General features: G+C 40.1%; 2 non-coding genes across 2 annotated transcripts; one reads left to right on the top strand and one right to left on the bottom strand.

Annotated features, from left to right (window-relative positions):
- Positions 1-44,993: 44,993 nt before the first annotated feature.
- Positions 44,994-45,100, bottom strand: LOC118483086. The gene has a single exon (XR_004869561.1). It is a non-coding gene; the product is annotated as a small nucleolar RNA R71 (small nucleolar RNA).
- Positions 45,101-52,551: 7,451 nt separating this feature from the next.
- On the top strand, positions 52,552-52,657 carry LOC118483040. The gene has a single exon (XR_004869498.1). It is a non-coding gene; the product is annotated as a small nucleolar RNA R71 (small nucleolar RNA).
- The last annotated feature ends 19,432 nt before the right edge of the window (positions 52,658-72,089 follow it).

The following is a 72,089-nucleotide window of genomic DNA, read 5'->3' as shown; positions in this document are numbered from 1 at the left end:
AATACTATAACCCGGCTATTTAGGACTGTATCCCTGCTGACTCAGACTACTTAGTCGAGGGTAACGTCACCTTCAAAAGAGGGGCCTACCATAATTTGCATTAATAACTTAATTAATTATCTTTAAATAATCCGACCCTTTAGGATTGTATCCTTGCTGACTCAAACTACTGGGTTGAGGATAACGTCACCTTCAAAAGAGGGACCTACTACAATAACTAAGATAATCTCTTAAACAAGTGCAAAAGTGCGAAAATAATCAAAGGTTACACTATACACGAGTCGGATCCAAGTGATTCATCTTGTCTATCTGTTTTATTTTTATTTTTACTTTTCAGCATTTAGTTTTATTTTCTTAGTTTTAAAAATCTTTTCTAACATTTTGATTTGGTTAGACGTTGAGGATAAACCGGTACTAAAAGCTCTTGTGTCCTTGGACGACCTCGGTATCTTACCAACACTATACTACGTCCACGATGGGTGCACTTGCCCATATGTGTGTGTAGTGTTAGTAAATATCGTGTTTTATAAATTTAAAACTTGACTAAAATGTGTAAAAAGGGCTTAAAATATATACCTAAAACATATACACACTTGCACGCATCAATATACAAAGTATACCCAAAATATTGGAGAAACCAAACAAAGGAATATAACTCACAAAAAATATTCCAAAAATTTTATTCATAAGTATATTTTGGTAAATAATATTTTGGACACCAAAAGAACAAAAATATGATTCTAACAATTATTACAAAATATATCATTTTTTTATAAGAAGAAAATATATTATTTTTGGCAAGTAAAAATATATTTTTCCTGAAATTATTAGAAGATATATTATTTTTGGGAAGAAAATATATTTTCTTGAATAAACATGAAATACATTATTTTTGGGAGAAAATGTATTTTCTCAAATAAACTTGAAATATATTATTTTTGAATGAAATATGGGTTTATATATATTTTCTAAGTTAGACTTGAAGATATCATATTTTTGGAAATTACATGAAAATACAATTATTTTTGCCAAAGGAAAAAAATTATAAATAATTTTTCTAAGTAATATTTCTTAAAATATATATTTTGGAAATATATATTGATGTATTTTTACTAGAAATATTATTCTGGGAAAGTTAATACAAAGATTAAGTATAAGGATACTTAATAAACACAATAAAAATACGTATTTTCGTACGTATAAATACACTCCGGAATATGACACCAATACATGGCAAAAATATACAAGTATAAGAATTCGAATACAAATACACCCATCCTTGGGAAGGATATTCACGTATGAATGCATAAAGGTGTGAAGTTAAAATATATTATTTTTAACTATTATTCCAAAATTTAACAAATATAATTTAAGTTAAAATATTTATTATTTTAACAAATAATTATATAACTTGGAATAATATTGTAGACACAATGAAACGTTTAATACTAAGTCAAGGCACGACCCGCTCGTCTAATAGACCGTAGTACGTTGTAGGTAGTCGGGTACACTAGAAGGAGCTTTGAGTTACAGTTGGTTACGAAGAACGCAAAACAGTGAGTTCATGTCCCCCTTTTCTTTTAACTGTTTTTGTTTCATAACTTCGGGGGTGAAATACATGATACAAATGTTACAATGATTACAAATGGTATGGTTAGTCCAGAAATGAACTGTTAGATCATGTGAATGGGTAGGCGTTAACTTGAGACCATTAATCCTATTATAAGGACCGAGGGGCATGAGTGATAGATCTATTTGGGTGTTGCGAGCCCCACCCATGGGTCCGCGAGTTGGCCGCATGTGGTGACTATGTCGTTCCAGCCGGGAGGCCCGATACGAAATACGCAAAGGATTGAGCCTTCCTACACCGTTACACACATATTAATGACCTTGCAAATCATTAATCGATCTGTTCATATTCTCCTTCATACCGGGTTTACAAAACATACATACTTATAATGATTACAAAGGTTTATTCGTGCACACATACAAACACATGAACTCGCTCAACTTTTGTTGATGTTGTCAAACTACATGTATTTCAGGAAATTAAATGTAGATCTAGCGGGCGTTGGACGTTTCAAGTAATGTTGGAAATAAAAGATGTCATCCGGTGTCTAAGGGTTTGGATAGTGTGTCTTATCCTAGATAAGACACATCATTCAAAGCCTGGTTTTTATTAATGTCTTTTGTCGAGTCCTTATGAAACTCTAAAACAATTTGCATGGTTTCTAATTCGAATTTGAAGTCTATGTTTTAAGACAATGTTGTTTGTGATGTTTCAAAACTTAATTAATGGATGATCATCTTTAGTTTTATCATGTAGTTGTTTGTTATGGTTGAATGCAATGATATTAAGCAAGTCACACATAATCACACTTTCGCAAAAGTCAGGGTGTGACAATATTGCAATTGCAATTTGAACAGATTCCATCATTTATTGGAATGTAATAACCTATAGTGGAGAGTTCAAATGAGAAGAATTAAAAATTAAGAATAACAAGAATAAAGGATACAAAAGTAATTTAAACAAATCATTTAATGAATCTATTATTTATTTTTGTTATTCAAATTAATGAACTCTAATAATTTAATAACCCTATCTTATAAAATAGTTGTGCACATTACACAATAAAAACAATCATGCACATGATCTTACATTTTCAATGCTTCCTTTTTTTTTGAAACGTGAACTTCATTAACAACCCGAACCCGAAAACCGGGCCAGAAACCAAAAACAAATTACATATTCACAAATTTACACCAATCCCTCCAATCCAAAGTTCCTTTCCTGGCTCTATGTTTATACCAAAAAAAAAAAAACTAACAACCATAATTTCGCTAAAAATCTCATCGATACTACTCTTTATACTGATGTGTGTAAAATGCAACATATAAATTACATCAAATAAGGCATAAAACTAACCCTTTTTAAGTACTAATGTTGGAAAAAGAGTGTTTTTGTCTTCCTTTTGTATTTTCAGGATTAAATGAGCTCAAATTAACAAAAGAAGCAAAAAGGCAGCTAAATCTAACATAAATACAAGAAAAGGAACATAAGTGGATTGCCCGACCCCTCGACAGCATCCTCCCAAGCAAAACAGAGAAGGCAGAAGACTGAACACGCCCCGTGCTCAGCCAGCACGGGGCCGTGCCCAAGAAGCAGCAAATAAGACAAACCTATAGAAGCTTCTATTGCCCACCACGGGGCCGTGCCCAGTAAACACGGGGGCGTGGCAAAAGTACTGCAGGCGCATTAATTGTAATTGCGAATTACAATTAATGAGGAGAGAGATTGTCAGACGGGCACGGGGACGTGTGCAACGGACACGGGGCCGTGCCCAGGCTTCTGTTCAGCCTATAAATAGGAGTGCTTGGTTTCATTGCAACTCATCCCTTGGCACACCACCTCTCTCACACTTCATCCACCATCCACCACCATCACAACACCATCATCCACCACCATCATCCATTGTCCATCATAGAGTGTGTGAGTCGTCTCGGGATCCAAGATTGATCGTAAGAGTTCTTGACAATCAAGGCCATGTTTGCCTAAGTCTCTTACATCACTTGGTGAAGACAAGTGTTTAGTATAATACTTTTTATTTTTAATCTTTTGCACTTTTTATTTGGTTTTGTATTAATGACTTTAATAACTAGTTGCTTATGTTGAAGGTGATTCTTCCTTATCGTTTGTCCGTGGTGTCTTGGCATTATTTTACTGTCTATATAAAATAAAAGATTTTCACCATTCATATCTCCACGGTCTATATGGAGGTATGTTGGCTACCTGGTCGGGGGTTAAGGGAACGGTTTGGTAAGGGTCTTGCCCTTGTTCAGCGTTTAGAGGTCCTGCAAGGGACCTGGGTCAAATTTAGTAGGATCTCCTTCAATGCCATAGGTATTGGATGGCGGGTATCCAAACTCTTTGACCCCCTCATAAGTTAACTACTATTAATACTATAACCCGGCTATTTAGGACTGTATCCCTGCTGACTCAGACTACTTAGTCGAGGGTAACGTCACCTCCAAAAGAGGGGCCTACCATAATTTGCATTAATAACTTAATTCATTATCTTTCAGTAATCCGACCCTTTAGGATTGTATCCTTGCTGACTCAAACTACTGGGTTGAGGGTAAGGTCGCCTTCAAAAGAGGGGCCTACTACAATAACTAAGATAATCTCTTAAACAAGTGCAAAAGTGCGAAAATAATCAAAGGTTATACTAATACACGAGTCGGATCCAAGTGATTCATCTTGTCTATCTGTTTTTATTTTTATTTTTATTTTTCAGCATTTAGTTAGTTTTATTTTCCTAGTTTAAAAACCTTTTCTAACATTTTGATTTGGTTAGACGTTGAGGATAAACCGGTACTAAAAGCTCTTGTGTCCTTGGACGACCTCGGTATCTTACCAACACTATACTACGTCCACGATGGGTGCACTTGCCCATATGTGTGTTTAGTGTTAGTAAATATCGTGATTTATAAATTTAAAACTTGGCTAAAAATGTAAAAAGGGCTTAAAATATACATCTAAAATATAACACACTTCACGCACATCAATACCATTAAACCTCAAGTTATTTCTCGCCTTCCACAGAACCCAACACGAAGTGAGAATGATGACGTGAGCCGCTTCTCTCTCCGCCTTCCCTTTGTCTCCCAGATTGTGGATCTCCAATAAGTCTCTGAACGAAAAATGAAAAAGTTCTGAATCTTGCACCAAAAACTAATTCTCTCCCATACTCCCATAGCCAACGGACAGGCAGTGAATATATGAGACACCGAGTCTAAACCCACATTGCAGAAATTGCACGTATCATCGATCACAGTCACTCCCCTTCTTTCAAGCGCTTCAACCGTAGGAACACGGTTCAACTCCGCCCGCCAAGCAAACAAGTTACACTTTTTCGGAACCCATTTGCACTGAACCATTACATATCGGCTGCTGAAATCACGTCTGGAAACCAAATGATGCTTCACAGCCGCTACCGAGAAGTCTTTTGACCCGCACCCCCTCCACATCCACCTGTCCGGATCATGAGACAAAGGAACCGAGGCCACTGCAGCCTCTAACTCCTGCCATTCAGCTAAGTCATCAATCGATTCCGGGTCGTGCTTCCACAGCCACAGGCCATCCCCTTCAAGACGGTCACGCACGCTACAGTTCTTCACCACCTCTAGCCGGAAAAGAGCAGGAAAATTCTCCTTTAACGAGATATCAAACAGCCACGGATCAAGCCAAAATAAAATCAAATCCCCCCTACCGATCACACCTTTGAACAGACTCCGAATAGGAACCCTATCACTTAAAGGGCGATTAACAACCGAAACAATGCTGCTCCATACCCCGCCTAAAGCTTTTTTCACAGGAAGAAAATTCCAATCATTAATGCCAACATGAAACGCATTAATGACCTTAACCCACAAGCTGTCTTGATCATTTTTATACCTCCATCCCCATTTACATAACAAGGCTATGTTCACATCTTTTAGTTTTTTCAAACCCAAACCACCTGACTTAACTGGAGATGCTACCCTATCCCACGCAACCCAATGAACTTTGTTGACCTCCGAGGAACCCCCCCCCCCATAGAAATTTCCTAATGAGAATTTCCAAATCCTGCAACACCTTGACCGGGGCACGGTAAAGAGAAAGAAAATAGGTTGGAAGGCTTTCCAGAACTGAGCGAATCAAGGTGACTCTACCTCCAAACGAGAGAGTAGAAGCTTTCCAAAGCGAGAGGCTTTTCTCAAACACGTCGAACACAGGTCTCCAACTTGAGATCCGGTTCATGTTAGCCCCGACAGAAAGACCCAAAAACTTGAACGAGAAGGCATCCGCTTTACAACCAACCAACTTAGCCATCTCATCCACCTCAGCCGACTGCACTCCCACCCCAAATAAGTTTGATTTACTCAGATTGATTTTGAGCCCAGAGCACACATGAAAGCATCTCAAAATTCTCACCACATTTTTTAAGTTCTCCCTACTCCACTCCCCCATAATGATAGCATCATCCGCATAAAATAAATGAGAAACGATCGGGCCTCCGTTAGGAAGCAAGACCCCTCTGAGAATCTTGTTGGTGCAGTTGTCTGTCGACTACATCTTAGTTCGAGTCTTAGGTTAGGGCTGATTGTACAGTGAACGGAAATCAAGAAACACATAAGATTAGATAGGTTCGCTTATATGTCAATATTGTAGGTTCGCTTATGTGTCCTTGATAGGTTCGCTCATTTGTCACTTGATAGGTCCGCTTTTATGGTCATGTCCATATAAGCGAACCCATCAGCCTATAAATAGGTGTCTGATGTGCGGATCTGGAGAGCAGTTGTGTGGTGTAACGACGAAGCCCTGCCAGTTTGTCTCCAGCTCTTGTAACTTGTTAGAAGATCTATAAAAGAGACATTAAATAGTGAAATCAAGCTGAACAAAGACAGAATCAATGAATTCCGCCTCTGATTCTGTCTGAGTGCTCAGGAGGAAGAGTTCTTACCGTTTAGCTTGTTTTTCGCTCAAAATTCTGATTCCTACACCTTCTTTCATCAGTTCAGGGAGTTTTACCGGATAAAATTGGATCAAAATTTCATAGACTGTGTGATATTGGACATTGATAAACCTTGAAAATTTTGGACTGAAATACGGACTAAAAATGAGTGAAATCATCTTCGAACTTAGATCCGCTCTTGTGACATCACAGGTTCGCTCCAAAGTGCTTTAGGTTCGCTCCAAATTGTCATAGGTCCGCTTCAAAAATCTGGTCCGCTCCAAATTTCATCAAAGGTCCGCTCCAAAGGCCCTTATTAGCTGGTCCGCTCATGTAACAACTCTCCTGAAAATTAGTAATTAGGATAATAATTATCTATTAAGGAAACCCTAATTGAGACACCCAAGTAATTCTGCATTAGCCCTAAAATTTTCAGAACAATCGGAATCAGGATCAGGGCCCCTAAAACTCAAGGGGGCAAACCCTAGTTGGATGTTTATCTAAATAAAACGTTGTGTAGGTTTGATTGGCCAGATGTAGCAACTCAGCAAGGCTAGTCCCGAACCTAGGCTGCCTATATTTAGACTGCTTCCCTTACGGACCGTAAAGGAAGAGTCATACTGTCCGTAAGCATGGCCAATTTTGTGTATAAATAGCAGGCCTTGGGACTTGATCTGGGAAGTTAAAACGACGCTAAAATTCTGATTTTACGTCGAGTTATATCAGTATTCGTTCAAATTAAACACACACGATCACGAAGTGCTGCCGCAATCAGGGTAATAACTCGATCGCTATTACGATTCAACGTCCGATCGATTATAACTATCCAACGATTGTCCGAGTGCTGCTCAAATTGAGCTTCTACTTTGATTATTCGTCGTGATTTCGACTTGAATATTTGAGTGCTGTTTGAATTCGGACTATGCTCTGTTATTCGTTGTGAATCCGATTGAATTGTTAAGTATTGCACTTGTTAATCGTTGTGAGGGTTTAATCTCGTGAATTGACGTAACTGCTGTACTAAGTTACTAACCCGTTGTGTGTGCATTATTATCAAATTAGGTTTAATCAAGGCTAATCAGTAGGCTTATACCTTGCTCGATAAATCTGCAATGTGAGTCATTCTCTTTTTATCAAATGTTTTACAATACCTCAAATTATTTTCAAAATGTTATAATTACAGGGATTAAGTCATGGTTATCTTAACCGCTGGCTAGTGGGGTATTGTGCACATTACTAATTTCTCACAGTTAGGCAATAAGCCCTAACAGGGGTTAGGCTAATAAGACCTAACAGTGACAAAACGTCACTAATTGGGTGACTGGACCCAATAGTGGTATGACCATCGTCACACGGGTGGCAAGGCCAGATATTAATTAAGATACTGCCATAGTAATCACTCTTATGCTGTAATTTATAACTAATGTGTCGTTTTAGTAAAATGAATGATTCACTCAGTATTTCCCGCTGACAAAACCTTTTTACAACATGTTTCAGGTGACCTACTGAATTAAGTACACGTGCTACGGAGCACTATCAAGCTTGAAGTGGTGGCTCAAATAAATAAATAAACATGTTTGTAAAATAATGAAATTATGATATTTACAGGGTTTATCCCGAAGTGTAAATAAATAATACTCGGGCATTTTTCAAATTAAAAACGATCCTGTTAAGACTTCCGCTGTAAAAATAAATACCACGGGATTTTCTGTCCCGCGGCTCCTGGACCGGGTCAAACCGGGTACGGGGGCCGTGACAGAAAAAGGTGGTATCAGAGCCACTGATCAAGCCACTGATTTAAGCCTATTAAGTATTTATTTAAATTTTCTAACTGTCATTCTATGAATATATGTTTTATTATCTGATTAATTGAGTATAGGATGGGCAGATCTTTATAGGCTAGCCAATGTAGCAAATAATGTAATTCCTGACCTAAGTTTTAGCACCTTTATCTTATTTAGTAAAATAAATTTATAAATAAAACCTAGGATATTTTAAATTTCAGTTGTTTTGGTAGTTAAATAGTATGAAATAGTATTTCAAAGTTTTCTACCCAAATTTGTTCTGACTTAGTCATGGTATGTATGTTGCTAAACAGCATGAGTGACTTGTCTGATGCCCTTCAGAATTTAAATCTCTATCCAGTAAGAATAGAAGTTTCCAGAGATTTCAATAAATATATACCAGACATAGAGGAACCTATAGAATTCGATGCTTTACCTCTCGAGAAACCCAAGCCTAAGAAAATAGAAATTGGGGAAAGTTCTAGGCAAATTGAAAAGTTACCATCTCAGGAAGAGTTAGATTTTATATTGATAGATTATAATACTATCAAGTCTGTTAGTGAAACACAACTACCAATTAACATAGAACCATCTATTCCAAACCCTTCAATCCACTCGCGACCTTTCGAAATAGACGAATGGTTGACTAATGAAATACAGTTACAAAACAATCCCTATAAGTTTTTTCCTCAGTTCAATCTAGAACCTTTACCAAATTCACCAATGAGTAGAGAGAATATAGCTAGACTCCGCCACTTTGACCAAGAACTAATGAATGTTGGGAATAGGATCCAAGAGATTGGGAAACAGATCTCCTGGAAATACGATTAGAGGGAACACCGTTACTAGAATATCATCTGACAAAAGGATAGGGGATTTATGAAATTTTGATTGTGTAATAGTAATAGTAAAGTCAGTATGTGTAAAATAAATAATAAAACGGTTGTATATAGAAGCATCATATAATAAAATTTTAAGAATTTTTAGTTTACGTAATTATGTGCAATTAAGGGTAACATTGGATTACTTCCAGTATACTAATTATTTATTTATAAATTAGTTATCCGATGGAAAATGCTAATAATGAACCAGTTAACGAGGTTAATCAATCTAAGCAACAATCAAGGGATCAATATATGACTAGACCGGATATAGAAAATATCGTTGCTCAAGGGATAGCCAACACTATTCCAACAATAATTGCTCAAGGGATAGCCAACGCTATTCCAGCAATCATTGCTGCTGTTAAAAATCCGGTAGAACCACAGCAAATCGTTCCTAGCAAACGTATTTCTGAAGATAACTTCAGTAATAGCGTAAACGGAGGCAATGATCATGTTAATCATAAAAAGGAACCGCGACAAGCTCCGTTCCCTAAGAAAAGGAAAGCTGCAACGCTTGGTTGCACTTACAAGGAGTTCCTTGCCTGTAAACCTGTAGAGTTCGCAGGCAATGAAGGGGCAACTGCGGCACTGCGTTGGTTAGAGAAAACCGAGGCAGTGATCAGAATAAGTAAATGTGTTGAGGAAGATGAGGTTATGTACGCTTCGCACCTTTTCAAAGAAGAAGCGTTAGAATGGTGGAATACAGTGTTACAAGCTAAAGGAAGTGACGTGGCTTATGCCATGAGTTGGGAAGAATTTAAGCAATTAATAGAAAGAAAATTCTGTCCCGAATATGAGAAAGAACAAATGGCAAATAAGTTCTTAAGTCACCGAATGGTGGATGTAGATTGTCGAGGGTATACTTCAAAATTCTTTGAGTATGCCAGAATTGTACCTACTCTGGCTTCGCCAGAACCGGTACTTATCTCTCGCTATATCTGGGGTTTGATTAGTGAGATTCGTGACATTGTCAAAGCTGCGAGACCCCGCACAATTGACGATGCGGTAGAGTTAGCCAACACTCTAACTGACGGACTGGTACGCACTCGAGAAGAAAATAGAAGGAAGGATTTAGCCCAGAAAATTTCCCAAGAATTTCATGTGGGTAATAGTAGAAAAAGAGGAACCGGACGATTTTCCACTATCCCATTTTGCAATACCTGCAAGGGAAAGCATTTTGGAAAATGCAAAGGATGCTGCAATTACTGCAAAATTCCAGGACATCGAGAAGAGGATTGCAGGAAAAAGAAGGCAATAACCTGCTACAATTGTGGAGAAACCGGACATTTCAGAACAAATTGTCCGAACTTAGGCAACCCAGCAAACGAAAAGACGAAACCTGCAGAAGGGACTACCAAGAAAAACGCAAGAGCTTTTCAATTAACTACTCAGGAAGCTGAACTAATTCCTGACATCATAGTTGGTACGTTTTAGTTCACAAACGTTTATGCAAGTATTATTTAACTCTGGTGCAAACCAAAGTTTTATAAATACTTCATTCTACCAAGCCCTTAAATTACCAACCTTAGGCAGACTTTTACGATTGAAACAGCAGATGGGAATTCCGTTAGAATAAATAAGATTTTGCGAAAAGCAAAGATAGAATTAGGATATAAATTTTCTGCAAAACTTGTTACTAATAAATTTAGCCGGATTCGATGTTATATTAGGAATAGATTAGTTAATAGCCAACCATGCTTGAATTCTCTATAATAAAAGTCCATAGAAATCCATACAACCGCAAGAGAATTAGTAATAATAACCAAAGTCACTGAAATTTAATTTCAGTAATGAAATTGTCCAATTACTCAAGGAAACAAGGAATAGCATATATGGTATCGATAATTGTTGATACCAAAGATAAGAAAATAGAAGACATTCCGATTGTATCGGAACATCCTGATATTTTCCCCCCAAGACCTACCAGGATTATCACCCAATAGAGAAATAGAATTTAGAATTCATCTAATTCCAGGAACTGTACCGATAGCTAAGACACCATATCGGTTAGCACTTACTGAAATGTTAGAATTAAAGAAACAATTAGATAAATTATTAAGTAAAGGATTTATACGATCAAGTTTCTCCCCGTGGGAAGCTTCAGTATTATTTGTAAAGAAGAAGGACGGATCAATAAGAATGTGTATTGATTATAGGGAATTAAGTAAAGTTACAATTAGGAATCGATACCCATTACCTAGGGTTGATGACCTTTTTGATCAACTGCAAGGAGCTAGGTATTTTTCTAAAGATAAACTTAAGATCTGGATATCACCAACTGAAGTACCGGAAAAAGACATACCTAAAACTGCTTTTAGGACTAGATATGGATATTATGAGTTTAAAGACCCCCACTCATTTAGGGACCTGATGAATAGAATGTGTAAACCATATTTGGATAAATTCGTAATTATTCCATCGACGATATACTTATTTATTCAAAAGCAGGAGGACTATTGTAAGCATTTGCATGCACTCTTAACCTTGTTAAGAAAAGAAAAACTGTATGCCAGATTCTCAAAATGTGAATTTTGGCTTCAAGAAGTGAAATCCTTAGGACACATAGTGAATCATAAAGGTATTCACGCAGATTCCTCCAAAATTTAAGCAACCACCAAGTGGAAAGCCCCGCAATCAGCAACCGAAATTAGGAGTTATCTAGGGTTAGCTGGATATTATAGGTGTTTTGTTAAAGATTTTTCTAAGATAGTCGTACCCTTAACTAAGCTAACATGTAAAACAGTAAAGTTTGAGTAGGGACCTAGACAAGAAGAAGCCTTTAGGATTTTAAAGCAGAAATTTACCAATTAGCACTTCCAGAAGGAACGGAAAATTTTAAAGTATACTGTGATGCTTCTAAGTAGGATTAGGATAAGTGCTAATGCAACGCAAAAAGGTAATTGCATATGCCTTAAGGTAATTGAAAAAGCAAAAGGAAAACTATACAACTCATGACTTAGAGGGCAAATGTAGTCGCGGATGTCTTAAGTCGTAAGTATCATAAAAAGCAAAAACGAGTCCGTGCTCTTAGCTTAAATTTATAGTTAGATTTAATAAGAACAGTTAAAGAATGTTCAAACAAAAGCAATCAAGAATGATGCTGAAGGAATGAAAGGACAAACAAAAGAATTGGAACAAGGAAGTGATGGAATTTGGAAATTCCACAAGAAAAGAAGTTGGGTACCAGGAATAAAATTTTAAAAGAAGCCCATAAATCTAAGTATACCATGCACCCTGAAAACAATAAGATATACCAAGATTTAAGAAACAATTCCTGATAGACAGAAACGAAAAAGGATGTAGTTGAATACGTATCTAAGTGTTTCACCTATTCACAATTTAAGGCCAAACACCAGAAACCTTTAGGATTACTACAAAAATTAAATGATCCCTGTATGGAAATAGGGACACATAACAATGGATTTTGTTACCAAGTTACCCATAACCAGAAAAGCTAGGCAAACAATCTCCGCAAGCCATTAGAATTCCAAATCAGAGATAAAGCACTTTCTGAAAATTTCTCCTTGGAAAGGAGTAGTACGATTCGGTAAGAAGGGAAAACTGAGTCCAAGGTACGTTGGGCCATTCCGATAATTCAACGTATAGGACCAGTAGCCTATCGTCTACAACTACCAGAAGAGCTAGCTGGAGTACATGATATATTTCATGTATCCAATCTCAAGAAATGTTTATCCAACGAATCCCTGGTAGTACCTCTTCAAGATGTAGAGGTAAACGAAAAGTTGAAGTTTATAGAAAAACCACTACAGATCAAAGATAGAAAAATCAAGTTTCTCAAACACAAGCGACTAGTATTGATCAAGGTCAAATGGAATTCGAAGAGAGGACCAGAAGCGAAAATACCTCATTTACTCAAGTAAATCTCGAGGACGAGATTTTTCTTAAGGTGGGGAGGATGTAACAACTCTCCTGAAAATTAGTAATTAGGATAATAATTATCTATTAAGGAAACCCTAATTGAGACACCCAAGTAATTCTGCATTAGCCCTAAAATTTTCAGAACAATCGGAATCAGGATCAGGGCCCCTAAAACTCAAGGGGGGCAAACCCTAGTTGGACGTTTATCTAAATAAAACGTTGTGTAGGTTTGATTAGCCAGATGTAGCAACTCAGCAAGGCTAGTCCCGAACCTAGGCTGCCTATATTTAGACTGCTTCCCTTACGGACCGTAAGGGAAGAGTCATACGGTCCGTAAGCATGGCCAATTTTGTGTATAAATAGCAGGCCTTGGGACTTGATCTGGGAAGTTAAAACGACGCTAAAATTCTGATTTTACGTCGAGTTATATCAGTATTCGTTCAAATTAAACACACACGATCACGAAGTGCTGCCGCAATCAGGGTAATAACTCGATCGCTATTACGATTCAACGTCCGATCGATTATAACTATCCAACGATTATCCGGGTGCTGCTCAAATTGAGCTTCTACTTTGATTATTCGTCGTGATTTCGACTTGAATATTTGAGTGCTGTTCGAATTCGGACTATGCTCTGTTATTCGTTGTGAATCTGATTGAATTGTTAAGTATTGCACTTGTTAATCGTTGTGAGGGTTTAATCTCGTGAATTGACGTAACTGCTGTATTAAGTTACTAACCCGTTGTGTGTGCACTATTATCGAATTAGGTTTAATCAAGGCTAATCAGTAGGCTTATACCTTGCTCGATAAATCTGCAATGTGAGTCATTCTCTTTTTATCAAATGTTTTACAATACCTCAAATTATTTTCAAAATGTTATAATTACAGGGATTAAGTCGTGGTTACCTTAACCGCTGGCTAGTGGGGTATTGTGCACATTACTAATTTCTCACAGTTAGGCAATAAGCCCTAACAGGGGTTAGGCTAATAAGACCTAACAGTGACAAAACGTCACTAATTGGGTGACTGGACCCAATAGTGGTATGAACATCGTCACACGGGTGGCAAGGCCAGATATTAATTAAGATACTGCCATAGTAATCGCTCTTATGCTGTAATTTATAACTAATGTGTCGTTTTAGTAAAATGAATGATTCACTCAGTATTTCCCGCTGACAAAACCTTTTTACAACATGTTTCAGGTGACCTACTGAATTAAGTACACGTGCTACGGAGCACTATCAAGCTTGAAGTGGTGGCTCAAATAAATAAATAAACATGTTTGTAAAATAATGAAATTATGATATTTACGGGGTTTATCCCGAAGTGTAAATAAATAATACTCGGGCATTTTTCAAATTAAAAACGATCCTGTTAAGACTTCCGCTGTAAAAATAAATACCACGGGATTTTCTGTCCCGCGGCTCCTGGACCGGGTCAAACCGGGTACGGGGGCCGTGATAGCTCATAAGTCTGGTTCGCTTGAGTGGTCCGCTTCAGTGAACATCATCTGTTCGCTCTTGTGTACAACACTGGTCCGCTCATAAGGACATAAGGTGGTCCGCTTGGTTGAACAATCTGGTCCGCTTTTTGTAACAACTGAAGTTCCGCTTTTCTGTCACCTTGGTGTTTCGCTTTTGTGAACAATAAGGATTTGTCGGGATTATTTGAACGATGGTAGAAATGTTTGATGAAAAGGAGAATGGTTTGATTGAAAGGTTAAATAGGTTTGGGAGGTATCATACGAGTATGTTTGATCAAGATGATAAGCATATTTGGACTCTTCGATTTGAAAACTTTGCTTGTCAACAGAATGAGAGCTTGATAGAGATGGAAAGAAGATTTGATTATTTGATGGACAAGTTAAAATCATTTGGAATAAATTTGACAAATACTGAAAAGATATCAAAGTTGGAAGCCGCTTTACCTGCTGAATGGGAGGATGTTCTAAAGAAATTAAAACAAAAGCCTAAATTCTCGAAATTACATCCTTCTGATTTCATCAGTAAACTTCAAAAGCGTCATTATGAAAATCTTGATAAGAAGAAAATATTGATGAATAAAATCAAAGAGCATTTAAATGAACTGAATCTGGGAAATTTGGATAAAATCAATTTGGATGTAATTAATGAGATTAATAAAAGAATTTGTATATGTTTTGGTGCAAAACAAAACATGAAGTATGATTATAAAAGAGGATGTTACATTGATGAAAATTTAAAACCTCTTGACTTTGTTAAAATTGTTTGTGCAGGAACATACAAGACAAAGGAAATGTCAAAGAATGAGGAATCTGTGAAGAATGAATCTTCAAATTCTGCATCAGTGTGCTTCAAATGTGACAGCTTCAAGACTGAGGATGACAAACTATTGAAAGATGCGGAAAGTTTGACATCGGAAGTCAAGAAGTTGGAAGACGAGAAGCAAACTGATATTAAACAGATTCTAGTTTTGCAGGGAAATTGTGAGAAGTTGAAAGCTGAAAATGACAAACTGTTAAGTAATTTGAACAGTTTGACATTTGAAAACAAAAATGTGAAAGAAAAGGCAAAAGTTTTTGAAGAGAAAATTAAAGAGTTAGAAAAAGAACTTGAAAGCAACAAGAAATCCTCAGAAAATGAAGATTTCTGGATAAAATTGGAGAACAAAAATCTGAAAGCTAATGAGACAAAATTTCAAGAACAGATAAAAGTTCTGGAAAATGAAAAATTTGTTCTTGAAAACGTGAAAATGGGAATGAAAAATCAATCAAGTCTCATCTTGAAAAAATATCTCAGCTTGAAGATGAAGCTAAGAATTCAAGAAACAAGATTGATGAACTTGAGAAGAAATTGATAGGTTTTGTGACTGCATCAGAAAGTGTGAATTTTCCCTGTCCAAAACCCATCAATTCAGTTCCAATAAGTGACAATGTCACAAACTTTGACAATGTCAAAGTTGAAGATTGTGATGAGAAATCTGATGATGAAAATGAAAAAATAGAAAAACAAAAATTGTTTTTGAAATTGAAAGAAAAATTTCAGAAAACTGTTCTACAATCGACTGAAAAGGGAGAATGCTCTAAGCAAAAACCTTTGAAGAAGAAAGTGGAACAAAAACAAAAAGATAAAAATTTGAAAAATGTTCAAAAAGATAATAAAAGTTCATCAGATCGATCATCCAATCGTAATGAAAAATTACAAAAAGTAAAAAATGAAAACTCAAAAATTGTTAGAAATAAGTGGTGCAGGTTGGACCACAGTGCTCAAAAGCCAAATCCAGCAAACTTGAGGAAAGAATATCACCAAGCCAAACAATGCTATGATCTGAGCATTTGGTGTGAAGGTGGTACATGGTACGATAACAGAGTGTGTTACCGATGCGGTTATCAAGGACACATTGCTGTTAACTGCCGGAGAAGGAATTTTGAGACGAGGAGATGCTTTAATTGTCAAATTAAAGGTCACATTGCCAGAGATTGCCCAAGGAGATCGAATGAAAGATTGAGGGCTAAGTCTCAGAAATTGGCAAAGATTCCAGTCAAAGTCAAGCCCCAAGAACAGAAGGTTCTAAAACCTAAAGTTCAAGAACAGATAATTCAAGAAAAGAAAGTTAAACTTTCACAGGGGCAGAAAGACAGACTGAGGAAGAAGAGGAAGAAGGCGAGAGAATATCTCGAGAAGATTTTGTCCTCAGGTTCACCGAACAGATCGAATAAGAGTTCTGATGAATCAACTTCCGCAAATGCAAAGTCAAGCAAGACGAATTCATCAGACACAAATCTGAGGACGAAAGAGGAAAAGAAGAAGATGAAAGGTGTCGGCGATGAATCTGGCTCATCTAAGTCAGACAAGCCACACTCAGGCAATGATTCTGGTTCGTCAAAGCCAGAGGAGCCATTGGTTGAGGTAAAAAAGGAGAATTCAGGTTTAACAATGGATGATGCAAATTTTCCACCATTGTTGAACAAGAATTCGAAATCACCCAAGGACCGTCAGGCTTGGGTGAATCTGTTTAAATGAAAAACTTGACTTGCCGGAGTTCCCAGGTTGGTAAAAGTGGAACATGAATCGGCACATTTCTTGAGAAATTTCACTTTGGTGATTTTTCGCTTTAAATGTAGTAAATCAGGGACATTAAATTGTACTTGATTTTCTACATATGGTTTATGGTAAATCTGGAAATGATAAATCTTTCAAATGTTTGAAAAGAACAATGTGATGAAGTAACCCCGAACCTACAAATGTTTGGTAAACAAACTAATTTTTTCGGAAAAACCATTCTGATTAAAACAAACTTGAGTGTTTTGAAATCATTATGGGAAAATAGTTTGTTGTGAGGGGGAGTTCTGATTGTTTACGCCATGTGGATGGAGAATTAATGCGATTCTCATCAAGTTGTCAAATTTGTACAGTTTGTTTCAAATTTTCCCAGAAAATCAAAATTGAAACATATTTTGATTTTAGGGGGAGTAAAATTTTAAAAAAAAAATTGAAAATGTCAAAAACATCGAAAAATTAAAAATGAGTTTTGGTGCAAATAGGGGAAATGATAGTACATCAGCTAGACTGGCACAGTACGCTAAAGATTTGTAATGTATAAATGCAATTAAGCAGTCTCGCTAAAGATGTGTCGATAGGTTTTCACAGAATTAGTAGATCAGTTTGGGATATAAACATAAATTTCACTTGCGTCTACATGGGGAACACCTCCAGGATATATAGGTAACCCCTGAAATCCTGTTTGAAGGGTCCCGTATTCTGAGATACTAGGTCTTTATGCTCAGTGATATCTGGGGTATTATCCCGAGACTTCTGCTGTATGGAAGTACTGACCTAGTCCCCGGATAATACTTTCTGCAAAAAGCTTTGAAATACAAGCTCGCCCTCAGCAATTTGATTAAACAATAAAATTGATAATCTTTGTTGTTGTAAAAAAGATCCTCTAAAGGGGACCCACCTTAAAGTCGAAGCCGTCATCTCTCTGCGTATACGGAAGTATCGACCTGAGCTCTCACGGCCCTCGCATCTACCCCTTAACAGATATCAGCTGTGGTATACTCACCTGTAAGACTGAATACTGGGGTCTGGATACGGGAGTATATACTGAGGTGGGACACATGTAGATGTTTAAGTTCTAAAAACACTAAATCTGTATCCCGAACAGGTTGAACATTTTGTAAGAATTTAAGTGGATCAAAATATCGACAATCAACGCGAACTGTTTAAAAGCTTAAAATGAAATAACAGCTTAACGGTGCTAGTGTCTTGTCAACAGCTGATATGATCCTCTTGCACGAACTCACAAAAATATGTTTGTATATATTTCATTTATGCATTTTAATTGTTGTTATTGCATTTGTGTTTCATATTTGAAAAATTCAAAAAGATTTTCGACAACTGATGTTGGAGAGCTGAAATTCAAAATCTTAAAGGCTAAACTTGATGAACAAGAGGTTTGGTTAAATTGGTTTGAAGTGTTTAATCAGATTTTGGAAAGTTGAATAGGTTTTAAATGTGAAAAATTCTTGAATATTCTTAAATGATTAGTTGATTCATTAAGTTGAATCACAATTGTGTTTGTTTGTGATAGATTGTTTGAGTTGTGCAGGTTTCTGATCCTGTTGCTACGGAAAGCCAGGAGATACATCAGAATCTGAGAAGAAGTTTAAATTGATAAAGCCAGGAATTGATTTCAATGGTGATAACAAATTCCAGACAGCGATCCCAGCATGATGATAGGGGGAGTCTGATGAAAGTTAGAGCCAGAGAAAGATCCAGGTACTTAATTCCAGGAAGAGTTCCTGAATAAGACCGATTAAGAGTGAAGAGCTGTAAAGGTTTGAAGACTCTCACTGAAGATTCCGTCAACATTCAAGGGGGAGTCTGTTGGTGCAGTTGTCTGTCGACTACATCTTAGTTCGAGTCTTAGGTTAGGGCTGATTGTACAGTGAACGGAAATCAAGAAACACATAAGATTAGATAGGTTCGCTTATATGTCAATATTGTAGGTTCGCTTATGTGTCCTTGATAGGTTCGCTCATTTGTCACTTGATAGGTCCGCTTTTATGGTCATGTCCATATAAGCGAACCCATCAGCCTATAAATAGGTGTCTGATGAGCGGATCTGGAGAGCAGTTGTGTGGTGTAACGGCGAAGCCCTGCCAGTTTGTCTCCAGCTCTTGTAACTTGTTAGAAGATCAATAAAAGAGACGGTAAATAGTGAAATCAAGCTGAACAAAGACTGAATCAATGAATTCCGCCTCTGATTCTGTCTGAGTACTCTTCTGATCGACTCGTCAGGTCGTCTAACGATCCTACAAATCTCCAAACCGCAAGCCTTGTCTATCATGCAAGAAAGAGCTTCCATCGCAATGACGAAAAGAAAAGGAGAAATAGGATCTCCTTGTCGCATACCCTTATGACACTTAAATTCAAAGGTAGGAGAACCGTTGACTAGAACCGAAGCCCTTGCCGAAGAGATAACGCCCTTTATCCAAGAACACCACTTACCCGAAAAACCCATTTGGCTGAGAATATCCAACACAAAGATCCAATTTATGTTGTCATAGGCCTTTTCGAAGTCTATCTTAAGCATAAAAATCCTTTTCTTCGCTTTTTTGACCCAATTCTGAATTTCGTTAACAATGAGAGGGCCATCCAAAATGTATCTCCCGCTGATAAATGCAGATTGGCTCGGAGAAATTAAACAATTCAGCACTCTTTTGAGTCTATTTGCCAAAATCTTAGAAATCACCTTGTTGATAATTCCCACCAAGCTGATTGGCCGGAAGTCTTTCAGCCCTATCGGATCAATTACCTTAGGAATTAAGGCAATAAAGGAGGAACCACAACCCATGTTAATCACCCCGCTACCGTAAAAATCAGCCATGATATCAACGAAATCATTCTCAAGCAAATCCCAAAAACGCTTAACGAACCGAAAATTAATACCGTCTGGGCCTGGGGCCCTATCATCACCACAACCGAACACTGCAGTTTTGATTTCCTCCCTAGTGAAACGAGAGTCCAGAATTGAAGAGTCTGCTTCCGATAACCTTTTCAAATTGGAACATATAAGGCGAGGCCGTTCATCACACTCTTCGACGAATTTATTCTTAAAGAACCTCAAAATCTCCTTTTTAACAAGCGACGGCTTAGTTACCCAATTACCATCTACCTCCAATCCATGAATAAAGTTGGAAGCTTTCCTGCAATTCACCATGGCATGGAAAAACTTTGAATTTTTGTCGCCTTCTTTTGCCCATTTTATTCTCGATCTCTGTCTTATATCACTACTCTTCCGTTGTTCCTCCTCATATAACACCTTCTTGCTTTCCAACAAAATCCACTCTTCTTCTTCATTGAGAGCCCTTTCTTCCATAGCAATCTGAATTTGATCAAGATCCGATAAGGCAGCGATAACCTCCTCCGAGCTTTTTTTCAACATCTCATCCCTCCAAACCTTAAGATCAGCCCTAAGGTCACACAATTTTCTCAACAGCCTGGAATCCGGCGGACCACTCCACCCAAGATCCTTATTCAGAACTTTAGTCACCACTTCATTAAAACCTGGTTTGTCAAACCAGGAGTCAAAGACCCGAAATGGCTTAGGCCCAAAATTCACAGCAACCGTCTTCAAGAGAATCGGGCAATGGTCCGACAGAAATGTCGACACTGCTTCGACACAAGCATCAGGCCACTCGTTAAAGAAATCGGCGTTGACTAAGAATCTGTCTAACTTACTCTGTTTTCTACCATCTGACGAAGAATAAGTAAACTTCCGGCCGCTCAAATTGTACTCGATTAAACCGGCATCAAAGATGAAGCTATTAAAGTTAGAAGCACAAGACAGTTTAATCTCACAGTTCTTTTTCTCCTTACAAAAACGAACAACATTGAAATCCCCCATCACAACCCAAAATCATCGTGAGTCGCTATCACCTGAGATAACTCGTCCCATAGATGTTTCTTAGCCGGGACGCTCTGAGGGGCATACACATTTAATAGATTGAGAACCGATCCGCTCCCTACCATCTTTCCCCTAATAAGAAGAAAGTTCCTGTTTTTAACAGCACTGGACAAGTGAAACCTGGACACATCCCGCATGCAAACCAAACCTCCTGAAAAACCAACCGAATCAACACTTTCAAAACCAAAATTCTTACTGCCCCAATACCCGGCAATGTCATCAGCCGAAACCAGCTCTCTCTTTGTTTCTTGAAAAGCCATAAAACAAATACCATGTTTCGTCTTCAAATCTCTAACCCACCTCTGTTTCTCTAAACCCCCCAAACCTCGAGCATTAAAGGAGAAAAAATTCATAGTTCCACTTCATTAATACCTGAAATTCCCAGTAATTTGCTGATTTGGTCTGACCTGTTGCTGAATTCAACCCCCACCTGTGCTCCGATGTTAACTGTTGCTTCAAATTCATCCTCGGAATCATCGCCTTGTTTCCGACCATCTCTTGTCGATCCGGTATCACCGTCCTCTGGATTCTGTGAGACCTCCTCCACCGTCTCAGAAGACCGAGCCCTAGTATTAAGATCCAGCATAGAGTTTGTTCTATCCGTAAACCCCACAAAGCCGAAACCAGGTACGGTGTCCTCAAAAGAGTTCCTGGACCTTTTTTTGGGCCTCAAATCTATTAGGGACCCAACAGAGTTACCTTTAGACTGCATATGGGCCTTCCTAGACTTTTGGCCCACAAACAGCCTCCTCTTGGGCCTACCGCTTTTATCACCTGACCCACATATAAATCTGTTAACCACCTCGGGCCCCACCTCCTTAGAACCCATACAATACCCTTCCGTGTTAACTGCCTCCTTGTCTGCCTCCTCGACAACATAATCGCCGTCAGATTCTCTTTCCACATGCATGGGCACATGGAGGACCTTACCAAAAATTTCGCCAACCTGACCCAATACAGCAGCGTCAAACAGATGCAATGGGATGCCGTTCAACTTAAGCCATGCAACTCTCTCAAGAGGGAGAGTTTGACCACTCCAGGGGTCTAGCTTTGAAAACCACGGTTCCCAAACCTCTTTATGCTCCAGAAAACTGCTTGCCGATGCTACATCATGAAACGTAATAAGTAAAGAAAGGCCTCCGAGATACTGAATATTGGCAACGATGGTCTTAGCGATCCTGAGGAGCCTGTCGAAGTCAACCAGAGTCTCCAAGTCGACAGTTCTCCCAACCAAAGCCAAACCAGAAAGGTTGCTGAACGCCCCAGTTTTGTCAGGCACCACGATGGATTTCTCGAAAACCTTGTTACCTTCCTCCTTCCTGTTGTCTCGGAACTTGATAGAACCACCCCCTTCCTTTGACGTTCCCACCACGTCACTGTATTTCCTAGCATCCCTTAGATTGGAAGTGTTGCCATAACTGACTTGACCCGGGGCCTTTGCATTATAAACCCTGACCTCCGGCTCAGCAGGAGCACTGGAGTTCTCCACGGCGAACCTGGCCACATTAAGCTTCAACTTACATTCACCCATCTTAACCCCCCCAAGGATCTTTACCATCTCCTGTCTATCTTTGGCCCCTTTAAAGCTCACAAACCCAAAACGATTACCTTGTTTATCCCTTTTCTTTGCAACATACGAGCCCGAAATCTCACCACACCTTTCCATGCAGCTCCTAAGCTCCCAAGGGGTGCAACCTTCTGGAAGGTTAGTTACGAAGAATTTAGTGATACTCCCAGAAAACTGAACCTTCCCAGCCATCCGGCCGAATATAACGCAAAACAGGCAAAACAGGCAAACCTTACGAACCAAACACAACCCAAAGAAGTGTTAACGAGATTCGAATCAGTCTAGCTGTACTTAAACGAAAGACGCGACCGATATCAGACCCGCTAAGCCAACCTGGAGAAGCGTCAGAACGAAAGGAACGGGGAGAACCGGAAGAAGAAACGGAGAAAAGCCCACCCCGGAAGCGAATGGAAGCACAGAGGGAAGAGTTAGGGTGTAAGATCAAGCCGGAAACAGCGATCTCCCAGCCTAACCCTAGCAAAACAATGCTTCCTACACCATTAAAATAATATTTTGGTGTAGGATACAGAATGTGTAGGAGTCAAACACTTTTAAATAATTTTGCGACTCATAATAAAATATGTGTAGGACACAAAATTTTTAAATAATTTTGTCACTTCTAAGGTCTGAGGGTGTGGGTGCGCCAACCCCGCCAAGTCATCATCTATAGCGCCTCGGGTGACGTGGCCTGATAAAGCCCCTAGGAGGCTCCAACCACACCCTCCAGCTTAATAAAATTTGTGTAGGAGTCAATACATTAATGATGGTGAAGGAGGAATTTATGGTTGTATTAATAAGAGTTGAGCAACTCTTTAAAATATTTATTAATATTCTACATCAAAATGTCTATATTACTCTTAGTAATTAAAGTATTAATTAAAAGTCGACAAATATGATATCTTAATTCACAACCATTGATAAAAAAATATTGGGTCTAGATTAATTTATTTTTCCATCTTTTAAGAAATTTTTTCTTAAATGAACCTTCCTCATAACCTATATTTCATCATCTACATCTTGTAATTCATTTAAATTCATTTTTAAATTTACCAACAAAGACAATATAAAACTTGATTAGAATTAAGTTTCATTCCATCAAATTCCAATTCCTTTAAAGATATCTAGCGGGCGTTTGGTTCAGAGGAATTCAATGGAATTTGAGGGAAATGGAATTTGAATTCCATCTCTTAAGATGTTTGGTTCACAGAATTTGATGGAATTGGAATCCCAATTCCAATCTTCATGTGTTTGGTTGACAATGGAATTGGAATTGGAATTAGGCATGAATTCCTTCAAATTCCTTTAATTAAAGGAATTCAAAATCCTTCATATATTAAAGTAAATTCATTGGAATCTTCGACCGTTTCGATGCGAACGGTTTCAACCCGTACCGTTTCGACCCATACCGTTTCGACGCGAACCGTTTCGACGCATACCGTTTCGATCCGTACCATTTTGACCTGTACCGTTTCGATCAGAACCGTTTCGAATTGAACCATTTCGACCTGTACCGTTTCGATCCGAATCGGTTCGACGCGAACCGTTTCCGAACTGGTGGCTGTGAGTGCAGGGGTGATGGATTCCAATTCATTTGACAACCAAACACAACAAAAATGGAATTGAGATTCCAATTCCAACAATTTCCAATTCCAATTGGAATGTTTCAATTCCAAATCCAATTCCTTCAAATTTTAATTCCTATACAAATTCCAATTCCAATTCCAAATCATTCCGTGAACCAAACGCCCCCCTAGTTTGTGAAAAATGCCCATATAAATATGAAAAGAAATATAGCTTATTACGTGTTTTTTTTATAGTATGAAGACATCTTACATTTTAATTCTTGTTTGTGAAAACTAATTATCAGGGTTTTTTTTCCTAAAAAAAAACTATTTCCCTCTTTATCAGTTTTTTTTCTTAAAAAAAACTATTTCCCTCTTTTCAATTTTATTTTTTGACCGGCACAAACTATGTTTTTTTTTCTTTTTCCTTTTCTACGTGTCGGTATATGATTGATTGTGTTTCTTCTATTTAAATCGATCATTAAATTAAATATCTTTCGATACTAATAAATCAAAATCTTTTTTTGGACACGTGTCACTTCCTGCTGTTTTCTCACGTTATTTTCCTATTTATCTCATATTAAATAATAATAACAATAATTGTAAACAAAAATATTAGATAAGAATAAATATATAGATAAGGATAAACATTTGTTTTAATTATAATCATATTAAATAATAATAATAATTTTAAACAAAAAATTAGATAAGAACATAAACGTTTATTTTTATTATGATCATATTAAATTATTATTTTTTACAAAAAATTAGTTAAGAATACGTATTAACAAAGTAAAATGTTATAATAAGTAAAGAGTACATTAAAGTTCATTTTTAAAAGACAAATATTGATAACTATATGTGTTAGCATATGACATTATATGTTATTAAACACGTGCAATATACAAGTTTTTTTAAACATATATATTTTTTTATTATTTATTAAATTACATTTATGCAAAATTAAAAAAAGTAAAATGTTATAATAAGTAAATAATACATCAATGTTCATTTCTAAAAGATAAATCTTGATGACGGTTTGTATTAACATATGAAATTATATTTTACTCAACATATGCAATATACAATTTTTTTTTTTAAAACTATATCTTTTTAGAGTAGGGTTCACACGGAAAGTGTGTTTTCCCTAGAAAGTCTAGGAAGCGATCTGGTCCATCCGATTGGTGTGTTTAAGGGTTGAGATTAAATCAATGGCAATCTTGTAATATTTGAGTTTAATTAATTGATTGTTTTAAATGAATAGGGGCAATTTTGTCAAATGGCCGTTTTTTAAATCAATTAGATAATTGCAATCCCTACTTTCATGGGATTTTCCCTCTCTCTCTCCATTATTGATTTGATTTTCTCTCTTTCTCTCTCCAATCCAACCCTAAACATAATAAAACCTGCGATCTCTACTCCCCCTTGCTGTTGGCGACGCAAAACAGGACCCCAAAAGCATTCAGATTTCGGTTCCAAGGCTTGTTGATACCCCTTTTCTTCACTAGGTATTCATATCTTGTGTTGTTATTAAAGTTCTTGAAGTGCATATACGTTTTCGGTCTTAATCTGCTTGTAACTTGGCTGTGTTTTTTCTGTTTTACTTGATGATTGTAGAGAGGCATGTAAAACACAGTGTCAAGAATCTGCTTGTTGTTAAACCACAGCGTCAAGAATCTGCTTGCTGTTAAAACACAACGTCAAGAATCTGCTTGTTGTTAAAACACAATGGCCTGCTTGCTGTTAAAACACAATGTCAAGAATCTGCTTGCTTTTAAAACACAATATCAAGAATCCTCCAGCAAATCTGCTGACTTAAAACACAATCAGATTTGTTAAACTCCAGTATAAAAACAAACTGTTGTAAAACACATTATGATGTAATGTAATCATCAAAAAACACAATGTGATGTAATGTGACATAGACAACAACATAAAACACATTTAGAGTGTTAAAATGCAAAATAACTGTTAAAACACAACCTGATTATATATTGACTTCAGATTGTTAAAACACACTGACTTCAACCTCTCTGACTGGTAAAACACATCACCAAGAACATGCTAATAGTTTCAGATAAATACATTGACTTGCATATTTGAATTCGAAAACAATAAAAATTCCGAAAATCATGGAATTTTAGTTAATGAAGATACATTCCAAAAATAAAATTAAAATGTGAAATGACATGATAGCCTTTCTACTTAAAATCCCTCAATGACACATGTCCAAATCTTATTCCTTCCTAGACTTTCTAGGAAAAATAGACTTTTCACCCAACTCCTACTCATCTTTTTATTATTTATTATATAAAATCATATTTATGCAACCCGTGTAATACAAGGGGTTTTAACCTAGTCTATCTATCTACTATAATAAAAGAAACCAACTTTTGGACACATGTTATTCATTTGAGGCATACTAAAATCTATACTTATCTTATATTAACTAAATAAATAAATAATAAATTAATATTAAATCTTATCATACTTTAATAAAATACTATCCTTAAATCTAAATTGTTAATTTAATATATTTTTAAAACAAATACATCTGTTTCCTACTTATCTTATATTAAATATATAAATAATAAATTAATATTATTATTTATTAAAAAAATAAATGTTATCCTAATTTATTAAAAATATAACTTTTTTATTATTTGGTATATAAAATTATATTTATTCAACTCGTGTAAAACACGGGGTTTTTAAAAATATATTTTTTTATTATTTACTATACAAAGTTACATTTATATAACCCGTGTAATATACAAAGTTTTTAAAGATGTAACTTTTTATCATTTGCTATGTAAAATTAGATTTATTCAACACGGGTAATACACGAGGTTTTTTAAGGATATAATTTTTTTTCATTAAAGATATAACTTTTTTTATTATTTAATATATAAAATTATATTTATTCAACTGATGAAACAATGGTTAACCGGGCGGGGTTAACACACTGGTCTCGTCAAGAAGGGTTAATTCCTTCCTCTCGAGGATCGCTGGCTGGATCGTCCGCCGGTTGATCTCATGCACAAGGAAACAAGCCGTGACTCGTAACAAGGAGGATGGGGTGGGGGTGCTCCTTGTTACCACTCTCTGGCGTGAGAATCAGTAATTTGCTTGGGAAGCAAAGGGTGATAGTAGTAGTAGTGAGAGAGTTGTGAAGAGATACCTCAAACCTGGTTTGGGTTGGTATTTATAGCCGAGGAGTGAAGGAGGAGCTGAAGGGACAGACTGATGACGTGCTGCCCCTTTGCAGGTGTGTCAGGCTTGTCGGTTGTGGAGGTGAAGCCACGTCCTACTGCAGTGTCAGTCCGTTGCTTACGTATGGCCTGACAGGCGGCTGCCAGTGGTGCCACTTTCTCTGTGTTGTCAGTCCCACTTGCCTAGTGGGCAGGATGCGGTGCGGGCCGCATCGCTGCCTGCGGTAACCTTTGATGTTCCCGCGCTCCATGCTTTGACAAAGACATATGCGGGATGCGGTGCCAAGCCGCATCGCCGTCTGTGGTGACTGTTGCTGTTGCCCAGATCCCTTGTCGTGACGAAAATGTCCATATGATGCGGTGCCAGCCGCATCGCTACGCACGTCCACTTTCATACACAAGGTAAGGCCTCTTCTTATCCTTTGACCGATTGCATTCGAAGGATGCGTCCGCGTGGACGCAGTTCTTTGCTGGTGGGGTTTTTTTGATAAGGGTAATAGTCACTCGTAGTTAGGTGGCGCGAGATTTAGGACCATACCCCTTCATCAACCGTGTAATACACGGGTTCTAACCTATTTTACTAATAAAATAAAACTTAAACTAAAATGGGAAAATTTGATTGGTTGATTTTTTGCATCAAGGATATTGGTTACCTTTTCTCATCAACCATCATTTTCCATCCAATAGATGACAAGAAGTTCAAACTCACCGAAGCAATACCATTGCACCACCGACTAAACATAGGGGCGGTCAACTGTTGGGGACTCCAATATTTTGATATTTTCTGCTCGACTCTGTTTGATTCGTGTTTCATTCTTAGTTAGATTATAATTCTTTGAACTCTTCATCCTTTAATTTTTTGTTAAAATTACGTAATTTGTGCTATTTAGAAATTATATACCAAAACTGTGTATTATCATATTCTCATGTGTTAAGATAAAAAGTACTATGCCATGATCGATGACCACTGTTCTACCTCGTTGACACTTGCAACACTAACGACCGCCAATTCAACCTAACATAATTGAATGTCCTAATCATCCTGACTTTCTCTCTTCCCCGCCACAACTACCTCTACATGCCATTATCATATATGTTTTGAGTTGGTTGACTAGAATCACACATAAAGGTCTAGTGGATACATGGTTACACATTTGTGAAATACACTACTTTTTATGCTAATATCATAAACTTATAAACATATACGATACATTTATAAAACTTAATTATTTATATCTTTATAAAATACTTTCTTACACTATCAACAAGAATGCTCAAAAGACCAAACAAGCTAAGCAAACCAATCAGATTTATTTGGAAAAAAATAAGGCTCACCAGCTATACAATGCTCTTGTGAATCAACTGTAAATGTTTATTTTAAGTACAAACATAAAACTAGAAAGTCAAGAATAAAGAATGTGTGGTCGACGCATGGTTCAACCATATATCAATCATGCAAAAGAGATGATCAAAATCCAAAGAATCAACTCGATAGCCGGATCGACAATGAACTGATCATGCCATGTATGGGAATGTTAAAACACGATAAACTTTAATTTCTCAAATTAACAACGAAACTACACATCATTGGGTATGTCGAATACCCAAATCCCGGCTGACGTTAGATGGATCTTCGTTGACGTCAAGAGCCTTCACCTTAGCTACTACAAAAGAACAAACCGTTAGCCTCGCCACAGAGGACCCCGGAGGGGGGATCCGTGACCAAGCTCCGGCGTGAGAGTAAGTAAACTTGCCGGAAGAGTTGAGGAGCTTACCCCGATGAGTATGATCACCGGGATGTTTCCTCTAAGGTGTGAATCTAATAAATGTGATACTTGTAATAAATATGTGGGAATGATGGTCGGAATTTAATGTGAGAGTAGTAAATGTGAGGGTAGTAAATGAGATACCTGGATTGTCTCTCTGATCATTCTTCTTGCATCCTTATATAACCACCAAGCCTCAACCTTCACGTGAGATATTTTTACGAGGCAATCCAATGGGTTCTGATGGTCTTCGAGGGGCTCAGACACGTGTCTGACCCCCAACGGTGAGATCATAGTCTCATTTAATGTTTCCGGCGAAGAGGTACAGTTCCAGCAAGAGATCCTCTGCTAATCAAGCATTAAATGTTGCCTGTCTTCTCTGGTCTTTTTTCTCGCTTATAACGGTAACCTTAGTGGGCAAGGTGAACTCTTGTTGGGCTTTTCCTGTTGGGCCTGCATGATGATAGCCCAAAGCGGGCCAATGGGGTCGTCAAGTCATCTTTAGTCCCTGGTTCTGAGACCCAAGGCTCATGATTCGGGGCTGAATCATAACTGTTCGAAGAGAGCTTTTTCTTTCCTATGGGCCCACTCCTGGTCAGTTATAATTAACCGTCCCCACTAGCCATCATACAGTCGGATACCTATAGCGGGAGTTAACCCCTTAGCAGCACGTGCCCCTTTTTTTTGAATTTTGACGAGACTGATGACGTGACAGTTACCTGCATGTCAGTTATCCCCTTTAAATACCCTATACCCCTTTCAGATTTCCTATTCAAATTTTCCGGTTCCTTTTCTTCTTCGTAACAATTCTCCTTAATCATCGTTCCTTCTCCGATCATGAGTCGCTCCGGCCGTTCATCGATAAGATCAGTTCTGACGGCAAAGGATTTGAAGTCCTTTGTTGAAACGTATAAGATCCCTGAACAGTTTTCTCCTTCCTTACCGGGTCCTAATGAACCGACGGAGTGCACACCAGACAGGATCCCCATTTACACATTAGCTTTTTCCTCCTGTGGGGTTCGGTACCCTCTTTCCGCTTTCAAAGTTGCTTTACTTCGTCATTTTGGTGTTCACTTTTCTCAGATTCACCCTTTAGGATTTATGAGGGTGGTCCACTTCGAGTTATCCTGTGCAGCCATTTCAGGGGAGCCTTCTATTCCTCTGTTCTGCATGTTTTATAAGCTAATCTCTGATGGAGATTGGTTTACCTTTGCAAAACGGCAGAACAATGTCTCGAAGCCTTGTTACAGTTTCATGCCTACCTCTACTTATCTGAAGGATTGGAAAAGCAGATTCATCTTTGTCTCTGCTGCTATGCTGCCGGAGTCCTTATTGCCAAAGGATCTTGATGCTGCGATCGAAGATGTTGTTCCTACCCTGTCTGCTACCGAAACCGTTCAGTGGAAGCGGATGTGCGAGAATCCGACGAGGGCGTTCACTTTTTCTGAAGGGATGCTTGCCATGGGAGGATTGAGCCCCTCCTATCCGGTTCGCCCCAGAGCCTTTTTTGGCAAAAGGGTATTTCTTTGTTCTTGATTTGTTACATGTGGTTGCCCTTTTTATGTTTTAAAGATTGTGCAGTCATCTTTAGTGTTCCTTCTTTGTGCAGAGATAACTTTGTGGAGGCTACTTCAGGGTGATTCCAAAGATGTCAAGTTTGTGGTTGACAACGAGATCGATCCCGGATTGAATGCGGAGGTGCAGGTTACTGGGGGATCCGCCCAGGCTGGGGGTTCCACTGCCGTGGGTGGTGATGAGGAGAATTCTTCTAATGAGGAGGAGAGTTCTCTTGACCTTCCCCCTTTTCAACATTCTGGCCAAAGTGATGATGAAGACGTGGAAATTCAGCTAGTTCGTAAGAGAAGATCTGCCAGTCCTCAGCCAGGCCCTACTCCCCGCAATATCCGTCAAAGATTTCGGAGTGCCAGTGGTCAAAAACCCCCTCCTTCATCGAAAGCTGTTTCTGATCTTCCCCCCGTTGGGATCAAAGGTTCCCTATCTAAACACCTGAGGTCTTCGAGCCTAGTGAGTACTCCTTTGCTGGTAAGTCTTGTCTTCCTTTCGTTCGTTCCATTTTTCCTGTTTTTGCCTTGTCTCTGATATCTTTTTTCTTATTTTGCAGGGGAGTTCTCGGGAGCCCATACAGATTCCTACTGGTCCCTCTTCTTCCCGTGTTCGGGATAAGGCCTCTAAGGCGGGCATAGCCCGTTTTTCCTCAGTTTTTGAGCTTTCGCCTTCTCATGCTACTGGGACTAGCAAACCCACTCTCCTTGAGGGCCCTACTCATCGATCCCCTCTCGCTCCTCTGTTTGCTGATGCTATCCCACTTACCTATGTCCCCAAATGGAAGGTGACAAGTTCCTCGGTGATAGGGACTCCTGAATCTGCTAGAGATTTCTTGAGTCATGTTGTTCCTCCTTCCCATAAGTTTGTGAATTCCGCTTTGAGGGATGATCTTTTCGAGAATCAGTACAACATGTCCCTATGTGAGAGCTTTTTTAGGGGGGCTGGAATGTTGCAGAGGATTGATGATCTGAGGAGGACAAATGAAGGGCTCAAGGCTGAGCTTAAGGCTTCCCAATCTGTTGCTGCTGGACTTAGGTGCCAAGTGGTTGAAACTGAGAGGGAGTTGCAGGAGGAGAAGGTATATAGTCCTTCCCTCCCCCCTCCTTTTTTTTTATAACCTGACCTTTTGTCCAGGGGGCCGGAGCCATGCTGGAGAAAAAGGAGCGAGCCTGGGAGCAGGAGATGGCGGTGCCGGTGGGAGAGAAAGAAGAGTTGGCTGCTGAGTTGAAGTATTTGAAGGAGGTTGGCTCTGTTTCCCAGGAGCAACTCAACACCATGTATGCGGACTATGGGATAACCTCCGATGACAATCAGCGGTTGGCAAGGGAAAAACATTGGCTAATTACTGAAGGCTTTGGAGCCTTCCTTGCCGCGGTTGCCCAGTCGGAGGATTTTAAGAGGGGCTTGGAGGAGATCTATAGGGCTTACCGGGATGTTGGCTATCAGGCCGGTCTGAAGGATGGTTATGCTTACTTTGCTCAGGGTCTGGGCAGGAAAGAGACTCCATTGTACAACTCCAAAGCCAAGAAGAAATTGTCCAAGTTGGATGAGGAGTTTGGACGCAAGACCCCCACCATCCTGAAGAAGATCTTGGAGCATCCCTTAATATCGATTGATAAGTTGAAAGCCCTGTTTTCCTCTGCTGGTCCTTCCTCTCCGCCCTCTTTGTCTGGGGGTGCACCCCAGTAATTTCTGAACATTTATTTCTCTTCGATATGGTTGTAACTTAACTACTCGTCCTAGGATACTTTTAAACTTTTGGTGTTTGAGGGCCTTTGTGTGCCCCCCCCCCCTTTTGGTTGCTAATCATGTAGTTTATGCTTTTTGTGTTGTTGCCCTGTTATTTGCATGTTGTTTGCCATGTTTATTGCTTTGCAGGGGCTTTTGCTTGGGATCAAGACGATGCTTTTCCTGAGGACCTTTGGGCTATTTTACAAGGAGTTGAGCTTTAGTTCTTTTGGCTGAACTTGTTGTGTTTTATTGTTTTGTATTTTGGCCGGATTTATTGAGGCTTTTCTTTGTACATTTGTTCTATAAGTGAATGAAACACGATTTCTGTTTGTAGCTTAGTTTACAAAGATATATTGTGTTTGTGGTTTGTTTAGTAAACATGGATTGTTTGTTCGAGGCCAATCACTGGACAAGTTTATAATGTAAGATTATGTTTCTTATCTGCTTTTTTGTCCGTCTTCTTTGGGTTAGCTAGACCCTTATTAGCCCCACGATCGGGCTTTTGGCATGTTTGGGATGCCCTATACACGTGTGTTTGCCTGTTAGTTAGGTTCTATGGTGTCCCTGGGCACGTCTGCCTAGGTGTAATGCCCATTATTTTCTCAAAAGAGGACATGTTGATTGTCCGTTTTTCATTTACTTCTTGGGGGTTCATACTTCCCAGCATAAATTGTTACAAAAGATCTGGCTTTGGGGAGAACCCCAGACTAATAGTTAAATGCTACAAAAGTGGCTCTCGGCCGTTTTCTTTGGGGGCAGACCCCTCACATGTAATATTTCCTAAGCTGCATGAGATTCCAGGTCCTGGGGACCTCCTTGCCTTCGAGTGTTTCCAATTTGCAACTCCCTTTGTCGTTTGCCCACGTGACTCGGTAAGGTCCATCCCAGTTGGGGCCTAGCTTTCCGGTTCTTTCTTGCAGGCTGGCTTCATTTGCTCTGAGGACTAGATCCCCTGGGACGAGGTTGAGCTTCTTCATCCTGGCGTTGTAATAACTTTCCAGCAGCCTCTTGTATTTGGCCTCCCTGACTACTGCTATTTCTCTTCTTTCTTCCAATAGATTCAAGTTCATCCTGAGGTCTTGCTCATTTTCCTCCTCCCGGAGCCTCATTCGGGCAGTCGGGGATCCTATTTCAGCGGGGATGACAACTTCTGTTCCGTAGGTTAGGCTGAAAGGAGTCTCCCCATTGCAACCCTTAGGAGTAGTCCTATATGCCCATAACACGAATGGTAGTTCTTCCAGCCAGCCTTTTTGTTTTCTCCCGAGTCTTCCCTTTATTCCCTTGATGACGCTTTGGTTAGCTCTTTCTACCAATCCATTACTTTGGGCGTGGGTGACGGATGTGAACACTTGATGAATGTGCATTTGCTCACACCATGGCTTGAAAGGTCTTCCAGTAAATTGGACGCCATTGTCGCTCACCAGCTCTTTTGGGGCCCCGTACCTGCAGATGATGTTGTCTAATATGAACCGCCTCATCTGTTCCCCAGTGATTTTTGCCAAGGGCTTCGCTTCGATCCACTTGTTGAAATAATCGATGGCCACCACCACATACTTGACCCCTCCCGGGCCCTCCGGGAATGGCCCAATTATGTCGACATCCCATTTTTGGAATGGCCAGGATGTTGAAACCGGTATCATGGGGTGTTTGTGTCGGTGGGTCATTGGTGCATGCACCTGGCAGTTATCACACTTCTTGATTTCCTCGGATACTGTTTCATACATTCGTGGCCAGTAGAACCCTACATTCATTGCCTTTGTTACTATCGTCCTTGGGCCCGAATGCATTTCACAAATCCCTTCGTGCATCTCCCTAATCACATACTCAGCTTCTTCCATATCAACACATTTCAGGGATGGACCCAGATATGATCTTCGATACAACTCCCCATCAATCAGTTCATATTGCAGGGCCTTGACCCTTACCTTTCTGGCTGCCTATTCCCCTTCGGGCAAGATTCCATCTCTGAGGAACTTGATAATTGGTGTCATCCATGTTTCCTGGGTACTCTCAACTGCAGCTACCTCCTTCGTGTTAAGGGAAGGAGATGTCAGGACCTCCACTTTAACTTCTCTTGCGAGGTGGTCGAATGCCACCGAGGCCAGCTTACTGAGGGCATCAGATTTCTGTTTCTTCCTCGGGGGATGTATTCCAGTTTGAAAGTTTTGAATGCCTTAGCTGTTTCTTTTACTTTTGCCACGTACTGAGCCATGGTGTTCTCTTTAGCCTCATACTCTCCTTGATATTGTTTAACCAACAGTTGTGAATCGGTGCTAGCTTCCACATACCCTGCTTTCATCTTCTGTGCCAGCCTCATTCCCGCTAAGAGGGCCTCATACTCCGCGGTGTTGTTGGTGTTTTCGAAGTCCAGTCTTATGGCGTAAGTCAGTTCAACCCCCTCGGGGCTTATCAATGTGATTCCTAGAACGTGAGGTTGTTACCCGATGACCAATTGACCCTTACCCGATCCTAGTTCTACCCATGATATCTCGATTGCCAACGGCACCAAGAACGTATGGTTTCAAAATAGAATAATCATAAGCATCAACAATTTACAAGCAAATAAGAACACACCATGATAAATAAAACATAAATTTAATTTACCATTCTAGAAATATGAAATCAAGCACAAATTGTCTCTACAAACTTTCAACAAAAGATGACCATAAAGAGTTTAGCTATCCATGGCTTGAACACACATCATGACAAAATAGAAATAACCAAAGTTCACAAGTTCCACCAACAAAGACAAGAATATAATGCAAAGATTGTTCCCCAATGATTCTAGTGAAAAGATTATGCCAAAGATCTCTTTCCTAGCTTCCCAAGTGCCTTTAAATAGTTCCCCTCTCGTTTTTCTCAAGTAGTAACCGACCAAGCATGATTAGCAATCATAAAATGTCTTCAAAATGCTCTTTAATGTGTCAGTTACGTTTTTGGTTCGATCGGCGCCGTAAGCTACGGCCACCTGCCGTAGCTTACGGTGGTCAGTGGATTCCGAGGCTCAGTCAGCGCCGTAAGATACGGCAGGTTGCCGTAGCTTACGGCGAGCAATGATTTTCTACGCCTCCTAGCTCCTGTCTTACGGCACCCATTTCTTGTAGGTTATAGGGACCGTAAGCTACGGCCTGGTGGCGTAGCTTACGGCTCTGAGTGATCTTTTGCTTCCGATTCCTTCATTTTCCTTTGTTTTCACACATCTTGATCATGCCAGCCTCTAACATCCTTTAAGCCCTCTAAAAGCTGCATCTTGTACACTTTAACACCTGCACCACCATTAACTTGTGATTACCTAATTCACGCAAATAACCGGATAAAATGTAGAATGTGCGTTAAGTTTAAGCCTTTTAAGGGTTGTCCTACGGACCACCCGTCACATCCCCACACTTACCCGTTGCTTGTCCCAAGCAACCACTTCAAAAACTGTTTTTAACCATAAGCGACCAATCATGCAAACCAAACCAAAGTGCCATCCTTTTACTAGCTTTTTATCAAACCACAAGACACACCCCTCACAAACTCTCGGTGACAAGAAAAATTAGCAAATTATGCTAAACCACTCAATGCGTATATGTGTGTGTGCGACAATAAGCTTGTATGAAAATCAAATTGCCTCCTAACCAATGTCTAGCATGCTTTTGAATCAAAGAAACTTACGGGTTGTAATGGGGCTAGGTGCAAGGGTAGGAAAAGGAATATATATGTAGTAGCGAAGGATTTAACCCGGTCTTTTATTACACCATGAAACGAACAACTATCAAACTTAACTACTATATACAAACAACTAAACATCACCCTTTTTTTTTCTTTCTTTTTTTTTTTCATTGCTTTTTCTTCTCTTTTTTTTTTTTTTTTTTTTTTTTTTAACAACTAAATCACAAATTACTGAACAACCACTAATACTATAAGACCGGGTCAAATCGGGTAAATTTTTGGGTAACTAACTAGGGGGTAACAAATGATAGGCTTTAAGCACAAAATGGGCAACTAAATGTCCAAACCCCCGCCCCTCTCGCAACCATGCTCATATATATAATTAATGAGGTCCAACCCCCCAAATCCCACACTCACACTCATCTAGACGAGGCATCCTAGAAGTCCCCTATCATCTTCAAAAGCATGTTGACTCTAAGATTTAACAAGTATTCACACACAAGTTCTATTAACACACAACACACAACGCCACTCAAACAAGGAAATATCACTAACAATCATGCGTGGCTCAATTCTCACCAAGAAAGGATTAGAGATGGGTGTCAGTGTGTCAAATGGAACAATATCAAGTGTTCAAAATTTTACACTTTCGCTTGGATTTGCAAAAATTTTTGAATTTCTCAAAAATTTCCCCCATCCCCACACTTGGGATACATTGTCCCAATGTATGGTTTTGAGGGAAAGATCGCTTTCAACAAAAACATCCCCAATGGCTTATATTCTCAAACCCAAATATTTTTTTTTTTTTTTTTAGAAACTCCACCGACTCTCACAACCCATCAACATATTAACACAAACACCACCCAACCTCCCAACCGCAACATAAACATAAACACATAGACATATATACAAAAATGTACAAAGGAGCGAAATACGACCTGGCTAGTAATACTTCGGCTGTGGAGGCCCAAAGATGGACGTCATCATATCCGTCCACTCACCAAAACCAAATGCTCCACCGCTACTACTGCTTCCTTGATCACTGCTTGGATTTGCTTGTTGATAACTCATGGCATGCGGGTCCACCCATTGAGAATGATGCAATGGCGGGGTGGGGTATGATACACTACCATCATATGGTGGAAGTGTGGTGTAGTCCACAACGGGTGGATCTCCCACAACCGGTTGCCCCGCATGCCATTGATCATGCATGCGCCTTTGTCGATCATCCAAGTAACGGTTATTCATCTCTTCTTCATGGGCATATCTATGAGCACGGTTCATTTGCTCATTCCTATCATAGCTTCTTTTGATAGCCCTTTCCGCACTAGCACCCAAAAAAGTTTGTTGATCAAATAACACTTGGTTTGGTTCACTCCAATTGCCGAATGTGGGTGGCCGCCTTTGTTGAATGATTTGACCCATATCCCCCGAGTGGGCCCAATACGGGTCGTAAGCTTGTTGTGCATAGTCAAATGCACTTCCCACATATCCAGATTGTACACCGGCTCCTTGAACCCCCACTTGACCAACACCTCTTACTTGAGCATCTACCGTGAATGTGTCTTCGCGGTAATCATCATCCCCACTCACTTCATCATCCGTTGACTCGGGCTCCTCTTCCTCCCCCGGTCGTAACGGTCTCGCATCTACTTTTAACGCTCTCCACCTTCTACCATCCGTTTTCAACTTATGAAACCTATCCGATTCGGTATACGTCCAATCCGACCCAAGATTCTTAAGGTCGAATGGTCTAAACCTCTTGTAAGAACCTCTTTCATCTCCTTTGATTGCCCCATACTTCTTGAGTAATGCCGTAATCAACCGGCAATGGGGTATAATCTTCCTTTCCCCGCTATTCTTGCTCAACCAAATGTTGTTTAGTACCAAAAATCGGAAAGGAACTTTGGGTGACCCATTCATCAACATATACAAAACTGGTACTTCTTGAAACCGCACCTCCATCTTGTCACCCCGCCTTGGCATGACATTGTACATGCACAACGTCAATAACAACTTCGCTTCCATCCTTAAATTTCTTCTATATAACTTCCCATGTGTTGTGCCCGGAAGAAAGAGGTAATCAAGCATGGCTTGCCATTGTTCATGTTTCGCGGGCTCATGATAAAGATCCCTAAGACTCGGGTAGATATATTCATTGGCCGGCCCATCATCAAACTTCGCCACCCGGCGCAAAGAATCATATGACATTTCCACTTTCACACCATTACACTTCCCAACTAACCGCATCTTGTTCGGAGCCTTGAATGGGGGACATTCGAGTGATGCCACCCACTCTTGAATTTGCTTGTCATACATTTTCTTCGTCTCACCATCATAGCATTTTGTGGCCGCTCCCCAACCCAACGCGTTAAACTTGGCGATGATCCCAAACGGGGCAAAATCCGCCTCCCGGATTTCTTTTTCACAAATAAACGCTTCTCCCCGTTGTTTTAGCTTGTTCATTTGTTCGTGAAAAAGATCCTCTCTCCATTCCGCGGGTTGGTCTATCAATGAACCGGATGTCCAATCCGGTTTTGGCCCCCTTGGCGGTGCATCCTCCTCCGAATCCGGGTCACCAATCCGAGCCAATTTCCTCCTTTTCTGTTGTGCCGCATCCCCTTGGGAAGAACTTGCAATTCCATTTCCTTTCCTAGACGCCATACCTACACACATTCACAACCAAACAAACAATTCAAGTTAGTTATTTTTATCCCATCTTCCCCACACTTGCTTCATGTTATAGATATAAATGTGCAAAAACCCAAAAATTTTTATTTCTTCAAACAAAATTTTGGCATGATGTCTCCTAAAATCAGAATTTTCCAACAAAGTTTTATAAAACATCAACACATTTATACTAATAACAATCAATGGTTTACAAATTCTATCATCTATCTCATACAAGCAAGTGTGTAAGTAAAAACATGATGTAAACTTACAAACCTCAATGTACTTCAAAGAATGAACAAAAATTGCATACCTTGGTGTTGTAGAAGATGAGAATCACTAAAGCTTGAAGTTCACACAAAAACCCACAAAAAGACCCAAATTTTCGGCACCTAGGGTTTGAAATTCGACCCAGAAAACTAAGGAATCTTCAATATTCAGTACTAAATCTGAATTCCTTGTGAAATTCCACCCAAAATAGACCCAAGAATCACCGAAATCGGACTTGTTTTGAGAAAATTATGAAAGTGTGAAGTTAGGGTTTCTAAGTGAAGTGAAGAAGAAGAAGAAGAAGAAAAGAAAAGTTGTGGTTGGGGGTGAATAAAGAAAATGTGTGGTTGGGGTTGAAGTTTTATTATTATTTTTGTTAAATTTTCGGATTTGTTGTTGTTTTTTTTTTTTTTATATATATACATAATCACGATCTGAACCAGACCCAAAACTTCACTCGGTGCCGTACGCTACGGCACATAGCCGTAGCTTACGGCAATCACTGGCAAAAAATTACACGCCGTAAGACAGGGGCTCGATGCCGTAAGCTTATTTTGGATGAGAGGCCACCGTAAGCTACGGCCCCCCCACCGTAGCTTACGGCGGTTACTGGGCATTGGGGGGGTTGATTTTTCTCAAAAACATTTTTTTTTTTTTTTTATGAGTTTTTATAATTTTTGTAAGAAAAACATAAATTTTACCCTACCCCCCGTTAAAAACCCGTGTTGTCCTCAACACTATGTTCGGGAAATTCGTGAAAATTTCCCCACACTTGTTTCGAACACCGGTTTGAACGAGACTTATTCGAAATAAAATAAACTATACTAAATATTTACAAATACCAAACCTGGGCCTCTTTCACGTTTCCTCGTCATCCACCGGGCGTAAAATGTAGCCCACTTTATCTAGCTCGAGATTGTTGATATCATTACCTTCCAAGTACGGTTTGAGCCGATGCCCGTTCACCGTTTGTTGCTTGTTTGTTCGTTCGTCTTGAATATCAACATCTCCGAACCTTCCCACTCTTCGGACAACGTAAGGACCCATCCACTTGCTTTTTAGTTTCCCCGCAAACAATTTCAACCTTGAATTATACAACCACACTTTCTGACCCACTTCAAAGTTCTTTTTCTTGATCTTCGCATCATGAACTTTTTTAAGTTTGTCTTTGTATGCGGCTGCACACTCATAAGCTTGGTCCCTTATTTCCTCTATTTCATTCAATTGAAGCTTTCTCGCCCGACCCGCTTCATTGTAGTTTGCGTTTACCGTTTTAATTGCCCAATATGCCCGGTGTGCCAACTCCATAGGCAAGTGACATCCTTTCCCATAAACCATCCGATAAGGAGTGGTATCAAGTGGAGTTTTGTAAGCCGTTCGGTAGGCCCACAACGCATCGTCAAGCTTGCTTGACCAATCCTTCCGATCCGTTCTCACCGTCTTCATTAAAATCTCTTTAATTTGCCGGTTGGAAACTTCGACTTGACCACTCGTTTGCGGGTGGTATGGTGTAGCAACGCGGTGGTTCACATTGTATCTTTTGAGCAACTTTCCAAAATTGAAATTCTTGAAATGCGACCCGCCATCACTTATTATCACCCTAGGCACACCAAAACGAGCAAAAATATTAGATTGCACAAACTTACATACAACGGAGTGATCATTGGTCCTTGTGGCAATAGCTTCAATCCATTTCGACACGTAATCGACCGCCACCAAAATGTATAAAAACCCATTTGAGTTTGGGAAAGGACCCATAAAGTCAATTCCCCAAACATCAAATACTTCTACTACCAAAATCGGGTTTAACGGCATTTCATCACGTTTCGAAATACTTCCCATTCTTTGACAATTGATGCAATTCCGGGCATACTCACAAGAATCCTTGAAAATCGTGGGCCAATAAAACCCACTAGATAACACCCGATAACCCGTCTTGTTCCCACTAAAATGCCCACCACACGCCGATGAATGAGCATGAATCAAAATCTCTAGAACTTCCGTTTCGGGAACACATCTTCGTATCACTTGATCGGCTCCGATTTTGAACAAGTCGGGTTCGTCCCATATGTATTGCTTCACTTGACTAAGAAATTGTTGTCGTCTCTTCCTAGTCCAATGACTTGGAATTGCACCCTTAGCCAAATAATTGACATAATGGGCATACCAAGGTGCAACATAAGTGGAGACGGCCAACAAGTCTTCATCGGGGAACCGTTCATTTATTTCACTTGGGTCATCGACACCTTCTAACGGGATTCGGGACAAATGATCCGCAACAACATTTTCACATCCCTTTTTGTCCCGAATCTCAAGATCGAATTCTTGTAGCAAAAGCACCCAACGAATCAACCGGGGCTTCGCATCCTTCTTTTCCATCAAATATCGGACCGCGCTATGATCCGAATACACTATCACTTTGCTTCCCCAAATATAAGATCGAAACTTGTCCAAGGCATACACCACCGCTAATAATTCTTTCTCGGTTGTGGTGTAGTTAAGTTGTGCCTCGGACAATGTTTTGCTTGCATAGTATATCACCACCGGCTTTTTATCTACCCTTTGACCCAAAACCGCTCCAATGGTTGTATCACTAGCATCACACATAATCTCGAACGGCTTTGACCAATCCGGTGGTTGCAAAATGGGAGCCTTCACCAACTGTTCCTTCAACACATGAAACGCTTGCAAACATTCATCAGTAAAATCAAATGGAACATCTTTTAATAATAAGTTACATAAAGGTTTTGTGATTACACTAAAGCCTTTAATAAACCTTCGGTAGAACCCCGCATGTCCCAAAAAAGATCTCACCCCCTTTACATTCTTTGGTGGGGGTAAAGATGAAATTACCCGAATCTTTGCTTTGTCTACCTCCATCCCCCGGTCCGAAATAACATGCCCCAAAACAATACCCTCTTGAACCATAAAATGGCTTTTTTCCCAACTTAGTACCAAGTTTGTCTCAACACACCTTTTTAAAACTTTTTCTAATTCATTAAGACAAGAGTCAAAACTTGGACCAAAAATGGAAAAATCGTCCATAAACACTTCAAGAGACTCCCCGACCATGTCCGAAAATATACTCATCATACATCTTTGGAACGTGGCGGGGGCGTTACATAATCCAAATGGCATTCGCCGAAAAGCAAATGTACCATATGGACATGTAAACGTGGTTTTGTGTTGGTCGTCCGGGTGAATAGCAATTTGGTTATATCCTGAATACCCATCCAAAAAGCAATAATATTTTTGACCGGAAAGTTTTTCAATTATTTGGTCAATGAAGGGTAACGGGAAATGGTCTTTTGAGGTAGCCGCGTTTAATTTGCGATAATCAATACACACTCGCCACCCAGTTACCGGGCGGGTGGCGATTTGCTCACCTTGTTCATCCTTCACTACTTGGATGCTGATGTGTGTAAAATGCAACATATAAAACACATCAATTAAGGCATAAAACTAACCCTTTTTAAGTACTAATGTTGGAAAAAGAGTGTTTTTGTCTTCCTTTTGTATTTTCAGGATGAAATGAGCTCAAAATCACAAAAGAAGCAAAAAGACTACTAAATCTACCATAAATACAAGAAAAGGAACAAAAGTGAACTGCCCGGACCCTCAACGGCACCTCCCAAGACAAAGAGAAGAGAAACAGAGCCTGAACACGCCCCGTGTCCAGTGAACACGGGGGCGTGCCCAGGAAGCAGCAGAAAAGACAAACCAGTAGAAGCTTCCATTGCTCACCACGGGGCCGTGCCCAGCGGACACGGGGGCGTGTTGAAAGTACAGCAGGCGCATTAATTGTAATTCGCAATTACAATTAATGAAGAGAGAGAATGTCAGACGGGCACGGGGCCGTGTTCAGCGAACACGGGGCCGTGTCCAGCGTTCTGTTCAGCCTATAAATAGAGGAGCTTGGCTTCATTCTCTCTCATCCCTTGGCACACCACCTCTCTCACACTTCATCCACCACCCACCACCACCATAACACCATCATCCACCACCATCATCCATTGTCCATCATAGAGTGTGTGAGTCGTCTCGGGATCCAAGATTGATCGTAAGAGTTCTTGACAATCAAGGCCATGTTTGCCTAAGTCTCTTACATCACTTGGTGAAGACAAGTGTTTAGTATAATACTTTTTATTTTTAATCTTTTGCACTTTTTATTTGGTTTTGTATTAATGACTTTAATAACTAGTTACTTATGTTGAAGGTGATCTTTCCTTATCGTTTGTCCGTGGTGTCTTGGCGTTATTTTACTGTCTATATAAAATAAAAGATTTTCACCATTCATATCTCCACGGTCTATATGGAGGTATGTTGGCTACCTGGTCGGGGGTTAAGGGAACGGTTTGGTAAAGGTCTTGCCCTTGTTCAGCGTTTAGAGGTCCTGCTTGGGACCTGGGTCAAATTTAGTAGGATCTCCTTCAATGCCCATAGGTATTGGATGGCGGGGATCCAAACTCTTTGACCCCCTCATAAGCTAACTACTATTAATACTATAACCCGGCTATTTAGGACTGTATCCCTGCTGACTCAGACTACTTAGCCGAGGGTAACGTCACCGCCAAAAGCGGGGCCTACCATAATTTGCATTAATAACTTAATTCATTATCTTTCAATAATCCAACCCTTTAGGATTGTATCCTTGCTGACTCAAACTACTGGGTTGAGGGTAACGTCACCTCCGAAAAAGGGGCCTACTACAATAACTAAGATAATCTCTTAAACAAGTGCAAAAGTGCGAAAATAATCAAAGGTTATACTAATACACTTGTCGGATCCAAGTGATTCATCTTGTCTATCTGTTTTTTATTTTATTTTATTTTTCAGCATTTAGTTAGTTTTTATTTTTCTTAGTTTAAAACATTTTTCTAACTTTTTGATTTGATTAGACGTTGAGCATAAACCGGTATTAAAAGCTCTTGTGTCCTTGGACGACCTCGGTATCTTACCAACACTATACTACGTCCACGATGGGTGCACTTGCCCATATGTGTGTTTAGTGTTAGTAAATATCGTGTTTTATAAATTTAAAACTTGGCTAAAAGTGTAAAAAGGGCTTAAAAATATATATCAAAAATATATACACACTAACACGCATCAAGTTTTTGGCGCCGCTGCCGGGGACACAAGGATTTTAAGAAAGTTAGGAATCAACGGCCTAATCATCTTTTTATTTTTCTTTAATTTTTAGGATTTTTTTTAGATTTTTCAGCTTCTGCAGAGCTCAGCACGGGGCCGTGCCTGGTCGGACACGGGCCGTGCTCAGCAACATAACTGGCAGTTTTTGTTTTTCAAGTTAACAGAAGGCTGACCACGGGGCCGTGTCGGTGCAACACGGGGCCGTGTCCAACTTCCAGTAACTGGGATCTGAAAAACAACCACTGTAACTCCGACCACGGGGCCGTGTTCGCTGGACACGGGGCCGTGGTGAACCTTCTGACCAACGTTCTTTTCTGTTTTTATTGCAGGACTTGGAACCCGACGCCAACCTCACGTAGTGTATGAGCTCCAGTTCCAATAAAGACATAAAGGAACCATTAGAAGAACCCGAACGCTTTCTCAGAAAAAGGTTAAAAGCCAAAAATCAAGAGAAAGTTTCGGGTGACCCACCCCCAATGGCGGACCAACGTACCCTCATGGATTACTTACGGCCCACCGTAGGTAATCTCGGCGCCGCTATCAATGCCCCGAATGTCGAAGCTAATAACTTCGAACTTCGACCGCACTTGATACAAATGCTCCAAAACTCCGCAACCTTTCACGGGCTCGCGGACGAGGATCCCCATCTACATATAACTAATTTCTTAGAAATATGTGATACGTTTCGGATCAATGGAGCATCAAACGACGCCATCCGCCTTCGTATGTTTCCATTCTCACTAAAAGACCGAGCGAAAGCTTGGCTCAACACCCTCCCAGCTGGATCGGTAAACACCTGGGATGAACTAGCCCAAAAATTTCTATATAAGTATTTCCCTCCTTCTAAAACTGCTAAATTAATGGCTGAAATTAACACATACTCACAAGAGGACGGGGAATCCTTATATGAAACTTGGGAAAGGTTCAAGGAGCTACTACGTAAGTGTCCCCATCATGGTCTCGCGATATGGCAACAAGTATCCACTTTCTACAATGGATTGTTGCCACATACTAGACAGACACTTGATTCTAGCTCCGGGGGACTTTTAGGTAATCGACGCCCACACGAAATATATAATCAGATTGAGGAAATTGCTCAAACCAATTTTCAGTGGCACACCCCCCGGGGAAATAAAACTATTGCCCCGGGCGCCCATAAGGTAGACGAAAACACCTCTTTACAAGCCCAAATCGAGGCCCTTTCTTCAAAAATAAAAAAATTAGAAATGACAAAAACAGTCTCGGTCATGGCTTGTGAGGGGTGTGGTGGGTCACATGAAAATTGGAGTTGCATGAAAGAAACGGACGATCAACAAGAAATGGTAAACTACATTGATAATAGACCTAGGCCGTCGGGTCCTCCAACAGGGACCTACAACCAAGGATGGCGAAACCACCCAAACCTTGGTTGGAGGGAGCCCGGCAATAGTAGTAACCAACAACCACAACGAACAAACTTTCAGCAATCAAGAAATGAGTCACAAAATTTCACTCAACAACAAAGTGGGAGAGAAAGGCTCGAAGATACTATATCTCGCCTCGTCTCTGACACTGACAAGAAAAATTCGGAAAGATTCCTACAATTAGAATCAAACTTTAGGAATCAACAAGCTAGCATTCAAAATATAGAAAAACAAATAAATCAACTAGCTCAAAATTTTTCCGAAAGACCACAAGGCGCGTTACCTAGCAATACCGAAACCAACCCGAAGGCACAAGTTCACCTCATCACGCTACGAAACCGAACCGTAGGGCCTGCAGAAGTACCTCCAACCGTGGAAGAATCAACGCCAACACATCTGCAGGAGAAGGACCCTCCCCCATCAACAGAGCCTACCAAGGCTCCTCGAGTTCCGTACCCCGGTAGGTTAATTCGTCAAAAAACCAACGAGCAATTCGCAAAGTTCGAAAGTCTGCTAAAACAATTGCATGTCAATATTCCTTTTATCGAAGTCCTAACCCAAATGCCCAAATACTCTAAATTTATGAGGGACTTCCTAACACATAAAAAGAAAATTGAGAATTTGCAATTAGTTAATTTAGGCGAAGAATGCTCTGCCCTCGTACTCAATAAACTACCCCAAAAGAAGATCGATCCCGGAAGCTTCACGATTCCGTGCTCAATAGGGGAATCTCCCGTTCGCAATGCCTTGGCCGACTTAGGGGCAAGCATTAACCTCATGCCCTCCTCAATGTTTAAAAGGCTTGGCTTGGGAACCACAAGCCCCACAAAAATAAGCATACAACTCGCGGATCGATCGGTCAAGTTCCCGCAAGGTGTCATCGAGAATGTCTTGGTAAGGGTAAGCAGGTTTGTTTATCCTGTTGACTTCGTCATACTCGATATGGAGGAAGACAACGAGGTTCCCCTTATTCTAGGGAGGCCTTTCCTTGCCACCGCACAAGCAGTAGTGGACATGAATGAAGGGACACTAACGTTGAGATATGGGGACGATGAGGTAAAATTCGGAGTTGGGAAAAGAATAGAGGATGACGACCCGGTCCACTACATGAAGGTTATCGACTCAAGCTTGGATGCCGCTCTCCGACGGTGTAACTTGGGAGGCAAGGCACCCCAATCAAATGACGTGTGACCGGGAATTGGGTCTAGCCAAGGACCCTTATAAACGTGGCGCACCACGGAGGCATTCCGCGGACCTATCCTTAGTTTAAGTTTAATCTTTTAGTTTTTGCAGAATAAAACACGCTCATGATGGTAATGGATGAAAAAGGGAACGAGAAAAAAAAATGGAACCATGCAGAAGAACAGAACAAACCGACAAAAATCTCCAAAACAGAAGGCTCCACACGGGCCGTGCCCAACCAACACGGCCCCGTGCTGAGCCCCCTGCAGGAAATCACCCAGTTCAGGTAACTGGACACGGGCCGTGTTCAGCGAACACGCCCCCGTGTCCAGGCTTCTGTTTCAATTCTATAATTTTTGTTACTGGCACTTGACCACGGGGCCGTGCCCGGTCAACACGGGGCCGTGTCCAGAGCGCCAGTAACACAAATCTTTGTTTTTAAACACACTTTTACATATTCTAATCAACCAAAAACTCTATTTTTGGACACATTGAGGACAATGTGTAATTTAAGTGTGGGGGGGATGCTAAAACCTTGGAATTTTGCAAAATCCTAAAACAAGCCTTACACAAAACTCTATTGGAACCGCTAAACACCCCAAATTTTTTTCAAAAACTTTTTCATTTTTTTATTTACTTGTCTTAGTTTAAGTTGGGAATAACAAGTTATAAAAGGGTTATATTTTTACAAACTTACAACCGATAGCGTCGTGATAAAAAGAACTAACATAAGAAAATTATGAAACGGTATAACAAGTCTAGCTAAAATTCGATTATATATGCTTGTTCACATTAAAAACCCATTCCCACAAAAAGTGAGTTTTGAGCCTATATTGAGCATAAAAATACACATACTTAGATTAAATGCTCATTTTTCGTTTCTTGTGTGAATAGCCGCTCGGTCTTTACAAATCTAGAACTTGCCACGACGATACATTCCCGGTCCTTACCAACTTAAACCCAAGTAAGTAAATGATGGAGGCATTAGGACTAACTATTTTTCTTTCAAAACCATTATTTTTCAATTTTTTTTTTACCTACCCAAAATCCCCCTAGAAAACCCCTTTGAGCCTAAACCTTTCATTTCATTACCCCCAAAACAATTTTCTACCCACCAAAAACCTTTTTCATTTTTTTCACCTTTATTTTAGTGACAAACTCGGTTTTTCATAAACATACCTTTACGTGATCAAAAAAAAAAAAAAAAAAAAAAAAAATGTTGAAGTCAAAAACAAACATAAGCTACAAAAAGCTTGTTTGGAGAAATACTTCAAAAATAAATATCACCAAAAATAAGGTATTTTACGAAAACCGACACTTGTTACGATTTTCGCCCTTTTTACTAACCACTAACCAACCACCCACCTTTAAACCCAAGCCTTCACCCCAAAAAGACCTCTTGATATTTACAAAGGTAAAAGTTAAAAAGGAGGAGGATTGATCGCTTGGCAAGCATATGGAAAATGTAAATCCGTGCCGCTCTCGAGCGATTCACTTAAATATACACCTTCGGCCGAGTGATTGAGTGATCTCCCGTGAGGTATGTGAACTTGTATATAAATGGAATTTTAATAAGGCATGCTATGCCAAATTTAGTAATTTATCTTATGTAAAGTTCAAAATAAACCATGACGAATAAGATTGTAAATAAAATAAAAATAAAACCTATACAAACCTTGGATTCCCGACACTCTAGGACAAGTGAAAAAAAAACTTCTCTTCTACCTATTCCATTTGGGAGTGTAAGCCACATTAAAAGAGTTTTGCTTGAGGACAAGCAAAAGTTCAAGTGTGGGGGTATTTGATGTGTGTAAAATGCAACATATAAAACACATCAATTAAGGCATAAAACTAACCCTTTTTAAGTACTAATGTTGGAAAAAGAGTGTTTTTGTCTTCCTTTTGTATTTTCAGGATGAAATGAGCTCAAAATCACAAAAGAAGCAAAAAGACTACTAAATCTACCATAAATACAAGAAAAGGAACAAAAGTGAACTGCCCGGACCCTCAACGGCACCTCCCAAGACAAAGAGAAGAGAAACAGAGCCTGAACACGCCCCGTGTCCAGTGAACACGGGGGCGTGCCCAGGAAGCAGCAGAAAAGACAAACCAGTAGAAGCTTCCTTTGCTCACCACGGGGCCGTGCCCAGCGGACACGGGGGCGTGTTGAAAGTACAGCAGGCGCATTAATTGTAATTCGCAATTACAATTAATGAAGAGAGAGAATGTCAGACGGGCACGGGGCCGTGTTCAGCGAACACGGGGCCGTGTCCAGCGTTCTGTTCAGCCTATAAATAGAGGAGCTTGGCTTCATTCTCTCTCATCCCTTGGCACACCACCTCTCTCACACTTCATCCACCACCCACCACCACCATAACACCATCATCCACCACCATCATCCATTGTCCATCATAGAGTGTGTGAGTCGTCTCGGGATCCAAGATTGATCGTAAGAGTTCTTGACAATCAAGGCCATGTTTGCCTAAGTCTCTTACATCACTTGGTGAAGACAAGTGTTTAGTATAATACTTTTTATTTTTAATCTTTTGCACTTTTTATTTGGTTTTGTATTAATGACTTTAATAACTAGTTACTTATGTTGAAGGTGATCTTTCCTTATCGTTTGTCCGTGGTGTCTTGGCGTTATTTTACTGTCTATATAAAATAAAAGATTTTCACCATTCATATCTCCACGGTCTATATGGAGGTATGTTGGCTACCTGGTCGGGGGTTAAGGGAACGGTTTGGTAAAGGTCTTGCCCTTGTTCAGCGTTTAGAGGTCCTGCTTGGGACCTGGGTCAAATTTAGTAGGATCTCCTTCAATGCCCATAGGTATTGGATGGCGGGGATCCAAACTCTTTGACCCCCTCATAAGCTAACTACTATTAATACTATAACCCGGCTATTTAGGACTGTATCCCTGCTGACTCAGACTACTTAGCCGAGGGTAACGTCACCGCCAAAAGCGGGGCCTACCATAATTTGCATTAATAACTTAATTCATTATCTTTCAATAATCCAACCCTTTAGGATTGTATCCTTGCTGACTCAAACTACTGGGTTGAGGGTAACGTCACCTCCGAAAAAGGGGCCTACTACAATAACTAAGATAATCTCTTAAACAAGTGCAAAAGTGCGAAAATAATCAAAGGTTATACTAATACACTTGTCGGATCCAAGTGATTCATCTTGTCTATCTGTTTTTTATTTTATTTTATTTTTCAGCATTTAGTTAGTTTTTATTTTTCTTAGTTTAAAACATTTTTCTAACTTTTTGATTTGATTAGACGTTGAGGATAAACCGGTATTAAAAGCTCTTGTGTCCTTGGACGACCTCGGTATCTTACCAACACTATACTACGTCCACGATGGGTGCACTTGCCCATATGTGTGTTTAGTGTTAGTAAATATCGTGTTTTATAAATTTAAAACTTGGCTAAAAGTGTAAAAAGGGCTTAAAAATATATATCAAAAATATATACACACTAACACGCATCAGATGCCGGATTTTTTAGGCACTACCTGTGTCGGACTTACCCATGCACTATCCGAAATGGGGTAAATGATCCCCGCATCCAACCACTTGATGACTTCTTTCTTCACCACCTCTCTCAAATTCGGATTTAACCTTCTTTGTGTTTCACGGGTCGGCTTTGCATCCTCGCTTGTAATAATCTTGTGCATCACAATGGATGGACTAATGCCTTTTAAATCAGCTATCGTCCACCCAATTGCCGCCTTATGAGCCTTCAACACCCGCATCAATTCTTCCTCTTGAGCTACCTCCAAGTTGGAAGCAATGATTACCGGTAAGGTATCATTTTCCCCCAAAAATGCATACTTTAGGTGCTTTGGTAGCTCCTTCAACTCCACACTTGGTGGACTTTCCAAAGAAGGCTTGGTGCCCGAATCGATTTCCACCGGTAATGTATCCGTTTGGTAAGTCCATGGTGGACTTCCTTCCTTCACCGCGAGAGCTTCTTGCTCCTTCTCTTCAACCTCTAACTCGCATGTATGAACCTGCAAAGACATATCACAAACACAAGAACCCAAAATTTCTTCTTCGAACACCTTCGGGTCATAGCCATCTATAAAATCTGCCAAGAAACACTCATCACCATACACATTAGTACCGTTAGTAAAAACATTCAACCTCATTTTTCTATTACCGAATGTCATGTCAACTGTGCCATAACGGCAATCAATAATAGCATGTGCGGTGTTCAAAAATGGCCGACCCAAAATAACATTTTGTTGTTGAATTGGGTCCGCGGATGAGTAATCTAGCACAAGGAAATCAACGGGATAATAAAATTCATCAACTTTAACTATAACATCCCGTACGATACCCCGGGGAAGCTTATGAGACAAGTCGGCTAATACAACCGTTGTCTCAACCCGCTTCAATGGACCAAAATCGTATTGGTCATATAACCCCCCCGGTAGGATACTTACTCCGGCTCCAAGATCCAATAATGCCCTCGTAGTTTGAAAATTTCCAACTTGAATATTTATTAAAGGCGTTCCCGGATCTTGTAACTTAGGAGGAAGGTCACCTTTCAATACCGCACTTACCCGCTCCGTCAAATCTACCAATTTAGGCACTTTTTGTTGCCTCTTTTGAGTACACAATTCCTTTAGAAATTTGGCGTAAGCGGGTACCTGTTTAATAGCTTCAAGCAAAGGAAGATTAATTTTAACCTGTTTGAAGACCTCCCACATTTCCTCTTTTTGAGGACCCCGTTTTGAAATAAAATTTTTTTTACCCGGATCTAATAAAGCCGAAGGAAACGGTACTTCACTAGACCCCTCACCCTCATTTACTTTTTCTTTTTCTTTAATAATTTCGGGTTTTTCAAAATTGGGTTTTTTAGAAGAAACAATGGTTGGTTCGTTTTCTTCCTCACTTTCTTGACCCGTTATATCCTCAACCACCCCTTCAACCAAATCCGGTGAAGGATTGGTTTTATACTCTTTCCCACTTCTCAAAACACTCACATGATGAATATTAACATTGTTACCTCTTGACGTACCGTGAGATGGATTTACCTTAGTGTCGCTTGGTAATTGACCTTTACCCTTCTTCAATTCGGACACTTCGGTTGCAAGTTGACCCATTTGAGTGGTCAAAGTTTGGATTGCTTTGTCTCGCGCCTCATCCTTTTGTATGCGTGCGTCATCCATTTGGTTCCTTTTTTGCATCTCCGCTTGCATACTCTTCAACATTTCCATCATTTCATTTCCACCCGAAGACCCCCCTTTTTCTTGACCCGCTTGGTATTGCCTTTGGTATCCTTGGTTGTTCCCACCTCTATATCCACCTTGATTATTGTAAGGTTGGCGCGAACCATAATTCCCTTGGCTACCTTGAAAGTTCGGGTTTGATTGATTCGAAGGGTTCCCATAACGAAAATTCGGATGATTTCTCAACCCGGGGTGATAAGTGTTAGAATTCATGTTGTAATTTCTACCACCCCCTCCTTGACCTTGAATGGCATGAACTTCTTCAAATTGCCCTTCAACCATTCCTTGGCAATTTTCCGCCGCATGACCTATTTCATTACACAATGCACAAATGTCATAAATTTGATTAGAAGTTTGTATATTACCATCATCAACCGCGTGCACTTGTGTTCGAGTAACGGCCGGTCGTGCTCTCCTTGAAGCTTGAGCCTTTCTCTTTGAGGTGATCGCCATTTGTTCCAAAAATTCCCAATCCTCATGCTCATAATTTGTGCCAAAAGTTCCATTTGTGATGGACATCAAATCTCGTGCATCTTCGGCACACAACCCTTCATGAAAAGCGTTCATTAACTCCCAAAGCTCAATCCCATGGTGTGGACAATTTTTAATCATCATGTTCAAACGCTCGAATGCTTCATGGAACATTTCGCCTTGTTGTTGTTGAAAGCTCCTCAATCCTTTTCTCGCATCATTGGTCTTTTGGGCGGTATAGAATTCGTCTAAGAATGTTTGTTGCATCTCCGCCCAAGTATAAATAGATGCTGAAGGCAAAGTGTAGAACCACTTCTTTGCCTTGTCCTCCAAAGAAAATTGAAATAGTACCAACTTGATATCATCGGCCGAAAAACCTTGACTCCCAAGAGTATTGCAAATTGAGTCATAGGCTTCCAAATGGAAATAAGGCTCCTCCGTTGCTAGCCCCTTATATTTCGGCAAACTTTGTAACGAATTGGTTCTTACTTCAAAAGTTCTCCCTTGGTTGTTATGAGGAATAACCACCGGTGAAGGATTGTGCGTTATCACCGGTCTAAAATGTGCTTCAATTCCCCTTGCATTTTCCCTAAGATGCCTCCTTGGCACACCAAATCGACCTCTTGGACGAACTTGACCCATTGGCCTTTGCATGGGCCCTTGTGGTACGATTGGTTGTTGAATTGGCCTTTGAATTTGCGGTTGCACCTGTTGTGGTCGAACTTGTTGCAAAGGAACCGGGCGTTGCATTTGTGGCCCTTGTGGCCTTGGCCTAATATGTTGAGGTATGAGTTGTTGTTGAACCCCACCAACATTTGAAATCACTTGTACTTGGCCTTGCGTATAACCGTACTCCCCTTGCTCTCCATCACCCCCATAACCGTATCCTTCTTCATCAAAACCTTCAAATTCCTCATAACCTTCATCATACCCATCTCCTTGAATTCCCGATGATTGCCCAAATGGAATAGTCGAGTATTGGAAACCCGATTGATTTGGTAGTCGATACGGTGTAGCATGGACAATAGACGAAATTGGTGCCATAGTATGGCTCGAATATGATGGGCCCGCACCCGGGAAAAAATGAGATAATGGTGGTATAGTAGTGGAAGGGTTAAAGGTGACGGTTGGTTCTTCTTGGGTAGTAATGGGCTGTGTGGTGTTGGTTGGTGTAACCTGTTGAGGTATGGTGGGTTCGGTAGTATTTGGTGGAATGGTAGTGTTAGGTGAAGGTTGAGTGGATGTTGGTATGAATGATGAGGTAAATTCACCCGTAGTGGGTGGTGGTGGTGGTGGATCCATGTATCGAATTGGTGTAACTGGTGTTGTTGGTGAACTATTGATTGTATTTTCCCTTAGCAAAATTCTGTTTGCTCGCAAAGTTCGCTCGATTTCCGGATCAAACGCCAATGGTGATAGCTTGTGAGAGCTCCTAGTACGCATGCACCTGTAAATACCTGCACACTAACACACCTCGCGTAAACCAGAAAAATAACAAACTTAAAGCAAAAACAAAAATAACACACGTTGCGCACTACTCCCCGGCAACGGCGCCAAAATTTGACGTGATGTCGTGGTCACAATCAAATTTAATCCAATTACAACTAAGTAGCTAGTGGTAAGTGGGTATCGAACACAGGGAGTTTGTGGAATATATGTTATCTAAGTGTATATCTAACTTGACTATTTAATCTAATTGCAAATAAAATAAATTCAAGAGTGGGTTTGATTGGTTGATTTTTAAACTAAGATTAACTAATTAAATTGCAAAAGAAAAGTTTTGGTTGTAAACAATTAGAGACGAGTGACCATCTTTAGTTTCCGGTTTGCTTCAACATTTGTGCTATCATTCACTAGAAAGAACTACATAGACATAGTTCATGTGCAATTACTTGTTGTGATGAAAGGGAACTAAGTACTCAGATTCCTAGAACGTGAGGTTGTTACCCGATGACCAATTGACCCTTACCCGATCCTAGTTCTACCCATGATATCTCGATTGCCAACGGCACCAAGAACGTATGGTTTCAAAATAGAATAATCATAAGCATCAACAATTTACAAGCAAATAAGAACACACCATGATAAATAAAACATAAATTTAATTTACCATTCTAGAAATATGAAATCAAGCACAAATTGTCTCTACAAACTTTCAACAAAAGATGACCATAAAGAGTTTAGCTATCCATGGCTTGAACACACATCATGACAAAATAGAAATAACCAAAGTTCACAAGTTCCACCAACAAAGACAAGAATATAATGCAAAGATTGTTCCCCAATGATTCTAGTGAAAAGATTATGCCAAAGATCTCTTTCCTAGCTTCCCAAGTGCCTTTAAATAGTTCCCCTCTCGTTTTTCTCAAGTAGTAACCGACCAAGCATGATTAGCAATCATAAAATGTCTTCAAAATGCTCTTTAATGTGTCAGTTACGTTTTTGGTTCGATCGGCGCCGTAAGCTACGGCCACCTGCCGTAGCTTACGGTGGTCAGTGGATTCCGAGGCTCAGTCAGCGCCGTAAGATACGGCAGGTTGCCGTAGCTTACGGCGAGCAATGATTTTCTACGCCTCCTAGCTCCTGTCTTACGGCACCCATTTCTTGTAGGTTATAGGGACCGTAAGCTACGGCCTGGTGGCGTAGCTTACGGCTCTGAGTGATCTTTTGCTTCCGATTCCTTCATTTTCCTTTGTTTTCACACATCTTGATCATGCCAGCCTCTAACATCCTTTAAGCCCTCTAAAAGCTGCATCTTGTACACTTTAACACCTGCACCACCATTAACTTGTGATTACCTAATTCACGCAAATAACCGGATAAAATGTAGAATGTGCGTTAAGTTTAAGCCTTTTAAGGGTTGTCCTACGGACCACCCGTCAGGCTTATCAATGTGATTCCTGCTCCACTCCCTTCTTCACTAGAGGCCCCGTCGGTGAGTAATTTCCACACAGCCTCGTCCTCCTTCTCTATTTCTTCTTTTTCCAAGGCTTCCTATTTTAAAAGTTCCCTCTCTTCATCTTCGGGAACCTCTGCTAAAAAGTCGGCAAGTATCTGCCCCTTCATGGCTGTCCTGGGCTTAAATTCTAAAGAGTGTTCCCCCAGTTCCACAGCCCACTTGGCTAACCGTCCCGATAGCTCCGGCCTCCTAAGTACCTTTTGAAGGGGTTGATCGGTCATCAGGGTAATTTTGTGCCCTTGGAAATACCTCCTGAGTCTTCGGGATGCGAAAACAAGAGCTAATGCCAGCTTCTCCAGAGGCATGTAGCATTCTTTGGGGCCTTTAAGTGTTCTGCTGATGAAATATATAGGGATCTGCTTCCCTTCCCGTTCCCGTTCTACATCATGACCGCACTTATGGTTGTTTTCGAGGCGGACAAATATAGGAGCAGGGGCTCCCCGGTTACTGGGGTGGCCAATGTTGGGAGCTTGCAGATGTAAGCTTTCATTTATTGGAAGGCGGCCTCCGCTTCTAGGGTCCATTTGAACTTGTTCGTCTGGAGGCAGTCCTTCAACACCTTCATGAAGGGGAGGGTCCTGTCAGCTACCTTTGATAAGAAGCGGTTTAGTGCAATTAGCCTTCCGTTCAGTTGTTGGATATCTTTCAGGGAACGAGGAGATCGCATTTCGGCCACAACTTGAGTTTTCTCCGGGTTAGCTTTGATTCCTCCTTTAGTGACTACTACCCCCAGGAAACTCCCTTCCTCTACCCCAAAACAGCACTTTCCAGGGTTTAACTTCATATTCACATCTTGCATAGTGTTGAGAGTCTCAGCTATATCATCTATCATGGCCGTCTCTGTCAGGCTTTTGATAACAATGTCATCAACGTATACCTCCAGGTTCCTTCCCCGTTGTTCCCTAAACAGGGTGTTCATGAATCTCTGATATGTGGCCCCAGCATTTTTAAGACCGAAGGGCATCTTGGTATAACAGAATGTCCCTTCGTCTGTGATGAAGGTTGTTTTCTCTTCGCCCTCTATCGACATCTGGATTTGGTGGTATCCCTTGTAGGCATCCAGGAAGCACTTCAGGGGGTACTGAGACAAAGAGTCTACCTGGACGTCTATCTCCGGGAGGGGATAACAGTCCTTAGGACATGCTTTGTTTAGATCTTGGAAGTCGATGCACATTCTCCATCCCCCGTCTTTCTTTTGAACCATGACCGGATTGGCGATCCAGGACGGATACTTCACCTCTCTGACTATCCCGGCCCTGAGTAGTTTTCTGGTTTCCTCACAAGTAGCCCTTCTTTTGTTGGTCCCATGCTTCGCTTTTTCTGTCTTACCGGTTTCGCGCATGTGTAAGTGTTGAGCCGGTGTTCGGTTAAGCTTCTGGGGATCCCTGTCATGTCTCCATGTTGAAATGCAAACACATCTATGTTGTGGAGGAGCAGCTCCTTCAGGGCACTCTTGCATTTGTCACTTAAGTGACTTCCTACTTTGATTGTTTGTTCTAGGAACCTGTCGCAAAGGACCCACTCTTCTACCCCTCCTTTTTGGGGCTCCACAGATGCCTTTCCTTCGGACACGGAAGAAATTACTTCATAAGAGGACTTAACCCAGGCTAAACCCTTCGGTGTTTGAAACACTAAAGCTCCGTGGGGGGTGGATGCCTGTGCTTGTAGGTCCCCGATTCCAGGCCTTCCTAAGATTGCTTTGTACTTTGAGGGTGCCCGGACCACTATGAAGGTCAGGTTTATCGTTCGGACCCGATCCCCTACCCCAACTGTGAATGGGTGCCTGATTTTTCCCAGGGGGTGTGATACACTGTTGTTGAATCCCACTAAGGGGATGGAGTCTTCTTCAAGCCGATCTCTTACATCTCTGTCGAATCTAAGGAAGCAATGCTCGTATATCACTTCGACATCGGACCCTCTGTCCACATGTATTCGAGACACCTTGTGACCAGCTATTATGGCCGAGATGTTTAGGGGAAGTCGTTGCACTTCATTTTCTTCCAAGTGTGGCATAAGGATGGGAGCTTTCATGCAGTCTGGGAAGCCCAGGATCCTGGCTTTTACACTCCAGGTGGTATCGAATTCATTCCTCCTTCTAATCATATCAACATCTGCCCTCCCAGGCTCCCTTACATCTCTTCCCTTGCGGTCCCCCCCTCATTCTTTGATTTCTTTAACCACATGGGCCAGCCTTCCCGTTTTCACTGCGGTTTCTATCTCTCTCTTCAGATACATGCAGTCATCGGTTTTGTGGCCAAAGCCTTTGTGAAAATCGCAGTATTCGTTTGGTTGTGCCTTTGGCCCGGGTTTTATGGGTGGCGGTCTCGGGAAGGAGTTCTTTACCCTTTCAGTGGCCAATATCTCACTTGGGGTCTTGGTGAGAGGGGTGAAATTATCGGAGTAAGGAGGGGGACCTCTTCCCCGGGGTCTATATGGGGAGTATGACGGCCTTATCCTGTCATGCATCATTCTATCGAAAGTGGGTTTCCTGGAGTAAGATGTACCTTTGTCAGGAGGCTTTGTAGTCGGGGTGATCCTCCGAGGTGTGACGTCCGTTTCCTTGGCTTTGCTGACTGTGTCCTTCCCCCTGACGAAAGCTCTAACCCTGTCCATGAGGTTGTCGAATGAGTGGGGAAACTCCTCCCCCAGTTTCTCACACAGCTGTGCATGCTTCAGCCCGTTTATGAAACTGCTGATCTTCATGACCTCCGGGACATCTTTGCCGTTCATGCTCTCCTTGACGAACCTCTCCATATACTGATCTATTCACTCATTGTCCCTCTGCCTTATGTGGAGGATCTCATTTGGATTCTTGACCACTTTTCTCTGCTGACCAAAGTTCCTGAGGAACTTCTCGCTTAACTCTTCATAGCTATCGATTCCCCCCGGAGGGAGGCTGTCAAACCAAAGTCGGGCTCCCTCCGTCAGAGTTTGCACAAACATGTGGCACCATACAGGCATGGACCATCGCCCAAGTTGCCCCGCTCCCCTGAAGGCATGCAGATGATCCTCAGGGTCTCTTGTCCCGTTAACGGTCAAAGTTTGGGGGTAGCTTCGTTTTGGGGGGCACCGGTGCTTCTGCAATCCTTCGTGTGAACTTTGAGACTTCAGCCAAGTCTCGTGGTAGATAGGGTTGATCTAGGCCATCATCACTTTGGTTGTCCTTTTCCTTCCCTTTATCCTTCAACTTCTTTCCTGTGATAAGGTCCTCCCTTTCTTCTGAGGACATTTGTCTGAGGGCAGTCATGAATGTTTCCAGTGGATCACCGCTGTTGCTCTTGTTCTGAAGGTCTGTCCCTTCTTGGTTGGAAGGTGTGTCAAAAGAAAGCCTAGCCCTGAGGCTTTCAAGCTTTTCTTGTCTCTTTAAGTCTTCAAGACACTTCGTTAGCTTTTCTCTGTGCATGGCCACAAAATCTGGGGTGATATGTCACACCCCCAAAATCCACCCGCGGAGTACCACCGCTTGGGAGCGTGACTGACCAGGATCAAGCCATCAATCATATCAAACATAGCATTTAATAATAAAAGTAATTAATGTAAATCATCATGACATGATTGATGTTTCAAAACCAAACATCGTTTAAGTAGCGGAAGCATAGTATGAAATCTCAAAATAGTTATAAGTTCAGATAAAGTTCATGATCCGTATCCCACAACGACCTGCTCCTCCCTGTGCAAGCTCCAAGTATACCTAAGGTCCTGCAAGGCATGCAGCAAATAATCAACAAACTAGTTGAGCGAGTTCACAGAAAGTAAGTTCTTAACATAGTGCATACGTATATCTAGTGGGGGTTTCCCATACTAGTGTGTACTAAAGGTGGGGGCTTCCCAAACCTTGTGTTCATATTACTGGTGGGGGCTTCCCATGTTTATCCTGGCTAATGAGGGCTTCTCATTAACGGTACTTACTAGACTAACTTCCAACCATGTGTTCTTCTTTACCGAGAACAGGAATACGTACAGGGTCACGTAGGCTTTACGTGACGTGCCCTTCCCCGAGGACATGGTACGCGTGGGGGCTACGTAGGCTTTACGCAGCGTGGCCATCCGACCCGGAAGCCAGTAGATGGTATTGGGTTACGTAGGCTTTACGCAACGTGTCCTCCCGACCCGGGAGACAAATGGCAAATACTGGGTTACGTAGGCTTTACGTAACGTGTCCTGACTAACCTGAGGACGATGGTCTATAGTCTAGAGAATGCGTAAGTACGAGTAACTCTTTCAATATCAACATATACAACCCAATTCCCAACCCGGGAATCCCATGCCTTGGCTGTGTGAACTCACCTTGGTTTGCTCGGCAGATACACAAAAAGTACAGTTAAGCTAGTAAATGGTCAACCACGTCCTATCATGGTTATTACACAAGTCAGGTTCGTATATAGCACGTATATTCATGGCAAACATGTACACGTATCAGCAATTCAAATCATGTAACGAGTCCAAGTAATCGGCCCAAACAGATAAGCAGTCCAACTAGCAGTCAAGAGCACACTTGTGCGTGTTAATCTTGGCCCAACATAACCCGGCCCAATTAACATTCACCCCAAATAGTAAATGCACACTAGTCCAATAGCAAACAGTCCACAAATCCAATCGTTGGGCCCAATTGATTGGGCCCGTGACAGTGAAGACCCAAACAGTGTACGTGCATTAACTCGTCTCGAGTCGCAACCGGCGATCTCGAGTCGCAACCGGAGATTACGAGTCGCAACAGCTGGTTACGAGTCGCAATGGTGATCTCGGTTCATCATGGTCTGGTTACGAGTCGCAACGGGACTCGCAACCGTGGTTACGGTTCATGCTGTTGTGGTCTCGAGTCGGGATCATGGGGTCTCGACTCGCAATCTGTGTCGCAACCAAGTGTAACAGTTTTCCTGATTTCAAGCAGATCGGTTACAACATTCAATTGTTACCAGAATTATCATTCAATCAATTAACACAATTCCTATTATTCAACTAGCAAACCATCGATTAAACAGGATTTTTAACACTAAATCCGTATGAACCCTAATTCACAACATCATGAACAATGACAATATTCGTACCACTTAATCATATGATCATCCTAAATCAAACCGAAGAACATCATACATGAGCCCTAACCAAACATATGAGCCGATTTATGAACATCAACAACAATCATATCCGATTACAGCAATCCGAAACATATCACAGCCGAACATAGCAATGGATTAATATTATCATAACCGTACATGTTAACCGATTAACAAACATTCAGTTTCATATATCAACAATCCGATTATTATTGCAAAACACATATAAGCCGACTAGCTATAACACCTCAACAAACAACAACAACAACATCACTTAATCATACTAACCGAATTGGAGAAGGAACAAGGATGATCCGGATGAGAATGATCTTCGGTTGTAAGGGTGTGTGTGTCGTCGGGTTCCAAGCAAACGAGAGAGAGCAAGAGCTTCTAGGGTTGTGTGTGTGTTATGTTTTGTAACAACAATGAGAATCAAACCCTTACCAAAGGGTTTAGTGTTTGCGAGTGGGGAGTGGGCCGAGCCCACTCGGCTACCTAATGGATCCGATTTCAAAGTGTGGCCCAAACGGGCTTGTGTGACCGGTTAGCCTTGTGCAATCGGGTTTTAGTGTGTAGTTTGGGTTCGTGCAACGCATAACATACATACACACATAATGCACATAAACAACCATTCATTCAATCCAAACATATAATTTAGTTCACATATGCACATAGCGTTACACAAAGCAAGTCTAAAGTTCGAGTTGTCACATTATCCCCAACTAATTGGAAATTCCGTCCCGAAATTTGGTATGCACTCACTGAGGAAGCTAGGTAAACTGTATTGTTCACTGATTTTCCTGGGGTGTCACATGATATGCTCCGTTCTTTCTGGGTTTTCCACCTGGTTCTCGTTGCCTTCTTCATGGGTTATGTCTTCCACGGTAACCCTATCCAGATCATTTTGTGCTGTCTGGGTGACACGTGAGTTGGGTGGGGTTGCCATGTTGCTGTTAGTGAGATAAGCTACTCTTAACGTCGGAGTTTGATGTGGGAACACCAGACAGGCTGATGTCCCACGGATGGCGCCAATGTCGAATACCCAAATCCCGGCTGAAGTTAGATGGATCTTCGTTGACGTCAAGAGCCTTCACCTTAGCTACTATAAAAGAACAAACCGTTAGCCTCGCCACGGAGGACCCCGGAGGGGGGATCCGTGACCAAGCTCCGACGTGAGAGTAAGTAAACTTGCCGGAAGAGTTGAGGTGCTTACCCCGATGAGTATGATCACCGGGATGTTTCCTCTAAGGTGTGAATCTAATAAATGTGATACTTGTAATAAATATGTGGGAATGATGGTCGGAATTTAATGTGAGAGTAGTAAATGTGAGGGTAGTAAATGAGATACCTGGATCGTCTCTCTGATCATTCTTCTTGCATCCTTATATAACCACCAAGCCTCAACCTTCATGTGAGATATTTTTACGAGGCAATCCAATGGGTTCTGATGGTCTTCGGGGGGCTCAGACACGTTTCTGACCCCCAACGGTGAGATCATAGTCTCATTTAATGTTTCCGACGAAGAGGTACAGTTCCAGCAAGAGATCCTCTGCTAATCAAGCATTAAATGTTGCCTGTCTTCTCTGGTCCTTTTTCCCGCTTATAACGGTAACCTTAGTGGGCAAGGTAAACTCTTGTTGAGCTTTTCCTGTTGGGCCTGCATGATGATAGCCCAAAGCGGGTAAATGGGGCTTCCCATTGGCCCGTCGTCAGGATATATAAGACACATCAATGTTAAAAAATGTGATGCATGTTTAAGCTAAGCTTAAGATTACTTAAATGATGAGCATATTTTTATATAGCTCTTAAATACGTCTTTTATAAACTAAGCTAAAATTTTAAAAATAATTCAAAGTTTATAAGAGATGTGTTTAATGTAGAAATAGCTTAAAATAAAATGAAGGATGGAATGTTAAACAAAGTTCTTAAGATAGCATTTATAAAATAGTTTATGCTCTTGCGTAAGTAGACATGGGCGGAACTACAAGGGGGTCAGGAGGGTCCGTTGACCATCCGGCCGGCTATGCAAGCTTTAATCTGTCATCCAATGGGCTTTCGTATTATGACCCCCCCTAATTTTTAGTTGAGCAATAAATGAAGTGAAAAAGAAGAAAGAAGGGTGAAGGGCAAAAAAATGGTCATTTGAGTAATTCGGATATACGCATACTTACAGAGAAGGATGAAGTGGAATTAAAGTGGATAAAGAAGACGATGTCCATCCAATAAGAAAAGCCTGAGCACTATTAGCTGTCAAATAGTTATAGTGTGTTCTCTTTCTTTTCAAAAGTGTAATATTAAACAACAATGATAATAATATTTTAAAGTGGGTCTATCTTTTAGGAGCAATTTATAAATTTAATAATTTTCAGTTAGTTTAGACACTGTCAAGATTTATTAATTTGTTCTAGTAACAATTTTAAATTTAACAAATTTCATTTAGTTTAGAAAATGTCAAGAATATGAATTTATCAAGTTTCAATTTTTTAAATCTTTTATATCGGTAAACTTATTATTATTATTATTATTATTATTATTATTATTTTTATTATTATTATTATTATACACTAGCGGATGAGTGTGTGTCTACGTATATATTGATCCTCCGGTTAAAAGTTTCTGGTTCCAACCATTGTATGTAGATGCTTAAGGTGCTAACTGCTAAATGGTGATTAGAGATTGTATAATAATTTATAAATAATAATAATAATAATAATAATAATAATAATAATAGAAAAAACTAGAAATAAGAAAAACTTGTAAAAGTTGATAATATATGATAACTACTTTAAAAACCATATGAATTACAGAAACATTAAAAGAATAAGAAAACCTTACACCGTCAGCTTAATGTAGGCAAACTTAATAAGGTTGAGTTGAGAAAATGATTTAATTTATAATTTTAAATATCAAAGTTGGATAATGGATATGAACTAAACTTAATCCAACTACTTTACAAGTGAGTGTGGCCCATCTCATCTCTCTATCCTTCCAGTTTGGCATTCTTTTTTTGGCCTCCTCTCATTTTCAATATGTTATGTGTAGGTTTTCTCTACATATTTAAAAGAAACGTGAGAATGCATGTTTAATAATATATAGCTATAGGTTTTCTCTACATATTGGGTGCGTGGAGGGTAGTCACTTGGGGATAATCCACCATGTAAATGGTTACGTCATCGGGTATGGGGGATAAGCCCCAAGGGATGGGTCTAGGGTGTGGGTGATGAGCCCCTTAATATATACAACATGCATGTATGTATATCTGTGTTGGATAAGAAAAAAGGAGGATCGTCACAAGAAGCAATGGGGCGACGGAGGCGACGGGACGGACCGGGAGAAGGTAGTGGTGTCGGGCCTCGTCGTACCGGGGACGTCCCCTATACCGTTCAGCCTTAATAGAGTTGGCAATTTTGACAGGATCCAGAATATAGAAGCAAGATAAGTTGGTTGTTGGTGTGCCAAAAGAAACCACTTTACTTGTTTTAGTTAAACAAGTTGACCCGCCAAGTATATAATTTTAAGAGTTAAATGCTTGGTTGGTCCCTGTGGTTTGCAAAAATTTCACTCTTGGTCTTAGTGGTTTACTAATTACACGCGTGGTCCTAAAATTTGTCAAAAATGAACTCGGTTGGTCCCCAGCCCTAACATCAGTTAAATTTCTCAGTTAATTATGTGTGAGATGACTATATTACCCTTAAACAATTAAAAAAGAAATAAAAATATATAAAGCCCACTGATCATCATCATCTTCAACCTCTGTCCCTCAGAAAACTCAAACACCACCACCTCCTTCAAAATAAGCTAACCCAAACACCCACTCTCTCTTCAACTTTCTCAACTCTCTCTCTAACTAAACCCACCGGCCACCACCACATGCGCCGACTACCACCACCCGTTTGCCACCCCCGTCAGGATCCACCACCAGCCACCCCTACTTACTCGATTCTGTCGTGTTGGCCCAATCAGGGGGTCATCGGAGCAAGGGCGAACTCAACATCGACTTTAGGGTTTACTTGTGAATGCAAATTCGAAGATGGTTGGAGACCCTGCGATCAGAGATCCATCGAGAAGTTATTCTGGTTGGTCAATATTAGGATTTCGTCATTCACAGATCTACATTATCATAAAATTAGGGTTTCAAAATCTCCATTCAGAAAACATAAACAACTTCTATAGATCAATCGTCAAGCTCGTTCGGTGAAATCGCTTCCGATTATGGAGATGGAACGTGTTACCGAGTTTCCGATGAGTCAGTTGGATCTCAGGTCGAGAAAACGACAGCATTTGGGCTGGGATGTGGCTCCTCTCATGCCAAAGGTATAGATCCTGTTTGTTTTTTGCTTTGTTAAAAAAATTAGTGTTTTTTGTTCTTTTGATGATTTATATATTAGATTTTGTTGATATTTGATCGTTTCACAGGTAGAAACATTAGGTTTGCCTTGTCGGGAGCTAATAGAAGAGGAATACCGAAAGAAATTTGAGGAGTCGAAGAAAAAGGAAGTGTCTTTTGGAAAATGTGAATCATACTGAGAAATCTGAAAATGTGAATCACCTAAAAGTAGAAAACGGCGATTGAAATAATTTTGTGGTTAAAGAGAGCAACATCTTGAATGTTTCACAAACAACACAGAAGTAATTTTACATGCTTTATTCTCATAGTTACAATATGGTCAGGCTCGAATGCAAGAGATGATGAGGTTGAAGATGATGATAATCTGCACTTTATATATTTTTTTTATTTCTTTTAATTGTTCAATGGTGATATAGTCATTTCATACATAATTAACTGAGAAATTTAACTGATGTTAGGGTTGGGGACCAACCGAGTTCATTTTTGACAAGTTTTAGGACGACGCGTGTAATTAGTAAACCACTAGGACCAAGAGTGAAATTTTTGCAAACCACAGGGACCAACCAAGCATTTAACTCTAATTTTAATGATAAAAAAAAGAAATATAATTGAAAAAGCTTAACACGCCAACCCCCATTGATCCATTTTTTTTTTAACGGCAAATTTTTTTTATTCCCTACTGTCTGTAGGACTTGAACCCAAGACCTCCTTCTCCCAAGGTGTTTAAAGGTTTTGCATTCGCCAATGGAAATCAATAATTATTCTAAATTACACTCTTTGTCTAGATTTGAACCTAAGACCCCACCTCTAAGAGACATATGCCTTTACCAAGTGAGTTATTCCCATATTGGCTCTTAGGCTATTAGGTGTGGATGAGGATAGTCACTCGGGGATAATCCACCACGTAGACGGCCACGTCATCTAGTGTGGGAGATAAGCCCCAAGGAATGGGCCTAGAGTATGAGTGAAGAGTTGTTTCATGTATGTATGTATCTATGTAAACTAACTAAAATTAAATTAACTAAATTAAAAAAAACATTCATTAAACTAACTAAATTACATTAACTAAATTAAGAAAAAACATTACATAAAATTAAACCTACTAAAAAAATAAAACCATAAAAAATTTAAAAACTACATGTCCAATATATTTTCTTGTCATCGTCCTTGTTTTGTCTATCCACGGTATGCTTTTAGAGTATGTGAATTGGGAGTAAAATGGAATATAAAATGGTAATATTTATAATGTATTTATTTATTTGTTTTTTTAATTAAACGGCATTATAGCCGTTAAAAAGCATGTTCCAACGGTCATCTTCAATCCAACGGTCATATACAAGTGCGGTGAAGAGTCCCCGATTTGAGAGTGCCCCGCACGGTGATAGGGGACGGCGGCGGTGTTTCTCGCACAGTAAAGGTGTTCACCGCACCCTTTACCGCTTTCACCCCGTTCACCCTAACAGGGTTGACAATTTTGACAGGATCTAGAACATAAAAGTAAGATAATTTGGTTGTTGGTGTGCAAAAAAAAACCACTTAACTCATTTGATTAAACAAGTTGACCCGTCAACCTGTATATAACTTTAATGAGTAAAAAAAAGAAATATAATTGAAAAGGCTTAACACACAAACCCCCATTGATCCATTTAACCCTTTTATTAGACCACACGTATTGGTGAAGTTTCTGGGCGTTTTTTGGTTTAAGAACTCCCCTCCATGCCCTCATGTAACAACTGTCACTAAAATCAATAATTAGGACAATAATTAGTCAATAAGGAAGCCCTAATTAAGACACCCAAGTAATTCTGCACTAGCCCTAAAATTTTCAGAATGATCGGAATCAGGATCAGGGCCCCTAAAACTCGAGGGGGGTAAACCCTAGTTGATAATTATCCTAATTAAAACGTTGGAAACTTCTGATTTGTTGAAAATGTTGATTCACCAAGGCTAGTCCCGAGCCTAGGCAGCCTATAACTAGACTGCTTAGCTTACGGACCGTAAAGGGTAAGCCTTACGGACCGTAAGCCTACCGGACAGCCTTACGGACCGTAAGGAATAGGACATACGGTCCGTAAGCGAAGCGAAATTTTGGCTATAAATAGCCGACCTTGGCACTTGAACTGTGGTGTTAAAACGTTACACAAAGCTTCTGTGAACGTCGAATTCTAGCTGTTATACTACAATTAAACACACACGATCACGAGGTGCTGCCGCAATCAGGGTAATAACTCGATCGCTATTACGATTCAACGTCCGATCGATTATAACTATCCAACGATTGTCCGAGTGCTGCTCAAATTGAGTTTGTACTTTGTTATTCATTGTGATTTCGACTTGAATGTTTGAGTGTTGTTCGAATTCGGACTATGCTCTGTCATTCGTTGTGAATCCATTGAATTATTAAGTATTGCACTTGATAATAGTTGTGAGGGTTTAATCTCGTGAATTGACGTAACTGCTGAATTAGTTACTAATCCCGTTTGTGTGTGCATTGTTATTTAAATTAGGTTAAAAAGGCTAATCAGTAAAGCTTATACTCTGCTCATAAATCTGCAATGTGAGTCATTCTCTTTTTATCAATTGTTTTACAAGACTCCAAATTATTTTTAAAGTTATAGTTACAGTGATTAAGTCTATGTAATCACCAAGTTACAGCCGGTATATGGGGTTTTGTATACATTACTTGTTTCCCGTCACACTTGGACAACGAGTTAGCCAAGGGGTGATCTGACCACAGTCACAGACACCATTTGGACAACGAGATAGCCAATGGGTAGTCGAGTGACAAATACTGTGGGAAGTTGGTTTGATATCAGAAACATTGTAATTCCCCTTAATACTGTAGATTATAACAAATGTGTCGTTTTAGTAAACTGAATGATTCACTCAGTATTTCCCTGCTGACAAAACCTTTTTCAAACATGTTTCAGGTAATATGGTATGAGCAAAGAAAAGTGCCGTGGAGCACTCCCAGCTTAGAAAAATGGCTCAATGTAAATAAATAAATGAACATGTTTTGAAAATAAAGATTTCCCTGAGAAATCACATTATTGTAAATTTCGGGAATTTATCCCTAAATTATGAAACGAGCAGTTTAAATTATTAAGAGATCCTGTTTTAAAAAGACTTCCGCTGTCGCCTAAATTAAATACCACGGGATTCCTGTCCCGCGGCTCCTGAAACGGGTTAAACCGGGACGGGGGCCGTGACAGGAAAAGGTGGTATCAGAGCCATTGTTTTAAGCTTACTGATTAAGCTCACTATGTTAAATTAGGAAAGTTTTATTTGTCATTCTGTGAATATATGCTTATTAACTGATTAATTGTTAAAATTACAGTATGGGTAAACAAAAGATTTCTGCTATCTATCGCAAATTAGATAGTACACCTAAAGAACAGGGAACCTCTTCCTCCAAATCTCCCACCAATTTAGAAGAGGGAATTTTTGTTCGTAAGGCCAATTATGAAAACCCACTTACACCAGAGAAAAGGAATTCAATCCTGTCACACCCCGATTTCCACGTGTATCACCGGTGGGCCCGGTGGGGGATTACCGTGACGTAGTTGGCAACAATATCGTTCAACCACACAATTATATAAATGCACAACGGAAGCTTAAAGATAAATATATACTTCAACCTCTGGTTGTAATATCAAAAGTATTACAGAAGTCGAATGTATCCACAGTGGATCAAAATAATAATAAAATATTGTTCATTCAGATACGGCATCGAGTTTGCGAGACTATTCGTGATGCCTAGGAAGCTATTACCAGCCCATTTCGTATAGTACCTGCACTTAATCTTTTGGGGAAAAATACGTCAGTTTACACTGGTAAATACATTCAACTGACACATTTGAAAATGTTTATTAAAATTGATTTGAATGCACAAGGCACAAACTCTTTTATAACTTGGGAAAATTATTAAAATCTTGTGAACGTATTACATGTTCTTTTATGCGTTCAGTAGCCCGGATCGTGCCGGGTTAAAGTTTAATAGACACACCACATTGCGTAAAACCGTAGTATAAAAACCAACGGCTACGTCTTTTAATTAAGTGTCGACAATATATACCGGGTGTACGCCTACACCGGGATGTCTAGGTCGTGGCCATTTTGTAAAATGATGCCAAGGATATCCGGGACAACGGTCAGTAACCCCCCAAAGGATTTTAAGAAACAAAACTGTTTAAATGAGCCGATCATAATATTTAATTAACCACCTAAGCGATGGAAGATATGATGCTCAATCAAGCGGTAAATATTATACCGTATCCCAAGCCCATATAGGGGAAATAAGTTAAAAGTATTTACCTTTGCAAGTATATTCCTTAATTTGATTAAATCACCGATAGCTTTTACTGGGGCTCCTAATCTGGAACGAAGGTTTTAATTAACCTTTTAGAATCCTAACGGGTCTTTATATTAGCCGTAGCCTAGACCGGTTGGTTCCGATATATAGATATGGTTTAATCGCGTGTAAGGCGAAAACCGAGAATGGAATGTGATTCTGCCCCAAACAAGTTCAGAGACTTGTCTTATATGGGTTCAATGTTCACACTCTGTATTTTGGGGTCAAAATAATATAGTTTGACCCGTAGCGGCTAATTTATGAAAACTAGTTTCATAAGCCGAACCGTGCGCACAATAGGCGAAACGGTTAACCATGAGAGTCTTACGTTTATTTCCTAAGTCAATATGCCTTAAAGAGGTTGTGGTATCAGTAGGATACCTACCGTGATGCTCGTAACGAGTTTAAGTTAATATTACGCCCCGTAGGGGTTTTCCGGTCATTTTAAAGATTTTTAAAGAGCCTTTTGAGTTCTACAGGAAATCTGAGTTTCCCGAACAGTTTATAAAGTCTAAAATACTTTATTTATTATTTAAAATCAGTAGCAACTGGAATCGGGTCAAAAGACCTTGTAGAACTCAAGTTTTGGCCGAAAAGGGCATATTCGGTATTTACCGAACCGTAGCCATAACCGCAGGTTATGAGCAAGGTAAAAATTATTAAAAATCTTTAAAATTCCAAAAATATTATTTTATAACAGTGGGTAAAAGTTTTGGTGACGGAAACTTGGTTTAGATAGGGGTTATGCTAATTGCGCCGTTTATTACAAAAGTTTACTTATAAGTGCGCTATTTAGCATAACTTTCATTCTAGACCTCGGATTGACGTGAAACTTTAGGGACATGCTTATAATTTAATAAGCAAGGTTCTGGTCCGTTCACGTGTCCGAAATACTCGTTTTATTTTCAAAAGGTCGTTACGGTCAACTTTTAGGCGATTAACGGAAACGCGTAAAAGACTCGGACAAATCATGAACCGATCACAGAGGTTTATACCATCATGTAACCTGGTCCTAAGAGAGTCCTAAGGCATATCTATACCTCACTAAAACGGGTCAGAACTGAAGTCAAAGCAAAAGTCAAACTTTTGCGACATTCGGCTCCGAACCGGGTCAATATAGCAAATGGTCGATTCAAACGAGCGTAAACAAGTTTATATACTTAATATCATGTTTTATGAGTGTCAAAACAGGTTTCATAGTATATATATTACAGATTATGTATAAAACGGCAAAATTGCTTTCTGTTGACTTTTTAAGTACACGTTTGACTCGACATTTGACATTGTTAGAGTGGTGATCAGAGGGAACCCTTTTAGAGGTTTATTACCCACATAAATACCAACTCATAACTACCTTTGATTCGTCATAAGACAGAACCATCACCGATTTATTTCAAAGTCAAACCGTATTTACGACGGTTTGGTTTCTAGCTATATACTAAGCATAAATCAAACTTCAAAGGATCTAATGAACTTACAGAAGTTGAGACTTGCTTATAGAACACAGAGGAAGGCTTGAGAGCTTTTGGAATGACCAGATGAGTGTGTTTGAGTTGTGATGAACTTATGAACACAAGCATGCTATTTATAGCCAAAGACATGGTCTAAGATCATCACACAATGGTCTACAAGTGCTCATGGATGATGGGCAGGTGTCCCTAAGTGTTATGGGTCGAGTAGGGGGCACCCATGACTCTGAGAAACCCATAAATTCATGTCTTGGCGCTTAAAACAGCCAACAGCCAACAATCTGTCGCTGGGCGTCGCTTACGGACCGTATGGCTTCGGCCTTGCGGTCCGTAAGCCATAGGTGGATCAAATTTAATCATTCACCTCCTTACGGTCCGTAAGGCATACCCTTTACGGTCCGTAAGGGGTTAAAAATAAATCTTTTTCAAATGATGATCAAATCTTTATAATTAATATCGAATCTTCGGTAATTAATAACCTGACCTTTCGGGTTTGAAGGGGTAACTTTGCGATATGGCCCTCGATTAATTACAATTAAGGACCTCGCGTTATTTACCCGTATTGTTAAGCCCCTGGTTAATTTATTTATTATTCAGAAGGCCTTAAATTTTATTATTGACGCTTTTAAGCCTTCTCGTACGAATTTGATCATAACTTTCTCGTTTTAAAATGGAACTTCGCGGAATTTATACAGTATATTCTAGTGAGCGTATAATACTGTTACAAAGCCTTGGGAACGTTAAAGGGTCACTCAGAGGTATAATTAAACATGTTGACACAGTTAACCCCTGTGGTTTGTAATCTCTCACTTTCTTCCGCGTTTCACCTCCGTACGATCTATGATTTACTCGTTTGAAGGTACAAGCATTATTTAGGGTTACTATACAGTATATTTACCCTTGATTGAAATTTATAACCCTCGAATTTATATACTTTCAAGGTTTGTCAAAATTAGTCCTTTATTTAATATCAATGCCACGTGGAAACAAATGACACGTGTTAACACATCATTGGACACAAAAATTCGAGGTGTTACATCCTCACCCCCTTAAAATAAATCTCGACCCGAGATTTACTCAAATAAATAAGGGTATTTTTCTTTCATTGTGGCTTCGACTTCCCACGTGTATTCGGGACCTCTACGAGCATCCCATTTGACTTTTACAATCGGTACGTGCTTTCTGCGAAGCTTTTTCACCTGTCGATCTTCAATCGACAACGGTTTCTCTATGAATTTTAAGCTCTCATCTATATGCACATCTGTGTGTGGGATCACCAATGATTCATCGGCGAAGCACTTCTTGAGATTGCAGATGTGGAACACATTGTGAATTCCATTGAGCTCTTCAGGCAAGTTCAGCTTATAGGCGACTGACCCGACACGTTCAATGACCTCAAAAGGTCCTATGTATCTCGGACTCAGTTTGCCTTTCTTGCCGAAACGCATCACCCCCTTCCAGGGTGA

Source organism: Helianthus annuus, chromosome 1 (genome assembly GCF_002127325.2).
Source record: "Helianthus annuus cultivar XRQ/B chromosome 1, HanXRQr2.0-SUNRISE, whole genome shotgun sequence".
Taxonomy (NCBI): Eukaryota; Viridiplantae; Streptophyta; class Magnoliopsida; order Asterales; family Asteraceae; genus Helianthus; species Helianthus annuus.
The sequence above is the reverse complement of the archived record's forward strand: the minus strand, read 5'-3'. Positions and strand labels throughout refer to the sequence as shown.